The sequence below is a fragment of the Coregonus clupeaformis genome, unplaced genomic scaffold, assembly GCF_020615455.1.
Source record: "Coregonus clupeaformis isolate EN_2021a unplaced genomic scaffold, ASM2061545v1 scaf1940, whole genome shotgun sequence".
Classification (NCBI taxonomy): Eukaryota; Metazoa; Chordata; class Actinopteri; order Salmoniformes; family Salmonidae; genus Coregonus; species Coregonus clupeaformis.
In genome coordinates, this window is record NW_025535394.1 from 6,393 (window position 1) to 78,481 (window position 72,089).

At 46.0% G+C, this 72,089-nt stretch overlaps 1 protein-coding gene across 1 annotated transcript; it reads right to left on the minus strand.

Moving 5' to 3' along the window:
• Positions 1-4,378: 4,378 nt before the first annotated feature.
• Positions 4,379-35,325, minus strand: LOC123487972 (protein yippee-like 1). Its single transcript, XM_045218972.1, has 4 exons — positions 35,116-35,325; positions 13,649-13,692; positions 13,237-13,345; positions 4,379-4,468 (listed from the first exon to the last, which is right to left on the minus strand). Exons 1-4 carry the CDS (start codon positions 35,230-35,232, stop codon positions 4,379-4,381), a joined length of 360 nt encoding a protein of 119 aa, XP_045074907.1. The 5' UTR covers positions 35,233-35,325.
• Between the last annotated feature and the right edge of the window lie 36,764 nt (positions 35,326-72,089).

The window sequence follows — 72,089 nt, forward strand, 5'->3', positions numbered from 1 at the left end:
GCACTACTTTAGACTAGAGATGGCACTCTATTCCCTATACAGTTCATTACTTTTGAATAGAGCCTAGGGACCCTGGTAAAGTGAGTGCACTATATAGGGAATAGGATTCCATTTGGGATGTACACGGTGATAATATCTCCTACAGATCGAAAACAAGGTCAGAGGTCGGAGCCAGTGTCACAAAATCAATAAAACAGGGTGAACAATCATATTCAGCAGCAAATATCTCTGTAATCATATCTCCTGTTCGTCGGCTGCCTTTGAAAAGATGTAAAAGTTCCAGAATACAGAACACTTGTAGAACCTTCTAGAGAATGATTCAGCCCCTTCTACAGAACCAGGCACCACACCTGACAGGTGCTGGATTGGTTTTGGTTTTGTATGAGGGGTTTGAATCTCCAGGAGTCAGAATCTCTAACAAACAGCTTCCATAAAACCTGTCTGATTGAGTTTTAGCTTTAGCTGTGACAACAGTTCTGTAGAATCTCGCAACAACGTAATATTTGGTTTAAACTGACGGTGACGCTGGTGACAGTTTTTTTGTGTGTTTGTTGGATTAAAGAGAGAGAGAGCGAGAGAGTATACAGGGGAGATTGGTTGTTGTTAGGTAGAAAGAAAGAAAGAAAGAAAGAAAGAAAGAAAGAAAGAAAGAAAGAAAGAAAGAAAGAAAGAAAGAAAGAAAGAAAGAAAGAAAGAAAGAAAGAAAGAAAGAAAGAAAGAAAGAAAGAAAGAAAGAAAGAAAGAAAGAAAGAAAGAAAGAAAGAAAGAAAGAAAGAAAGAAAGAAAGAATATTGGTTCTGTTCTGTAGGTTGGAGGGAGAATCCAGATCACCCTATCCTTCAGAGCTCAGCAGAGACTAGACATTATGACCATAACTCTAACAATATGAAATCTGGCCTGTGGGACCGAAACACACACAAGGACAAATAATACAGTTTTAAATAATAACTATTCTAAAGATACTACACGTTTGTTCTGGCCCCTGTGTTTGGGTTTGAGATCCTTTAGGCTGTCGTGTAATTCCCTTGTCGACCACTTGGAGGCCACTGTCCTGTGTTGATGTGTGTTGTTCTTTTAATGTGTTAAATCCTGTAGAAGAAGAATTGTTTACATTCCAAAATGGTGAAAGTCACACTGCGGAGACTTGATCAAACTCCATCCTTCTTGCTATCATTTTGTAGAAGCATTGTCTGTAAGTAAAATTAATCATAACATATTTGGCATTCAATTCATGATGATATTTTGTACAGATGATGGTTTTAATGAGATTTCTTCTTGATAGCCACATGGATATCTGGTCAGTGCATTTGATCTTGTCATGTTTTGGGGAATTATTTACATCCGGTTTAGTGCATAATGCTGCATATTTCTGTGTTTATGAACATGTATAAACACCAGCCAGCTGGCCGTCAAGCCCCAGGTAACTGGGAGAGAGGGAGAAATAAACACCAGCTGGCCATCAAGCCCCCAGGTAACTGGGAGACAGGGAGGAATAAACACCAGCTGGCCATCAAGCCCCAGGTAACTGGGAGACAAGGAGAAATAAACACCAGCCAGCTGGCCGTCAAGCCCCCAGGTAACTGGGAGAGAGGGAGAAATAAACACCAGCCAGCTGGCCGTCAAGCCCCCAGGTAACTGGGAGAGAGGGAGAAATAAACACCAGCCAGCTGGTTGTCAAGCCCCCAGGTAACTGGGAGAGAGGGAGAAATAAACACCAGCCAGCTGGTTGTCAAGCCCCCAGGTAACTGGGAGAGAGGGAGAAATAAACACCAGCCAGCTGGCCGACAAGCCCCCAGGTAACTAGGAGAGAGGGAGAAATAAACACCAGCCAGCTGGCCGACAAGCCCCCAGGTAACTGGGAGAGAGGGAGAAATAAACACCAGCCAGCTGGCCGTCGAGCCCCCAGGTAACTAGGAGAGAGGGAGAAATAAACACCAGCCAGCTGGTTGTCAAGCCCCCAGGTAACTGAGAGAGGGAGAAATAAACACCAGCCAGCTGGCTAACAAGCCCCCAGGTAACTGGGAGAGAGGGAGAAATAAACACCAGCCAGCTGGCCAACAAGCCCCCAGGTAACTAGGAGAGAGGGAGAAATAAACACCAGCCAGCTGGCCAACAAGCCCCCAGGTAACTAGGAGAGAGGGAGAAATAAACACCAGCCAGCTGGTTGTCAAGCCCCCAGGTAACTGGGAGAGAGGGAGAAATAAACACCAGCCAGCTGGCCAACAAGCCCCCAGGTAACTGGGAGAGAGGGAGAAATAAACACCAGCCAGCTGGTTGTCAAGCCCCCAGGTAACTGGGAGAGAGGGATAAATAAACACCAGCCAGCTGGCCGTCAAGCCCCCAGGTAACTGGGAGAAATAAACACCAGCCAGCTGGCCGTCAAGCCCCCAGGTAACTGGGAGAGAGGGAGAAATAAACACCAGGCAGCTGGCCGTCAAGCCCCCAGGTAACTTGGAGAGAGGGAGAAATAAACACCAGCCAGCTGGTTGTCAAGCCCCCAGGTAACTGGGAGAGAGGGATAAATAAACACCAGTCAGAGGAACAGGGCAGTCAGGGGAACAGGGCAGTCAGAGGAACAGGGCAGTCAGGGGAACAGGGCAGTCAGAGGAACAGGGCAGTCAGGGGAACAGGGCAGTCAGGGGAACAGGGCAGTCAGGGGAACAGGGCAGTCAGAGGAACAGGGCAGTCAGGGGAACAGGGCAGTCAGAGGAACAGGGCAGTCAGGGGAACAGGGCAGTCAGGGGAACAGGGCAGTCAGAGGAACAGGGCAGTCAGGGGAACAGGGCAGTCAGAGGAACAGGGCAGTCAGGGGAACAGGGCAGTCAGGGGAACAGGGCAGTCAGGGGAACAGGGCAGTCAGAGGAACAGGGCAGTCAGGGGAACAGGGCAGTCAGAGGAACAGGGCAGTCAGGGGAACAGGGCAGTCAGGGGAACAGGGCAGTCAGAGGAACAGGGCAGTCAGGGGAACAGGGCAGTCAGAGGAACAGGGCAGTCAGGGGAACAGGGCAGTCAGGGAAGGAGCCTGTAGAATCATGTATAGAAGCTTCAACATAATAGTGTAGAAGGGACTGTGTCTGTGGGCTGTCCTGTACTTTACATTGACATTATAGGAGGCTTCCCTACTGTACTGATTGTGGATCACTCTATCTAAATCTGGCTGCTTTGCATTATCTTTGTCTCACAGGTTAATCAATTAATTATTTATTATTTATTGATACAGATTAATAACAGGTCATGTGACCCAACTGATCTGGCTGGAGTGGGGCTCATAGTTTAGAGTTTTGCACAACACAGGAGAGGAGAGGATTTTTTGAAGAGGAAGATTTATTCAGCTTAGAGGCAAACTAATGAGGAGGAGGAGAACATAGAAGCTATCGTAGCGAGCGTTCGGTCGTTCATTCAGACTGTCTCAGACAGGCAGCAACCAGATCTACAGGACCGAGGAAGGCAATGGAACTAACAATGACCCCCTGACCCCCCAGCCGTGTAACTAACAATGACCCCCTGACCCCCCAGCCGTGTAACTAACAATGACCCCCTGACCCCCCAGCCGTATAACTAACAATGACCCCTGACCCCCCAGCCGTGTAACTAACAATGACCCTCTGACCCCAGCCGTGTAACTAACAATGACCCCCTGACCCCCAGCCGTGTAACTAACAATGGCCCCTGACCCCCCAGCCGTGTAACTAACAATGACCCCCTGACCCCCCCAGCCGTGTAACTAACAATGACCCCCTGACCCCCCAGCCGTGTAACTAACAATGACCCCCTGACCCCCCAGCCGTGTAACTAACAATGACCCCTGACCCCCCAGCCGTTTAACTAACAATGACCCCTAACCCCCAGCCGTGTAACTAACAATGACCCCCTGACCCCCAGCCGTGTAACTAACAATGACCCCCTGACCCCCCAGCCGTGTAACTAACAATGACCCCCTGACCCCCAGCCGTGTAACTAACAATGACCCCCTGACCCCCCAGCCGTGTAACTAACAATGACCCCCTGACCCCCCAGCCGTGTAACTAACAATGACCCCCTGACCCCCCAGCCGTGTAACTAAGGGCAGTGAGGTGGAAGGGGCCTGGAGGAGAAGCGAGGAGTCAAGGTCATCTGTCCGTCATTGACTGGTGAGATCACATGGTCACATGGTCTTCACTGAAGGTCCAAACCAATAGGCTGCTCCTCTCTCCAGTTCAACAGCATCATGTTCAGTTTCACAACCAGCAGGGACTGTGGATGTGTTAGGAGGGGGCAGCACAGTGGGTGGTTGATGGTGATTGATTGTTGCTCTGTGAAGTCCGATAGATCCAGAGCTTTGATAGGTCAGAGGTCATTAAAGGGGCGGTGACAGGACATGATGTCACAGGAAATGAAGTCACTCCCAGCCATTGTCCTTGATCATATGAGCCAGCTCAATGATGAACTTCCCCTCCTTGTACTTCTGACTGCTCTCAAACGCATGCTCCTGGGGGAGAGAAGACAACAACACAACATGCCACTTAGCAGACGCTCCATACAGTCAGACAACAACACAACATGCCACTTAGCAGACGCTCCATACAGTCATACAACAACACAACATGCCACTTAGCAGACGCTCCATACAGTCAGACAACAACACAACATGCCACTTAGCAGACGCTCCATACAGTCATACAACAACACAACATGCCACTTAGCAGACGCTCCATACAGTCATACAACAACACAACATGCCACTTAGCAGACGCTCCATACAGTCATACAACAACACAACATGCCACTTAGCAGACGCTCCATACAGTCATACAACAACACAACATGCCACTTAGCAGACGCTCCATACAGTCAGACAACAACACAACATGCCACTTAGCGGACGCTCCATACAGTCATACAACAACACAACATGCCACTTAGCAGACGCTCCATACAGTCATACAACAACACAACATGCCACTTAGCAGACGCTCCATACAGTCAGACAACAACACAACATGCCACTTTAGCAGACGCTCCATACAGTCAGACAACAACACAACATGCCACTTAGCGGACGCTCCATACAGTCAGACAACAACACAACATGCCACTTAGCGGACGCTCCATACAGTCAGACAACAACACAACATGCCACTTAGCAGGCGCTCCAACAGTCAGACAACAACACAACATGCCACTTAGCAGACGCTCCATACAGTCAGACAACAACACAACATGCCACTTAGCAGACGCTCCATACAGTCATACAACAACACAACATGCCACTTAGCAGACGCTCCATACAGTCATACAACAACACAACATGCCACTTAGCAGACGCTCCATACAGTCAGACAACAACACAACATGCCACTTAGCAGACGCTCCATACAGTCATACAACAACACAACATGCCACTTAGCAGACGCTCCATACAGTCATACAACAACACAACATGCCACTTAGCAGACGCTCCATACAGTCATACAACAACACAACATGCCACTCAGCAGACGCTCCATACAGTCAGACAACAACACAACATGCCACTCAGCAGACGCTCCATACAGTCATACAACAACACAACATGCCACTTAGCAGACGCTCCATACAGTCATACAACAACACAACATGCCACTTAGCAGACGCTCCATACAGTCAGACAACAACACAACATGCCACTTAGCGGACGCTCCATACAGTCAGACAACAACACAACATGCCACTTAGCGGACGCTCCATACAGTCAGACAACAACACAACATGCCACTTAGCAGACGCTCCATACAGTCAGACAACAACACAACATGCCACTTAGCAGACGCTCCATACAGTCAGACAACAACACAACATGCCACTTAGCAGACGCTCCATACAGTCATACAACAACACAACATGCCACTTAGCAGACGCTCCATACAGTCATACAACAACACAACATGCCACTTAGCAGACGCTCCATACAGTCAGACAACAACACAACATGCCACTTAGCAGACGCTCCATACAGTCATACAACAACACAACATGCCACTTAGCAGACGCTCCATACAGTCATACAACAACACAACATGCCACTTAGCAGACGCTCCATACAGTCATACAACAACACAACATGCCACTCAGCAGACGCTCCATACAGTCAGACAACAACACAACATGCCACTCAGCAGACGCTCCATACAGTCATACAACAACACAACATGCCACTTAGCAGACGCTCCATACAGTCATACAACAACACAACATGCCACTTAGCAGACGCTCCATACAGTCATACAACAACACAACATGCCACTTAGCAGACGCTCCATACAGTCATACAACAACACAACATGCCACTTAGCAGACGCTCCATACAGTCAGACAACAACACAACATGCCACTTAGCAGACGCTCCATACAGTCATACAACAACACAACATGCCACTTAGCAGACGCTCCATACAGTCATACAACAACACAACATGCCACTTAGCAGACGCTCCATACAGTCATACAACAACACAACATGCCACTTAGCAGACGCTCCATACAGTCATACAACAACACAACATGCCACTTAGCAGACGCTCCATACAGTCATACAACAACACAACATGCCACTTAGCAGACGCTCCATACAGTCATACAACAACACAACATGCCACTTAGCAGACGCTCCATACAGTCATACAACAACACAACATGCCACTTAGCAGACGCTCCATACAGTCATACAACAACACAACATGCCACTTAGCAGACGCTCCATACAGTCATACAACAACACAACATGCCACTTAGCAGACGCTCCATACAGTCATACAACAACACAACATGCCACTTAGCAGACGCTCCCATACAGTCATACAACAACACAACATGCCACTCAGCAGACGCTCCATACAGTCAGACAACAACACAACATGCCACTCAGCAGACGCTCCATACAGTCATACAACAACACAACATGCCACTTAGCAGACGCTCCATACAGTCATACAACAACACAACATGCCACTTAGCAGACGCTCCATACAGTCATACAACAACACAACATGCCACTTAGCAGACGCTCCATACAGTCATACAACAACACAACATGCCACTTAGCAGACGCTCCATACAGTCAGACAACAACACAACATGCCACTTAGCAGACGCTCCATACAGTCATACAACAACACAACATGCCACTTAGCAGACGCTCCATACAGTCATACAACAACACAACATGCCACTTAGCAGACGCTCCATACAGTCATACAACAACACAACATGCCACTTAGCAGACGCTCCATACAGTCATACAACAACACAACATGCCACTTAGCAGACGCTCCATACAGTCAGACAACAACACAACATGCCACTTAGCAGACGCTCCATACAGTCATACAACAACACAACATGCCACTTAGCAGACGTCCCATACAGTCATACAACAACACAACATGCCACTTAGCAGACGCTCCATACAGTCATACAACAACACAACATGCCACTTAGCAGAGCGCTCCATACAGTCATACAACAACACAACATGCCACTTAGCAGACGCTCCATACAGTCATACAACAACACAACATGCCACTTAGCAGACGCTCCATACAGTCAGACAACAACACAACATGCCACTTAGCAGACGCTCCATACAGTCATACAACAACACAACATGCCACTCAGCAGACGCTCCATACAGTCATACAACAACACAACATGCCACTTAGCAGACGCTCCATACAGTCAGACAACAACACAACATGCCACTTAGCAGACGCTCCATACAGTCAGACAACAACACAACATGCCACTTAGCAGACGCTCCATACAGTCATACAACAACACAACATGCCACTTAGCAGACGCTCCATACAGTCATACAACAACACAACATGCCACTTAGCAGACGCTCCATACAGTCATACAACAACACAACATGCCACTTAGCAGACGCTCCATACAGTCAGACAACAACACAACATGCCACTTAGCAGACGCTCCATACAGTCATACAACAACACAACATGCCACTTAGCAGACGCTCCATACAGTCAGACAACAACACAACATGCCACTTAGCAGACGCTCCATACAGTCATACAACAACACAACATGCCACTTAGCAGACGCTCCATACAGTCATACAACAACACAACATGCCACTTAGCAGACGCTCCATACAGTCATACAACAACACAACATGCCACTTAGCAGACGCTCCATACAGTCATACAACAACACAACATGCCACTTAGCAGACGCTCCATACAGTCAGACAACAACACAACATGCCACTTAGCAGACGCTCCATACAGTCATACAACAACACAACATGCCACTTAGCAGACGCTCCATACAGTCAGACAACAACACAACATGCCACTTAGCAGACGCTCCATACAGTCAGACAACAACACAACATGCCACTTAGCAGACGCTCCATACAGTCATAAACAACACAACATGCCACTTAGCAGACGCTCCATACAGTCAGACAACAACACAACATGCCACTTAGCAGACGCTCCATACAGTCATACAACAACACAACATGCCACTTAGCAGACGCTCCATACAGTCAGACAACAACACAACATGCCACTTAGCAGACGCTCCATACAGTCAGACAACAACACAACATGCCACTTAGCAGACGCTCCATACAGTCATACAACAACACAACATGCCACTTAGCAGACGCTCCATACAGTCAGACAACAACACAACATGCCACTTAGCAGACGCTCCATACAGTCATACAACAACACAACATGCCACTTAGCAGACGCTCCATACAGTCATACAACAACACAACATGCCACTTAGCAGACGCTCCATACAGTCATACAACAACACAACATGCCACTTAGCAGACGCTCCATACAGTCAGACAACAACACAATATGCCACTTAGCAGACGCTCCATACAGTCATACAACAACACAACATGCCACTTAGCAGACGCTCCATACAGTCAGACAACAACACAACATGCCACTTAGCAGACGCTCCATACAGTCATACAACAACACAACATGCCACTTAGCAGACGCTCCATACAGTCATACAACAACACAACATGCCACTTAGCAGACGCTCCATACAGTCATACAACAACACAACATGCCACTTAGCAGACGCTCCATACAGTCATACAACAACACAACATGCCACTTAGCAGACGCTCCATACAGTCAGACAACAACACAACATGCCACTTAGCAGACGCTCCATACAGTCATACAACAACACAACATGCCACTTAGCAGACGCTCCATACAGTCAGACAACAACACAACATGCCACTTAGCAGACGCTCCATACAGTCATACAACAACACAACATGCCACTTAGCAGACGCTCCATACAGTCATACAACAACACAACATGCCACTTAGCAGACGCTCCATACAGTCATACAACAACACAACATGCCACTTAGCAGACGCTCCATACAGTCATACAACAACACAACATGCCACTTAGCAGACGCTCCATACAGTCAGACAACAACACAACATGCCACTTAGCAGACGCTCCATACAGTCAGACAACAACACAACATGCCACTTAGCAGACGCTCCATACAGTCATACAACAACACAACATGCCACTTAGCAGACGCTCCATACAGTCATACAACAACACAACATGCCACTTAGCAGACGCTCCATACAGTCATACAACAACACAACATGCCACTTAGCAGACGCTCCATACAGTCAGACAACAACACAACATGCCACTTAGCAGACGCTCCATACAGTCATACAACAACACAACATGCCACTTAGCAGACGCTCCATACAGTCAGACAACAACACAACATGCCACTTAGCAGACGCTCCATACAGTCAGACAACAACACAACATGCCACTTAGCAGACGCTCCATACAGTCAGACAACAACACAACATGCCACTTAGCAGACGCTCCATACAGTCATACAACAACACAACATGCCACTTAGCAGACGCTCCATACAGTCAGACAACAACACAACATGCCACTCAGCAGACGCTCCATACAGTCATACAACAACAACAGCATGATGTCAGTCAGCACTTCTACAACTCTTAACACAACCATGTACAGGTCAATTCCAAAATAAAGGAAATACTTCAGTAAATGAGGTATACTCAGGTGCTTCCACACAGGTGTGGTTCCTGAGTTAATTAAGCAATTAACATCCCATCATGCTTTGGGAGGCTTGCCCATTATTTTGGCTACCATGGCTAGAAGAAGAGATCTCAGTGACTTTCAGAGAGGGGTCTCAAAGGAGCACAGGGGGTTTAAAGGGCGTGTCTCAGTCAACAGATTCTGGAGCGGCGCCCGAGACAGCGTTTTCCACCACCATCAACAAAACACAAAATGATGGAATTTCTCATAGAAGAATGGTGTCGCATCCCTCCACTAGAGTTCCAGACTCTTGTAAAATCTATGCCAAGGTGCATTGAAGCTGTTGGTGACTCGTGGTCGTCCAGCGCCCTATTAAGACACTTTATGTTGGTGTTTCCTTTACCTGAGGGCTTTAGAATACCTCCTGCTAACATTCATCATTAACATTAACGTTCAAGGTCATTCATGTTTCTGACAGCAGTGAGTACTAAGTCTAAAAGAATTCTACTGACATTCAAAGTTTCGTGTAAGTCTGCCTTGAGAATGTTGTGCAACACAACGCAGAGACAACACAACGCAGAGACGACACAACACAGAGACGACACAACACAGAGACGACACAACGCAGAGACGACACAACACAGAGACGACACAACACAGAGACGACACAACGCAGAGACAACACAACGCAGAGACGACACAACGCAGAGACAACACAACGCAGAGACCACACAACACAGAGACAACACAACACAGAGACGACACAACACAGAGACAACACAACACAGAGACGACACAACACAGAGACAACACAACGCAGAGACAACACAACACAGAGACAACACAACACAGACAACACAACGCAGAGACGACACAACGCAGAGACAACACAACGCAAAGACAACGCAGAGACAACACAACGCAGAGACGACACAACACAGAGACAACACAACACAGAGACAACACAACGCAGAGACAACACAACGCAGAGACGACACAACGCAGAGACAACACAAGACAGAGACAACACAACACAAAGACAACACAACGCAGAGACGACACAACGCAGAGACAACACAACGCAAAGACAACACAGAGACAACACAACGCAGAGACGACACAACGCAGAGACAACACAACACAGAGACGACACAACGCAGAGACGACACAACGCAGAGACAACACAACGCAGAGACAACACAGAGACAACACAACGCAGAGACGACACAACGCAGAGACGATACAACGCAGAGACGACACAACGCAGAGACGACACAACGCAGAGACGACACAACGCAGAGACAACACAACACAAAGACAACACAACGCAGAGACGACACAACGCAGAGACAACACAACGCAAAGACAACGCAGAGACAACACAACGCAGAGACGACACAACACAGAGACAACACAACACAGAGACAACACAACGCAGAGACAACACAACGCAGAGACGACACAACGCAGAGACAACACAAGACAGAGACAACACAACACAAAGACAACACAACGCAGAGACGACACAACGCAGACAACACAACGCAAAGACAACACAGAGACAACACAACGCAGAGACGACACAACGCAGAGACAACACAACACAGAGACGACACAACGCAGAGACGACACAACGCAGAGACAACACAACGCAGAGACAACACAGAGACGACACAACGCAGAGACGACACAACGCAGAGACGACACAACGCAGAGACGACACAACGCAGAGACGACACAACGCAGAGACGACACAACGCAGAGACGACACAACGCAGAGACGACACAACGCAGAGACGACACAACGCAGAGACGACACAACACAGAGACGACACAACACAGAGACGACACAACACAGAGACTACACAACACAGAGACTACACAACACAGAGACGACAACACAGAGACGACACAACACAGAGACGACACAACACAGAGACGACACAATGCAGAGACAACACAACGCAGAGACGACACAACGCAGAGACAACACAACGCAAAGACAACACAGAGACGACACAACGCAGAGACAACACAACACAGAGACAACACAACGCAGAGACAACACAACGCAGAGACGACACAACGCAGAGACAACACAACACAGAGACAACACAACACAAAGACAACACAACGCAGAGACGACACAACGCAGAGACAACACAACGCAAAGACAACACAGAGACGACACAACGCAGAGACGACACAACGCAGAGACGACACAACGCAGAGACGACACAACGCAGAGACGACACAACGCAGAGACGACACAACGCAGAGACGAACAAACGCAGAGACAACGCGAGACGACACAACGCAGAGACGACACAACGCAGAGACGACACAACGCAGAGACGACACAACGCAGAGACGACACAACGCAGAGACGACACAACACAGAGACAACACAACACAAAGACAACACAATGCAGAGACGACACAACGCAGAGACAACACAACGCAAAGACAACGCAGAGACAACACAACGCAGAGACAACACAACGCAGAGACGACACAACGCAGAGACAACACAACACAGAGACAACACAACGCAGAGACGACAACGCAGAGACAACACAACGCAGAGACAACACAGAGACAACACAACGCAGAGACAACACAACGCAGAGACAACACAACGCAGAGACAACACAACGACGACACAACGCAGAGACGACACAACGCAGAGACGACACAACGCAGAGACGACACAACGCAGAGACGACACAACGCAGAGACGACACAACGCAGAGACGACACAACGCAGAGACGACACAACGCAGAGACGACACAACGCAGAGACGACACAACGCAGAGACGACACAACGCAGAGACGACACAACACAGAGACGACACAACGCAGAGACGACACAACACAGAGACGACACAACGCAGAAACGTTTAGCAGACGCTCTTATCCAGAGCGACTTACAGTTAGTGAGTGCATACATTTTTCATACTGGCCCCCCGTGGGAAACGAACCCACAACCCTGGCGTTGCAAGCGCCATGCTCTACCAACTGAGCTACAGGGGACTGTAGCTTCTATGCTTGAAAATGTCTGAATAATAATTTAAACTCAGGATGAAATGGGTTGATTTAAACAGTGACTCTGTGACAGTGCTGTATGTTGGGTATGGTTTGAGCGGTAGGTACAGTAGTTGGCTTACGTATTTCCAGCCCAGAGTGGTTTTACAGTTTTCACAGTAGATGTCAGCGACAGCATGTAAACCTGTCAGGAGAACCCGCTCCTCGGCCGGTCCACAGCCCACATTCACACTGAGGGAGAAGGTTAGAGTTAGTTGTAAAATCAGACCTTTTGTACTTCTGGCTTTGCAACTTTTCAGCTGAGCCAATGAGTTATTAAAGCTTACTTACACAGAGTTAAAGAGGTAGGCTCTCCCTAATGAGTTATTAAAGCTTACTTACACAGAGTTAAAGAGGTAGGCTCTCCCTAATGAGTTATTAAAGCTTACTTACACAGAGTTAAAGAGGTAGGCTCTCCCTAATGAGTTATTAAAGCTTACTTACACAGAGTTAAAGAGGTAGGCTCTCCCTAATGAGTTATTAAAGCTTACTTACACAGAGTTAAAGAGGTAGGCTCTGCCCTGGCTGCCTTGGAATGACTGAAATAGAAACAGAAAGAGAAAAGAATTTCTGAGGACAATAGACTGAGGACCGAAAACACACCATTCATCTGACAACACACCATTCATCTGACAACACACCATTCATCTGACAACACACCATTCATCTGACAACACACCATTCATCTGACAACACACCATTCATCTGACAACACACCATACATAGTTCAAGGAGCATAGAGGAAAAATCTGTGTAAAGGAAGAAACTCCAGCAAACTGGTATTCTTGTATTATCCACAAGGTGTTTGTGGATCTCAAACTGACGTCATCCAAGAGTGCTGCTGAATAGATAGCAGTTTTAAAACTGCAGTAAAACTACAGTAAAACTACAGTAAAACTGCAGTAAAACTACAGTAAAACTGCAGTAAAACTCTCCTCTCTCTCACTTTCCTCTTTCTCTCACCTCTCCTCTCTCTCCCCTCTCTCCCCCCTCTCTTTCCTCTTTCCTCTCTCTCCCCTCTATCTCTCTCTCCTCTCCCATCTCTCACTCTCCCATCTCTCTCTCTCTCCTCTCCCATCTCTCTCTCATCTCTCTCTCCCTCTCTCTCTCTCTCTCTCAATCCCCTCTCTCTCTCTGTCTCTCTTCCCCTCCCTCACCTCTCTCTCTCTCTCCCCTCTCTCTCCCCTTTATCTCTCCCCTCTCTATCTTTTCTCTCTCTCCCTCCATCTCCTCTCTCTTCCTCCTCACTCTCTCCTCGCTCTCTCTCCTCTCTTCCTCTCTTGATCCCCTCTCTCTCTCTCTCTCTCTCTCTCTCTCCTCCTCTCTCTCTCTCTCTCTCTCTCTCTCTCTCTCTCTCTCTCTCTCTCTCTCTCTCTCTCTCTCTCTCTCTCTCTCTCTCTCTCTCTCTCTCTCTCTCTCTCTCTCTCTCTCTCTCTCTCTCTCTCGCTCCTCTGCTCTCTCTCTCTCTCTCCTCTCTCTCTCTCCTCTCTCTCACTTTCCTCTTTCTCTCGCCTCTCCTCTCTCTCTCCCCTATCTCTCTCCCCTTTCTCTCTCTCTCTCTCCTCTCGCTCTCCCATCTCTCTCTCTCCTCACTCTCTCTCCTCTCTCTCCTCTCTCTCTCTCGCTCTCTCTCTTGCTCTCCCATCTCTCTCCTCTCTCCCCTCTCTCCCCCCTCTCTTTCCTCTCTCTCCCCTCTCTCTCTCTCCTCTCCCATCTCTCTCTCTCCTCTCCCATCTCTCTCTCCTCTCTCTCTCCTCTACTCTTTCTCTCCTCTCCTCTCTCTCTCACTTTCCCCTCTCTCTCTCCTCTCTCTCACTTTCCTCTCTCTCTGTCTCTCTCCCTCCCTCCTTGTTTTATCTCTCTCCCTCTCCCTCCCTCTCCTCTCCTCTTCTCTCTCTCTCTCTCTCTCTCTCCCTCCCTTTCTCTCTGTCCTATCCCTCCCTCCCATCTCTCTCTCCCTCCCTCCTTCCCTCCATCCCTGTCATATCTCTCTCTCCTCTCTCTCCCTCTCTCTCTCCCCTCTCTTGCCTATCTCTCTCTCTCTCTCTCTCTCTCCTCTCTCTCACTTTCCTCTTTCTCTCACCTCTCTCTCTCCCCTCTCTCCCCCCTCTCTCTCTCTCTCCTCTCGCTCTCCCATCTCTCTCTCTCCTCTCCCATCTCTCATTCTCCCATCTCTCTCCCATCTCTCTCTCTCCTCTCCTCTCTCCTGTAAGTCGCTCTGGATAAGAGCGTCTGCTAAATGACTAAAAATGTTTTTTTTAATGTAAAATGTATTTTGTTGAAGCACCTTTGGCAGCGATTACAGCCTCTAGTCTTCTTGGGTATGAATCTACAAGCTTGGTACACCTGTATTTGGGGAGTTTCTCCCATTCTTCTCTGCAGATCCTCTCAAGCTCTGTCAGGTTGGATGGGGAGCGTCGCTGTACAGCTATTTTCAGGTCTCTCCAGAGATGTTCCATCAGGTTCAAGTCTAGGCTCTGGCTGGGTCACTCAAGGACATTCAGAGACTTGTCCCGAAGCCCCTCCTAAGTTGGCTTGGCTGTGTGCTTAGAGTCGTTGTCCTGTTGGAAGGTGAACCTTCGCCCCAGTCTGAGGTCCTGAGCGCTCTGGAGCAGGTTTTCATCAAGGATCTCTCTGTACTTTGCTCTGTTCATCTTTCCCTCGATCCTGATTAGTCTCCCAGTCCCTGCTGCTGAAAAACATCCCCACAGCATGATGCTGCCACCACCATGCTTCACCGTAGGGATGGTGCCAGGTTTCCTCCAGACGTGACGCTTGGCATTCACGCCAAAGAGTTCAATCTTGATTTCATCAGACCAGAGAATCTTGTTTCTCATGGTCTGAGAGTCCTTTAGGTGCCTTTTGGTAAACTCCAAGCGGGCTGTCATGTGCCTTTACTGAGGAGTGGCTTCCGTCTGGCCACTCACTCTCATGAAAGCCTGATAGGTGGAGTGCTGCAGAGATGATTGTCCTTCTGGAAGGTTCTCCCATCTCCATAGAGGAACTCTGGAGCTCTGTCGGAGTGACCATGGGGTTCTTGGTCACCTCCCTGACCAAGGCCCTTCTCCCCCGATTGCTCAGTTTGGCCGGGCGGCCAGCTCTAGGAAGAGTCTTGGTTGTTCCAAACTTCTTCCATTTAATAATGATGGAGGCCACTGTGTTCTTGGGGACCTTCAATGCTGCAGACATTTGTTGGTACCCTTCCCCAGATCTGTGCCTCTTCGATAGAAGTAGATTGATGAGGATTTTTTTATATTTAATCCATTTTAGAATGAGGCTGTTAGAGATGTATTTATCTGTGCAATTATGTGGTCCTCTGTAGCTCAATTGGTAGAGCATGGCGCTTGTAACGCCAGGGTAGTGGGTTCGATCCCGGGGACCACCCATACGTAAAAATGTATGCCCACATGACTGTAAGTCGCTTTGGATAAAAGCGTCTGCTAAATGGCATATTATTATTATTATTATTATTATTATTATTATATTATTATTATGTCATCAGTCTGCTTACTATTCAAGGACAGGAAGACATACCTCATCTCTATTATCCATATAGAGAAGGACAACTTGTGCTGTCTCAGATGACAGATGATTTGGTTTTAAAGAAATGTATAATAAGATGATAGTTGGAGCTGTATTGTTGTATTTCAGTGCAGCCTTTGATGTTATTGAAGACACACACTTGCTATGGCTTTACATCACCTGCCATCACGTTAGGAGAGTTATTTATTTATCCAATAGAACCCAGAGAGTGTTCAATGGAAGCTTCTCTAACAAAATCAAAATCAAATCAAATGTTATTGGTCGCATACACATATTCAGCAGATGTTATTGCAGGTGTAGTGAAAATGCTTGTGTTCCTAGCTCCAACAGTGCAGTAATATCTAACAATTCACAACAAAACACAAATATAATATAAAAAGTAAAATAAATATAGAAATATTAGGACGATCAATGTCAGAGTCCGGAGTATAAATATATATGTATATATACACTACCGGTCAAAAGTTTTAGAACACCTACTCATTCAAGGGTTTTTCTTATTTTTACTATTTTCTACGTTGTAGAATAATAGTGAAGACATCAAAACTATGAAATAACACATACATATGGAATCATGTGGTAACCAAAAAACCTTTCTGTCCAAAAAGTGAACATTGGAACATTATTTCTATCGTCTGAATGTTAAGAATGGTCAGTGGTGACCTAAATAATAATCATGTCCGGGATGCTGACCTTCTACGCAGAGTTGCAAAGAAAAAGCCATATCTCAGACTGCCCATCTTAATCTTTTCTTTTTATTGGCCAGTTTGAGATATGGCTTTTTCTTTGCAACTCTGCCTAGAAGGTCAGCATCCCGGAGTCGCCTCTTCACTGTTGACGTTGAGGCTGGTGTTTTGCTGGTACTATTTAATGAAGCTGCCAGTTGAGGACCTGTGAGGCGTCTGTTTCTCAAACTAGACACTTTAATGTATTTGTCCTCTTGCTCAGTTGTGCACCGGGGCCTCCCACTCCTCTTTCTATTCTGGTTAGAGACAGTTTGCGCTGTTCTGTGAAGGGAGTAGTACACAGCGTTGTACGAGATCTTCCGTTTCTTGGCAATTTCTCGCATGGAATAGCCTTAATTTCTCAGAACAAGAATAGACAGACAAGTTTCAGAAGAAAGTTATTTGTTTCTGGCCATTTTGAGCCTGTAATCGAACCCACAATTGCTGATGCTCCAGATACTCAACTAGTCTCAAGAAGGCCAGTTTTATTGCTTCTTTAATCAGCACAACAGTTTTCAGCTGTGCTAACATAATTGCAAAAGGGTTTTCTAATGATCAACTAGCCTTTTAAAATGATAAACTTGGATTAGCAAACACAACGTGCCATTGGAACACAGGACTGATAGTTGCTGATAATGGGCCTCTGTACGCCGATGTAGATATTTCATTATAAATCAGCCGTTTCCAGCTCACAGATCGCAGATATGGACCAGTGCATTTACAACATAGGATACAGTGGGGGAAAAAAGTATTTAGTCAGCCACCAATTGTGCAAGTTCTCCCACTTAAAAAGATGAGAGAGGCCTGTAATTTTCATCATAGGTACACGTCAACTATGACAGACAAAATGAGAAGAAAAAAAATCCAGAAAATCACATTGTAGGATTTTTAATGAATTTATTTGCAAATTATGGTGGAAAATAAGTATTTGGTCACCTACAAACAAGCAAGATTTCTGGCTCTCACAGACCTGTAACTTCTTCTTTAAGAGGCTCCTCTGTCCTCCACTCGTTATCTGTATTAATGGCACCTGTTTGAACTTGTTATCAGTATAAAAGACACCTGTCCACAACCTCAAACAGTCACACTCCAAACTCCACTATGGCCAAGACCAAAGAGTTGTCAAAGGACACCAGAAACAAAACTGCACCAGGCTGGGAAGACTGAATCTGCAATAGGTAAGCAGCTTGGTTTGAAGAAATCAACTGAGCAATTATTAGGAAATGGAAGACATACAAGACCACTGATAATCTCCCTCGATCTGGGGCTCCACGCAAGATCTCACCCTGTGGGGTCAAAATGATCACAAGAACGGTGAGCAAAAATCCCAGAACCACACGGGGGGACCTAGTGAATGAACTGCAGTGAGCTGGGACCAAAGTAACAAAGCCTACCATCAGTAACACACTACGCCGCCAGGGACTCAAATCCTGCAGTGCCAGACGTGTCCCCCTGCTAAAGCCAGTACATGTCCAGGCCCGTCTGAAGTTTGCTAGAGTGCATTTGGATGATCCAGAAGAGGATTGGGAGAATGTCATATGGTCAGATGAAACCAAAATAGAACTTTTTGGTAAAAACTCAACTCGTCGTGTTTGGAGGACAAAGAATGCTGAGTTGCATCCAAAGAACACCATACCTACTGTGAAGCATGGGGGTGGAAACATCATGCTTTGGGGCTGTTTTTCTGCAATGGGACCAGGACGACTGATCCGTGTAAAGGAAAGAATTAATGGGGCCATGTATTGTGAGATTTTGAGTGAAAACCTCCTTCCATCAGCAAGGGCATTGAAGATGAAACGTGGCTGGGTCTTTCAGCATGACAATGATCCCAAACACACCGCCCGGGCAACGAAGGAGTGGCTTCGTAAGAAGCATTTCATGGTCCTGGAATGGCCTAGCCAGTCTCCAGATCTCAACCCCATAGAAAATCTTTGGAGGGAGTTGAAAGTCCGTGTTGCCCAGCGACAGCCCCAAAACATCACTGCTCTAGAGGAGATCTGCATGGAGGAATGGGCCAAAATACCAGCAACAGTGTGTGAAAACCTTGTGAAGACTTACAGAAAACATTTGACCTGTGTCATTGCCAACAAAGGGTATATAACAAAGTATTGAGAAACTTTTGTTATTGACCAAATACTTATTTGCAAATAAATTCATTAAAAATCCTACAATGTGATTTTCAGGATTTTTTTCTTCATTTTGTCTGTCATAGTTGACGTGTACCTATGATGAAAATTACAGGCCTCTCTCATCTTTTTAAGTGGGAGAACTTGCACAATTGGTGGCTGACTAAATACTTATTTCCCCCACTGTATATGAACCCGGCAGCACAGCAGCAACCAACGTCTGAGACCATTAGACCAAGAGGAAATTCCCTTTGAAGTTTGCAGGCGGGTCTACCTCATCACGACTCATGTTCACTCATTCACAGTCAAACCCCTGACCCCTTTGTCTGACCACAGCCAAATCACTGACCCCTTTGTCTGACCACAGCCAAATCACTGACCCCTTTGTCTGACCACAGCCAAATCACTGTGTTCCTCAAAAAGACAGAGAATTCCATTGAAAAATATACAAAACAGTAAGCTGTATAACATCCCTAAATCATACAGATGACGCACAGATGAATTACAAAAAGTCAAACACTATTGGATAGCTTTCTGGAAAAATCTGGGTAAACTCTACCTTCACAATATTGAAGTAGTAAATTTAGCCGTTAAAAACATTAAATTATTATTATTATATAAATGTAAAAGAACATTTAGAACATCTAGAAAATCACCAAAAAAAACAAAGTGATCATTTAAAGGATTTTGACAAAAAAGTCCAAATTCAAAAGACAGAATTAAGGAAATAATCAAATCAAAAACATAAAAATCCAAACAACGAAGTTTTACGACATTATAAAAATTATAATCAGCATAAAAATATTGAAAAACTGATGAGTCCATAAATTGAAAATTCTTTCTGGGACCATTAGAACTCAACAAACCCATAAGACAACCCAAACGGGGGATCCTGGGCCTTACAACCCAAACTGGGGATCCTGGGCCTTACAACCCAAACGGGGGATCCTGGGCCTTCAGAAAGCACATGTTGTTGTGTTACAGTTGTGTTGCTGTAGAACTCTATAGAACTCTGGTTTGTTGAGTCAGGGTGTGGAAATCTATGTTGTATATTCTATGTTTAGGTTCTAGTTACTCTATTTCTATGTCTGGCCGGGTGTGATTCCCAATCAGAGGCAGCTGTCGCTCATTGTCTCTGATTGGGGATCATCCTTAGGCAGCTCATTGTCTCTGATTGGGGATCATCCTTAGGCAGCTCATTGTCTCTGATTGGGGATCATCCTTAGGCAGCTCATTGTCTCTGATTGGGGATCATCCTTAGGCAGCTCATTGTCTCTGATTGGGGATCATCCTTAGGCAGCTCATTGTCTCTGATTGGGGATCATCCTTAGGGCAGCTCATTGTCTCTGATTGGGGATCATCCTTAGGCAGCTCATTGTCTCTGATTGGGGATCATCCTTAGGCAGCTCATTGTCTCTGATTGGGGATCATCCTTAGGCAGCTCATTGTCTCTGATTGGGGATCATCCTTAGGCAGCTCATTGTCTCTGATTGGGGATCATCCTTAGGCAGCTCATTGTCTCTGATTGGGGATCATCCTTAGGCAGCTCATTGTCTCTGATTGGGGATCATCCTTAGGCAGCTCATTGTCTCTGATTGGGGATCATCCTTAGGCAGCTCATTGTCTCTGATTGGGGATCATCCTTAGGCAGCTCATTGTCTCTGATTGGGGATCATCCTTAGGCAGCTCATTGTCTCTGATTGGGGATCATCCTTAGGCAGCTCATTGTCTCTGATTGGGGATCATCCTTAGGCAGCTCATTGTCTCTGATTGGGGATCATCCTTAGGCAGCTCATTGTCTCTGATTGGGGATCATCCTTAGGTAGCCCATTGCCTGCTGTGTATTGTGGGATCCTGTTCCTGTTAGTCTGGTGTGTGTATAGTGTGTATTGTGGGATCCTGTTCCTGTTAGTCTGGTGTGTGTATAGTGTGTATTGTGGGATCCTGTTCCTGTTAGTCTGGTGTGTATAGTGTGTATTGTGGGATCCTGTTCCTGTTAGTCTGGTGTGTATAGTGTGTATTGTGGGATCTTGTTCCTGTTAGTCTGGTGTGTGTATAGTGTGTATTGTGGGATCCTGTTCCTGTTAGTCTGGTGTGTGTATAGTGTGTATTGTGGGATGTTGTTCCTGTTAGTCTGGTGTGTGTATAGTGTGTATTGTGGGATCCTGTTCCTGTTAGTCTGGTGTGTGTATAGTGTGTATTGTGGGATCCTGTTCCTGTTAGTCTGGTGTGTGTATAGTGTGTATTGTGGGATCTTGTTCCTGTTAGGTTGGTGTGTGTATAGTGTGTATTGTGGGATCTTGTTCCTGTTAGTCTGGTGTGTGTATAGTGTGTATTGTGGGTATAGCCCTGTTAGTCTGGTGTGTGTATAGTGTGTATTGTGGGATCTTGTTCCTGTTAGTCTGGTGTGTGTATAGTGTGTATTGTGGGATCCTGTTCCTGTTAGTCTGGTGTGTGTATAGCCCATTGCCTACTGTGTATTGTGGGATCCTGTTCCTGTTAGTCTGGTGTGTGTATAGCCCATTGCCTGCTGTGTATTGTGGGATCTTGTTCCTGTTAGTCTGGTGTGTGTATAGCCCATTGCCTGCTGTGTATAGTGGGATCTTGTTCCTGTTAGTCTGGTGTGTGTATAGTGTGTATTGTGGGATCTTGTTCCTGTTAGTCTGGTGTGTGTATACTGTGTATTGTGGGATCTTGTTCCTGTTAGTCTGGTGTGTGTATAGTGTGTATTGTGGGATCTTGTTCCTGTTAGTCTGGTGTGTGTATAGTGTGTATTGTGGGATCTTGTTCCTGTTAGTCTGGTGTGTATTGTGGGATCCTGTTCCTGTTAGTCTGGTGTGTGTATAGTGTGTATTGTGGGATCCTGTTCCTGTTAGTCTGGTGTGTGTATAGTGTGTATTGTGGGTATAGCCCTGTTAGTCTGGTGTGTGTATAGTGTGTATTGGGGGATCTTGTTCCTGTTAGTCTGGTGTGTGTATAGTGTGTATTGTGGGATCCTGTTCCTGTTAGTCTGGTGTGTGTATAGTGTGTATTGTGGGTATAGCCCTGTTAGTCTGGTGTGTGTATAGTGTGTATTGTGGGATCCTGTTCCTGTTAGTCTGGTGTGTGTATAGTGTGTATTGTGGGATCCTGTTCCTGTTAGTCTGGTGTGTGTATAGTGTGTATTGTGGGTATAGCCCTGTTAGTCTGGTGTGTATATAGTGTGTATTGTGGGATGTTGTTCCTGTTAGTCTGGTGTGTGTATAGTGTGTATTGTGGGATCTTGTTCCTGTTAGTCTGGTGTGTATTGTGGGATCCTGTTCCTGTTAGTCTGGTGTGTATTGTGGGATCCTGTTCCTGTTAGTCTGGTGTGTGTATAGTGTGTATTGTGGGATCTTGTTCCTGTTAGTCTGGTGTGTATTGTGGGATCCTGTTCCTGTTAGTCTGGTGTGTATTGTGGGATCCTGTTCCTGTTAGTCTGGTGTGTATTGTGGGATCCTGTTCCTGTTAGTCTGGTGTGTGTATAGCCCATTGCCTACTGTGTATTGTGTGTATAGCCCTGTCAGTCTGGTGTGTATAGCCCTTTGGACTTCACCTTACGTTGTTTCTTGTTTTGTTGAATGTTTATTTAGTTAATAAACATGTACGCTTTGCACGCTGCACCTTGGTCCGACCCGTCTCTCAACGATCGTGACACAGGCTGAATTTAAAATGGATGAAATGTAGATTGTTTGTTACTGGTGTCACGGTCGTCTAGGAGCGAAGGAGACCAAGGCGCAGCGTGTGCAAGAAACATGACTTTATTAATTAAAGTTTCGAACTACAAACAAAAGACGACTCATGAAGTCCACGGTACACCGACCGAAACGGAACAAAAACCCACAACACCCAAAGGAAAACATACAGATAAATATGGCTCCCAATCAGAGATAACGAGCCGACAGCTGACACTCGTTACACTCCGATTGGGAGTCACATGACTACACAAGAACTAACCAAAACCACACACACCCAAATGAACACACCTATTCCACAACAACACGAATACACCCTGGCTCAAATACAAGTCCCGGAGCCAGAGTGTGACAGTACCCCCTCAAAGGCGCGGACTGCGACCGCGCCTCAACTAGGGGCTAACCCAGGGAGGGCTGGGTGGGCATACCTCTTCGGCGGTGGTTCCGGCTCTGGTCGTGGTCCCCCACCATAGTCACTACCCGCTTCCGTAGCCTCCTCCAACTGACCACCCTCCAACTTAACCCCACCGGATTAAGGGGCAGCACCGGACTAAGAGGCAGCACCGGACTAAGGGGGCAGCACGGACTAAGGGGCAGCACCAGGATAAGGGGCAGCACCAGACTAAGGGGCAGCACCGGACTAAGGGGCAGCACCGGACTGAATGGCAGATCCTGACTGGCTGGCTCTGGCGGATCCTGGCTGGCTGGCGGACCCCGGCTGGAGCGGCTCTGGTGGATCCTGGCTGGACGGCTCATGGCTGGCTGGACGGATCTGGCTGCTCGTGGCTGGCTTGACGGATCTGGCTGCTCATGGCTGGCTGGACGGATCTGGCTGCTCATGGCTGGCTGACGGATCTGGCTGCTCGCGGCAGGCTGACGGATCTGGCTGCTCATGGCTGGCTGGACGGATCTGGCTGCTCGTGGCAGGCTGACGGATCTGGCTGCTCATGGCTGGCGGAAGGCTCTGGCTGATCCTGGTTCTGGCGGACGGCTCTGGCTGATCCTGTCTGGCGGAAGGCTCTGGCTGATCCTGTCTGGCGGAAGGCTCTGGCTGATCCTGTCTGGGCGGAAGGCTCTGGCTGATCCTGTCTGGCGGAAGGCTCTGGCTGATCCTGTCTGGCGGAAGGCTCTGGCTGATCCTGTCTGGCGGAAGGCTCTGGCTGATCCTGTCTGGCGGACGGCTCTGGCTGATCCTGTCTGGCGAAGGCTCTGGCTGATCCTGTCTGGCGGAAGGCTCTGGCTGATCCTGTCTGGCGCGAAGGCTTTAGCGGCTCCCGGTCTGGCGGACGGCTCTGAAGGCTCATGGCAGACGGGCGGCTTTGCAGGCTCAGTACAGACGGGCAGTTCATGCAGCGCTTGGCAGACGGACAGTTCAGACGGCGTTGGGCAGACAGGCAGTTCAGGCGCCGTTGGGCAGACGGGCAGTTCAAGCACCGTTGGGCAGACCGGCAGTTCAGGCGCCAGTTGGGCAGACGGAAGTTCAGGCGCCCCGTTGGGCAGACGGCAGACTCTGGCCGGCCGAGACGCACTATAGGCCTGGTGCGTGGTGCCGAACTGGTGGTCCCGGGCTGAGGACACGCATCTCAGGGCTAGTGCGGGGAGCAGCAACAGGACGCACAGGACTCTGGGGGACACACAGGAGGCTTGGTGCGTGGTGTAGGCACTGGTGGTACTGGGCTGGAGCGGGGAGGTGGCGCCGGAAATACCGGACCGTGCAGGCTTACTGGCTCCCTTGAGCACTGAGCCTGCCCAACCTTACCTGGTTGTATGCTCCCCGTCGCCCGACCAGTACGGGAAGGAGGAATAACCCGCACCGGGCTATGTGGCGAACCGGGGACACCATGCGTAAGGCTGGTGCCATGTAAGCCGGCCCGAGGAGACGCACTGGTGGCCTGATGCGTTGGGCCGGCTTCATGACATCCGGCTCAATGCTCAAATCTAGCCCGGCCGATACGTGGAGCTGGAATGTACCGAACCGGGCTATGCACGCGTACAGGAGACACCATGCGCTCTACTGCGTAACACGGTGTCTGCCCGTACTCTCGCTCTCCACGGTAAGTACAGGGAGTAGGCGCAGGTCTCCTACCTGACTTCGCCACACTCCCTTTAAGGCCCCCAAGAAATTTTTGGCTAGTGCTCACGGGCTTCCAGCCTTGCCTCTGTGCTGCCTCCTCATATTGCCTCCTCTCGGCTTTAGCTGCCTCCAGCTCTTCACGAGGGCGGCGATATTCTCCGGTTGTGCCCAAGGACCCCTTCCATCCAGTATCTCCTCCCATGTCCATGAATCCTGTGTAGGTGGATCCTGTTGCCGCTTGACACGCCGCTTGGTCCTAGAATGGTGGGTTTTTCTGTCACGGTCGTCTAGGAACGAAGGAGACCAAGGCGCAGCGTGTGCAAGAAACATGACTTTATTAATTAAAGTTTCGAACTACAAACAAAAGACGACTCATGAAGTCCACGGTACACCGACCGAAACGGAACAAAAACCCACAACACCCAAAGGAAAACATACAGATAAATATGGCTCCCAATCAGAGATAACGAGCCGACAGCTGACACTCGTTACCTCCGATTGGGAGTCACATGACTACACAAGAACTAACCAAAACCACACACACCCAAATGAACACACCCTATTCCCAACAACACGAATACACCCTGGCTCAAATACAAGTCCCGGAGCCAGAGTGTGACAACTGGCCTACACACAATACTCCATAACGTGAAAGTTGAATTATGTTTTTCGACATTTTTACAAATTAATAGAAAATGAAAAGCTGAAATGTCTTGAGTCAATAAGTATTCAACACATTGTTATGGTAAGCCTAAATAAGTTCAGCAGTAAAAATTAACAAATCACATAATAATAAGAAGAAGAAGAAGAATCACTTTGTGTTCAATAATGTTTAACATGATTTTTGAATAACTACCTCATCTCTGTACCCCACATATACAATTATCTGTAAGGTCTCTCATTCGAGCAGTGAATTTCAAACACAGATTCAACCACAAAGACCAGGGAGGTTTTCCAATGCCTCACAAAGAAGGGTACCTATTGGTAGATTGGTCAAATAAAAAGAAGAAATTGAATATCCCTTTTAGCATGGTGAAGTTAGTAATTACACTTTGGATGGTGTATCAATACACCCAGTCACTACAAAGATACAGGCGTCCTTCTTAACTCAGTTGCTGGAGAGGAAGGAAACCGCTCATGGATTTCACCATGAGGCCAATGGTGACTTTAAAACAGTGTAATGGCTGTGATAGGAGAAAACTGAGGATGGATCGATCAACAACATTGTAGTTACGCCACAATACTAACCCCCCCCCCAAAAAAAAAAATGAATAAAAAATATAAACTGAATTTTGAACCTTTGAGTTATTATTATTATTATTATTTTATATTTTTAAGACCAGCTTTAATATTGCAGATAGATTGTAACTTCCATCAATGTAATTGTCTGCATCACTTCCAATCCCCTATATATTGTTTTCGCATATACAGTACATATACAGTGGGGAGAACAAGTATTTGATACACTGCCGATTTTGCAGGTTTTCCTACTTACAAAGCATGTAGAGGTCTGTAATTTTTATCATAGGTACACTTCAACTGTGAGAGACGGAATCTAAAACAAAAATCCAGAAAATCACATTGTATGATTTTTAAGTAATGAATTTGCATTTTATTGCATGACATAAGTATTTGATCACCTACCAACCAGTAAGAATTCCTGCTCTCACAGACCTGTTAGTTTATCAAATACTTATTCTCCCCACTGTATATACGGTACCAGTCAAAAGTTTGGACACACCTACTCATTCATTTCTTAATTTTTACTATTTTCGACATTGTAGACACATATGGAATCATGTAGTAACCAAAAAAGTGTTAATCAAATAAAAATATATTTTATATTTGAGATTCTTCAAATAGCCACACTTTGCCTTGATGACAGCTTTGCACACTCTTGGCATTCTCTCAACCAGCTTCATGAGGTATTCACCTGGAATGAATTTCAATTAACAGGTGTGCCTTCTTAAAAGTTAATTTGTGGAATTTCTTTCCTTCTTAATGCGTTTGAGCCAATCAGTTGTGCTGTGACAATGTAGGGGGGTATACAGAAGATAGCCCTATTTGGTAAAAGACCAAGTCCATATTATGGCAAGAACAGCTCAAATAAGCAAAGAGAAACGACAGTCCATCATTACTCTAAGACATGAAGGTCAGTCAATCCAGAACATTTCAAGAAATTTGAAAATGTATTCAAGTGCAGTCGCAAAAACCATCAAACGCTATGATGAAACTGGCTCTCATGAGGACCGCCACAGGAATGGAAGACCCAGAGTTACCTCTGCTGCAGAGAATAAGTTCATTAGAGTTACCAGCCTCAGAAATTGCAGCCCAAATAAATGCTTCACAGAGTTCAGAGGAGAATCAGGCCTTCATGGTCGAATTGCTGCAAAGAAACCACTACTAAAGGACACCAATAAGAAGAAGAGACCTGCTTGGGTCAAGAAACACAAGCAATGGACATTAGACCGGTGGAAATTTGTCCCTTGGTCTGGAGTCCAAATTGGCGATTTTTGGTTCAACCCGCCGTGTCTTTGTGAGACGCAGTGTGGATGAACGAATGATCTCTGCATGTGTATTTCCCACCGTAAAGCATGGAGGAGGAGGTGTTATGGTGTGGGGGTGCTTTGCTGGTGACACTGTCTGTGATTCATTTAGAATTCAAGGCACACCAGCGTGGCTACCACAGCATTCTGCAGCGATACGCCATCCCATCTGGTTTGGGCTTAGTGGGACTATCATTTGTTTTTCAACAGGACAATAATAATAATAATAATAATATGCCATTTAGCAGACGCTTTTAACCAAAGCGACTTACAGTCATGTGTGCATACATTTTTACGTATGGGTGGTCCCGGGGATCGAACCCACTACCCTGGCGTTACAATGCCATGCTCTACCAATTGAGCTACAGAGGACAATGACCCAACACACCTCCCGGCTGTGTAAGGGCTATTTTACCAAGAAGGAGAGTGATGGAGTGCTGCATCAGATGACCTGGCCTCCACAATCCCCCGACCTCAACCCAATTGAGATGGTTTGGGATAGGTCGGACAGCAGAGTGAAGGAAAAGCAGCCAACAAGTGCTCAGCATATGTGGGAACTAGGGGTGTAACGATCCATCTACTACATCGATGTATCGATTTATATTCCTATGATCCAACTACATCGATCTGTGCTCGGCGAGTTGGCCTTTTGGACAACATATATCAATCTAACATCGTTTTAAAATGTAATAAATAGATTGTATCGATACTAGGAAATAACCCATTGGATTTAAGCACGTCAGATTTTATATGGATGTTTTTTCTTAGCACTTTTAATGATAAAGGCTTTAAACATTACTCGATTCAGTCTGCCTATCCGTGACGTCATCGCCCACGGCCAGCAGCGGCGCAAAGGCGCAAAGACAACAAAACATAGCATGGCGGACGACAGAGGAGAAGCCGACGAGCGAGAAATTATCAAGCCACCATTGCGGTCCTTACAAGAAACAGGAATCTAGGAAACTTCACCTGCACTGTCCAGTATCCAGGTATTTATTTAAGTCACACTGGTTGAATTTTTGGCTAAAAGGTTACTGAATCGATTTCAAGTCACTGAATCGTTTCGGATCGTATCGTTCTAAATGAACCAATATCGTCCTTGAATCGTATCGACAACCACGAATCGTGATACAAATCGAATCGTTGTTAAAACGAATCGTTACACCCCTAGTGGGAACTCCTTCAAGACTATTGGAAAAGCATTCCAGGTGAAGCTGGTTGAGAGAATACCAAGAGTGTGCAAAGCTGTCATCAAAGCAAAGGGTGGCTATTTGAAGAATCTCAAATCTCAAATATATTTTGATTTGTTTAACATTGTTTTGGTTACTACATGATTCCATATGTGTTATTTCATAGTTTTGATGTCGTCACTATTATTCTACAATGTGAAAAATAGTAAAAATAAAGAAAAACACATTAATGAGTAGGTGTGTCCAAACTTTTGACTGGTACTGTATATATATATATATACACACATACATACATACTTTATTACTTTCCAACCCCACCACCCCTCCCTTATTTGGAGTAAACTAGTGAACAACAACGCTTAGGCCTCTACTTCCAGCTTATACATACTATTAGCAACAAAGCCTCCTTCACTCAGGTTGCCAAACATGCCCTCGTAAAACTGACTATCCTGCCCATCCTTGACTTTGGCGATGTCATTTACAAAATAGCCTCCAACACTCTACTCAGCAAATTGGATGTAGTCTATCACAGTGCCATCCGTTTTGTCACCAAAGCCCCATATACTACCCACCATTGTGACCTGTACGCTCTCGTTGGCTGGCTCTCACTACATATTCGTCGCCAAACCCACTGGCTCCAGGTCATCTATAAATCACTGCTAGGCAAATCCCTGCCTTATCTTAGCTCATTGGTCACCATAGCAACACCCACCCGTAGTATGCGCTCCAGCAGGTATATCTCACTGGTCATCCCCAAAGCCAACACCTCCTTTGGCCGCCATTCCTTCCAGTTCTCTGCTGCCAATGACTGGAACAAACTGCAAAAATCTCTGAGCTGGAGACTCTTATCTCCCTCACTAACTTTAAGCATCAGTTGTCAGAGCAGCTTACCGATCACTGCACCTGTACACAGCCCATCTGTAATTAGCCCACCCAACTACCTCATCCCCATATTGTTATTTATTTTGCTCATTTGCACCCCAGTATCTCTATTTGCACATCATCTTCTGCACATCTATCACTCCAGTGTTAATACTAAATTGTAATTATTTTGCACTATGGCCTATTTATTGCCTTACCTCCATAACTTGCTACATTTGCACACACTGTATATAGATTTTCTATTGTGTTATTGACTTTATGTTTTGTTTATTCCATATGTAACTCTGTGTTGTTGTTTTTATCGCACTGCTTTGCTTTATCTTGGCCAGGTCGCAGTTGTAAATGAGAACTTGTTCTCAACTGGCTTACCTGGTTAAATAAAGGTGAAATAAAAAAATATACAAAATATACAAAATATACATTTTATGGACACAGTCAATTTTACAACAATTCTATTTTGTTTGTTTTTACTCCTGAACTTCCTCTACCCTCAACCTCTCCGATCATTTTCATGATGTCCATCCGGTTTGCTTCTATATGCCATATCTTTCAAACTGTGCTCTTTCACAAAAGTTCTTAACCTATAACCTATATATAAATCAATTTATAAATGTTTGACATGCGTTTTTCTGGATTTTTGTTGTTGTTATTCTGTCTCTCACTGTTCAAATATACCTACCATTAAAATTATAGACTGATCATTTCTTTGTCAGTGGGCAAACGTACAAAATCAGCAGGGGATCAAATACTTTTTCCCTCATTGTAGTTAACATTCTTTGTGGTTAACTGAATTGGGTCATTTTACTGTGTGTAAAAGAGGTAAGCTGACCCAGGATCAAATTGCTTGCTCTTAGTTAGATCCATGGTTGTCTTATATCAGAGACTGAAACTGGCTTGGGCCTTTTGTTTCTATCTTCAAACACAGTGAAAAGAGCCGGGGTTGAACAGAGTTTAAACTAAACGTGAGTGTTTTTGCAAGATAAGGATTGATTGATTGTAGTACTCTGAACTTAATGAAAGTCGAATTTAGCCGCCCTCAGAGACAAAGGAATTGGGCGGAGCAATAAAAGAGCGGGAAACTGAAGAGGGCACTATGTAAGATGGAGGGAGAGAAGAAGAGGGGGTTCCAATCTGCAGATTGACCTGGCTTTGTTGAATTAAAAATAAAGTCATTCTTGATGTAACAAAAACTCTGTAAGGCCTTTGATTTTTAATAAAGTATAGTGATTTTCCACAACAAAAAAACTACACTATGAAACAAAGATAAAGGACAAAGAATGATAGTAAAAAGCTTTGGAGCACCTTACATTAAATTTTGGGCAAAAAGGCAAACTCTGCTCCATCATTCATTGAATTCATCACAAAACCCACAGATATTGCCAACTACTTTAACGATTTTTTCATTGGCAAGATTAGCAAACTTAGGCATGACATGTCAGCAACAAACACTGACACTACACATCCAAGAATAGCTGACCCAATTATGAAAGAGAATGATTGTAATTTTGAATTCTGTAAAGTAAAAATTGTTGTCTATCAACAATGACAAGCCACCGGGGTCTGACAACTTGGATGGAAAATTACTGAGGATAATAGCGGACGATATTGCCACTCCTATTTGCCATATCTTCAATTTAAGCCTACTAGAAGGTGTGTGCCCTCAGGCCTGGAGGGAAGCAAAAGTTATTCCCCTACCTAAGAATTGTAAAGCCCCCTTAACTGGCTCAAATAGCCAACCAGTAAGAGGGACATACATTAGGTTACTTACATTGTCTTCCAACGCCCCTAGGATAATGTACATTTGCTGAAGCATTATGACAACTCAGCGACACAATAGTAGGGATTAAATGAGCTGGACTTGGGTCATTGGTAAGTCATTGTCTCAACGCAGCCTTATAATGCTGTGAAAGGATCCAGGAACCCAAATGATTTGGGTGGATCCCATCCTCCTTAGAATACGAGCTTTGTTTCCAGAAGGTATCAACATTGTCAATAAATGTTACACCCACAGAGCTGCAATAGTCTCGTAGCCAGTTATGGAGGGCTAAAAGTCTGCTGAACCGTTCAATGCCACGATTTAGGGAGGGCAGAGGGCAAGACATTATGGGGCGTTTGTTGGCGTCAAGTAGAGACCCAATCAGTTCTTTAAAATCCATCTTCAGCTGTTCTGAGCTGACCTTCATAATGTCATTTGACCCCACATGAACCATGACAGTATCAGCCCCCAGTGATTGACTCACAGCCTTGGGAAGCAACCTGGTGATATCCTGAAGTTTTGCCCCAGGTACAGATATATGCCTCACCATCGAACTCCCTCTCAAAATCACCGGAATGATCCGGCCTCTGCCATGTCTCGAAGCAGATTGCGAGGCCAGAACCACAGAACTCACCTGAGAAGAGGGCTGCTGAGACGCCAGCTGCGTGCAGGCCACAACCGCCAAAGGGACAGAGCTCTGATCCAGAGAGCACGGCAAAGCAGAGGGGGGCCGTGGTGGTCCAGGCTGTGCCCAGGCAGTTGATTGACTAGGACAGGGTGTCACGCCCTGACCTGGAGAGACTGTTATTCTCTAGGTAGTTTGGTCAGGGTGTGAAACTCTATGTTTTGTAGTTCTATGTTTGGCCGGGTGTGATTCCCAATCAGAGGCAGCTGTCGCTCGTTGTCTCTGATTGGGGATCATACTTAGGCAGCCAGTTTGCCTGCCTGGGTTGTGGGATCTTGTTTGTGTTCCGTGTTAGGCTTGTATGTGTTTAGCCGGAGGACTTCACGTTACGTTGTTTCTTGTTTTGTTGTATGTTTATTTGAGTTAAATAAACAAGTACGCTTTTCACGCTGCACCTTGGTCTGACCCGTCTCTCAACGTTCGTGACACAGGGAGAGGTAGCTGGAGGGGGATCCACAGCCATGGAGGGAACACCCAAGCCCCCGGTAGAAGACAGATGGTACAGGGGCTCAAAGCGATTTGAAATTATTAAGTCCGGACGCGGGGGAAGAAGGCAGGCGCGCCGAGAACGATTCTACGGTAGTAAGAATCCTTCCAGGTAATTTTGTCCAAAATCAAGGTTTTTAGGTTTGGAATGTTTATTTGGAGGGAAGGTTTTGATGTAAAGGGTAGTATCCTGTATAAGTCCTTGCAAAAAAATCTAAGTTTATCTCTTTTCTCACTACGGACAAGCGGTTGACTCACACTGCTGCCCGTTTTATAATTTAAACCTCTCACTCTCTCTCGGCAGGCAGGTAGCCTAGAGCGTTGGGCCAGTAATCGAATGGTCACTGGTTTGAATCCCTGAACCGGCAAGGTAGAAAAATCTGTGTATGTGCTGCGTACTGAAGTCCACAAGCGAAGGGAAAAGGTGAGAGGAGAGCACGTAGATGCGAGAAGGAATTATCCAATGATAAAGTGATCACGCTGTTTTTATATGGCTGCTATGAAAATGAACTGTGGTTGCATGTGATCAGGGTTGTATTAATTCCGCCTATTCTGTTGAAAAACGTTTCTTAAAGGGAAACAAACAGAATGAAAACGGGGATAAACATACCTGAATTTGTCCAATAGAAACTCTCGTTTGCAACAGTTGGACTAATGATTACACCCTAGATCAGCTAGATGCAGGCAAGAGTGTGCAAGGCGGGATTGAATGGGTCACTGTCTGTCACCTTGATTACTCCAATTTCTCTCGACCTGTGCACCTACGTTGTAAACTTTTATTCGTAGGTTGTAGCAACCTCATGATGGGTATAGGGAACATTAGAATATCATATAGTAGCCTAAACCTATCGATGTTACATTGAGCTGGGTGAATGGAATATGAATGACAGTCATCCAATATGCTGTAATAGAAATAAGGCCATGCTCATAAAAAATAAAAAAAATGGTCCTCCCTCATCATAAACAGCACCGACCACCACTGCTTTGCATTGTGTGTATGTGTGCCTACCTTAGAGAGAGTTCATTGTGGTTGGCCCGACAGTGTATTGTTATGTTCCCCAGCAAGAAACCAAAAGTTATCGCTCAAACAGAAAGGGGAACTAACAAAGTCACTGACCAATAACCAAACAAAACAGGTTGGGTTTTAGGAGGGGTTCTGAAAGACACTCATGGGGGGGTCCACTGGTTGGCTAGCAACAACAACTGGGCCCTAAAAGACACCCACCATGACACCCACTAAATGTGAAAACAGGGAAGACCAGACAAAAAAATTGTTTGTCTAGAAATCAAAATAGGGAGAGCCAACTAAAGGAGTTAACCCTCCACATCTATCAGACAACTAAAGGAATTAACCCTCCACATCTATCAAGACAACTAAAGGAGGTAACCCTCCACATCTATCAAGACAACTAAAGGAGTTAACCCTCCACATCTATCAAGACAACTAAAGGAGTTAACCCTCCACATCTATCAAGACAACTAAAGGAGTTAACCCTCCACATCTATCAAGACAACTAAAGGAGTTAACCCTCCACATCTATCAAGACAACTAAAGGAGTTAACCCTCCACATCTATCAAGACAACTAAAGGAGTTAACCCTCCACATCTATCAAGACAACTAAAGGAGTTAACCCTCCACTTCTATCAAGACAACTAAAGGTGTTAACCCTCCACATCTATCAAGACAACTAAAGGAGTTAACCCTCCACATCTATCAAGACAACTAAAGGTGTTAACCCTCCACATCTATCAAGACAACTAAAGGTGTTAACCCTCCACATCTATCAAGACAACTAAAGGAGTTAACCCTCCACATCTATCAAGACAACTAAAGGTGTTAACCCTCCACATCTATCAAGACAACTAAAGGTGTTAACCCTCCACATCTATCAAGACAACTAAAGGTGTTAACCCTCCACATCTATCAAGCAACTAAATGTGTTAACCCTCCACATCTATCAAGACAACTAAAAGGTGTTAACCCTCCACATCTATCAAGACAACTAAAGGAATTAACCCTCCACATCTATCAAGACAACTAAAGGTGTTAACGATCCACATCTATCAAGACAACTAAAGGTGTTAACCCTCCACATCTATCATGACAACTGAAGGTGTTAACGATCCACATCTATTTATGGCCAGGTGTGCCTACCTTAGAGATGAGTTCATCGTGGTTGGCCAGGTGTGCCTACCTTAGAGATGAGTTCATCGTGGTTGGCCAGGTGTGCCTACCTTAGAGATGAGTTCATCGTGGTTGGCCAGGTGCGCCCGACAGTGTATGCAGCTGTAGGTGCGATGGCAGGAGGGCAGGTAGGCCTGGAACGTCTTCGACTTGGTCATCTTCACCATGTCACATGGGTGGGGCTCTGGGCTGTGATTGGCTGCGGCGGACGAGGAGCAGCTCTGCTGAACTTGCTGACAGAAGAAGCACTGAAAGATGCAAGAAAAAGCCGTCGTTGTTGAGGAGCGGGTGGCGGCTCCACACAGCCACCACGAGAACTACTCCTGGAGAGGAGAAGAGGGGAGGGGTTAGTGTTCTGCATGGTTCATCAAATACATCAAGCTAGTTGATCAGCTACTGAATGATTAGTGATCAGTTGGAACCCTGATCTGATGAGTGAGGGGTGGCAGAGGTAGTCTAGAGGTCAGAGGTTAGATAGGGGCTAGCAACCAGAGGGTCACCAGTTTGAATCCCGGGTTTGAAAAAAGAGATTGCTGCTACCATATTGTTCTTGTGCTGTTACCCCTCCATATGGTTCCAAAATTCCCAGATTTCCCAGAAATCCTGGTTGGTGGAGTCCCTGATTTCCTGCTTATTCCCTTGTAATCTTCCAACCAGGATGTCTGGAAAACCAAGGAATTTGGGGAAAGTTACTGGAATTTAGCCACCCTACCCCTCTATCATGTACACTGAGTGTACAAAACATTAGGAACACCTTCCAAATATTGAGTTCCACCCCCTTTTGCTCTCCGAACAGCCTCAATTCGTCGGGGCAAGGACTCTTCAATGTGTTGAAAGTGTTCCCCAGGGATGCTGGCCCATGTTCACTCCAATGCTTCCCACAGTTGTGTCAAGTTGGCTGGATGTCCTGTGGGTGGTGGACCATTCTTGATACACAAGGGAAACTGTTGAGCGTGAAAACCCCAGCAGCATTGAAGTTCTTGACACACTCAAACCGGTGGGCCTGGCACCTACTACCATACCCCGTTCAAAGGCACTTAAATATTTTGTCTTGCCCATTCAACATCAATGGCACACATACACAATCCATGTATACATTTTCTCAAGACTTAAAAGTCCTTCTTTAACCTGTCACCTAACCTACACTGATTGAAGTGGATTTAACAAGTGACATCAATAAGGGATCATAGCTTTCAGCTGGATTCACCTGGTCAGTCTATGTCATGGAAATAGCAGTTTACACTGCCTTGCAAAAGTATTTTCACCCCCCTTGGCATTTTTCCTATTTTTTTGCATTACAACCTGTAATTTAAATGGATTTTTATTTGGATTTCATGTAATAGACATACACAAAATAGTCCAAATTGGTGAAGTGAAATGAAAAAAATAACTTGTTTCAAACAATTCTAAAAAATTAATAACGGAAAAGTGGTGTGTGCATATGTATTCACCTCCTTTGCTATGAAGCCCCTAAATAAGATCTGGTGCAACCAATTACCTTCAGAAGTCACATAATTAGTTAAATAAAGTCCACCTGTGTGCAATCTAAGTGTTACATGATCTCAGTATATATACACCTGTTCTGAAAGGCCCCAGAGTCTGCAACACCACTAAGCAAGGGGCACCACCAAGCAAGCGGCACCATGAAGACCAAGGAGCTCTCCAAACAGGTCAGGGACAAAGTTGTGGAGAAGTACAGATCAGGGTTGGGTTATAAAAAAATATCTGAAACTTTGAACATCCCACGGAGCACCATTAAATCCATTATTCAAAAATGGAAAGAATATGGCGCCACAACAATCCTGCCAAGAGAGGGCCACCCACCAAAACTCACGGACCAGGCAAGGAGGGCATTAATCAGAGAGGCAACAAAGTGACCAAAGATAACCCTGAAGGAGCTGAATAGCTCCACAGCGGAGATTGGAGTATCTGTCCATAGGACCACTTTAAGAGTGGCCAGAAAAAAGCCATTGCTTAAAGAAAAAATAAGCAAACACGTTTGGTGTTCGCCAAAAGGCATGTGGGAGACTCCCCAAACATATGGAAGAAGGTACTCTGGTCAGATGAGCCTGAAATTGAGCTTTTTGACCATTGAGGAAAACGCTATGTCTGGTGCAAACCCAACACCTCTCATCACCCTGAGAACACCATCCCCACAGTGAAGCATGGTGGTGGCAGCATCATGCTGTGGGGATGTTTTTCATCGTCAGGTACTTTGAAACTGGTCAGAATTGAAGGAATGATGGATGACCTTCCAGCAGGACAATGACCCTAAGCATACTGCTAAAGCAACACTCGAGTGGTTTAAGGGGAAACATTTAAATGTCTTGGAATGGCCTAGTCAAAGCCCAGACCTCAATCCAATTGAGAATCTGTGGTATGACTTAAAGATTGCTGTACACCAGCAGAACCCATCCAACTTGAAGGAGCTGGATCAGTTTTGCCTTGAAGAATGGGCAAAAATCCCAGTGGCCTGATGTGCCAAGCGTATAGAGACATACCCCAAGAGACTTGCAGCTGTAATTGCTGCAAACGGTGGCTCTACAAAGTATTGACTTTGGGGGGGGTGAATAGTTATGCACGCTGAAGTTTTCTGTTTTTTTTGCCTTATTTCTTGTTTGTTTCACAATAAAAACATATTTTGCATCTTCAAAGTGTTAGGCATGTTGGGTAAATCAAATGATACAAACTCCCCAAAAATCAGGTTGTAAGGCAACAAAATAGGAAAAATGCCAAGGGGGGAGAATACTTTCACAAGCCACTGTACCTGGCCAGTCTGTCATGGAAAGAGCAGTTTACCTGGCCAGTCTGTCAGGGAAAGAGCAGTTTACCTGGCCAGTCTGTCAGGGAAAGAGCAGTTTACCTGGCCAGTCTATGTCATGGAAAGAGCAGTTTACCTGGCCAGTCTATGTCATGGAAAGAGCAGTTTACCTGGCCAATCTATGTCATGGAAAGAGCAGTTTACCTGGCCAATCTATGTCATGGAAAGAGCAGTTTACCTGGCCAGTCTGTCAGGGAAAGAGCAGTTTACCTGGCCAGTCTATGTCATGGAAAGAGCAGTTTACCTGGCCAGTCTATGTCATGGAAAAAGCAGTTTACCTGGCCAGTCTATGTCATGGAAAGAGCAGTTTACCTGGCCAGTCTATGTCATGGAAAGAGCAGTTTACCTGGCCAGTCTATGTCATGGAAAGAGCAGTTTACCTGGCCAATCTATGTCATGGAAAGAGCAGTTTACCTGGCCAGTCTGTCAGGGAAAGAGCAGTTTACCTGGCCAGTCTATGTCATGGAAAGAGCAGTTTACCTGGCCAGTCTATGTCATGGAAAGAGCATTTTTTTAGAAAACAATATATAAAGATAAAAAGTTCTACCCGATGACATCATCAAAAGTTAAAACATTATGAGATTCACGGTGACATGGGGAGCAAGGACATCCCTTGGGCTAGAAACTCGTTGCAAATCACTGTTTTAAACTTTTAATCCTTTTAATCCTCTGTGATGTCACAGAGATGCATGTTTTTAGGACCTTATTTTTTTTAACCACAGATCAAATGTTTTCAAATGTTGACACTGGTTTGGTTATGATGAATAAGAGGTTGAATTGCCCTTTAAACTGAAAAAATAATATACAGTGCATTCAGAAAGTATTCAGACCCCTTGACTTTTTCCACATTTTGTTACGTTGCAGCCTTATTCTAAAATGGATTTAATTATTTTTTCCCATTCAATTTACAAACAATACCCCACAATGACAAAGCAAAAACAGGTTTTTATAAAATAAATTAAATGTATAAAAAATGTATAAAAAACTGAAATATCACAGTTTTATTTATTTTTTATTTAACCTTTATTTAACTAGGCAAGTCAGTTAAGAACAAATTCTTATTTACAATGACGGCCTACCAAAAGGCAAAAGGCCTCCTGGGGGGACGGGAGCTGGGATTCAAAATAAAAATATAAGACAAAACACACATCACAACAAGAGAGAAACCACAACACTACATAAGGGAGGAGGTCAGAGACCTGGCCGTGTGGTTCCAGGATAACAACCTCTCCCTCAACGTGACCAAGACAAAGGAGATGATTGTGGACTACAGGAAAAAAAAGAGGACTGAGCACGCCCCCATTCTCATCGACGGGGCTGTAGTGGAACAGGTTGAGAGCTTCAAGTTCCTTGGTGTCCACATCACCAACGAACTATCATGGTCCAAACACACCAAGACAATCGTGAAGAGGGCATGACAAAGCCTATTCCCCCTGAGGAGACTGAAAAGATTTGGCATGGGTCCTCAGATCCTCAAAAAGTTATACAGCTGCACCATTGAGAGCATCCTGACTGGTTGCATCACCGCCTGGTATGGCAACTGCTCGGCCTCCGACCGTAAGGCGCTACATAGGGTAGTGCGTACGACCCAGTACATCACTGGGGCCAAGCTTCCTGCCGTCCAGGACCTCTATACCAGGCGGTGTCAGAGGAAGTTTCCAGCCACCCTAGTCATAGACTGTTCTCCCTGCTACCGCACGGCAAGTGGTACCGGAGCGACAAGTCTAGGTCCAAAAGACTTCTCAACAGCTTCTACCCCCAAGCCATAAGACTCCTGAACAGCTAATCATGGCTACCCGGACTATTTGCACTGCCCCCCCACCCTCTCTTTTTATGCTGCTGCTACTCTGTTAATTATTTATGCATAGTCACTTTAACTCTACCCACATTTATCCTGCTGTAATGTAAAGTCCATATTATTACCTCTTTATCCCGCTGTAATGTAAAGTCCATATTATTACCTCTTTATCCCGCTGTAATGTAAAGTCCATATTATTACCTCTTTATCCCGCTGTAATGTAAAGTCCATATTATTACCTCTTTACCCCGCTGTAATGTAAAGTCCATATTATTACCTCTTTATCCCGCTGTAATGTAAAGTCCATATTATTACCTCTTTATCCCGCTGTAATGTAAAGTCCATATTATTACCTCTTTATCCCGCTGTAATGTAATGTAAAGTCCATATTATTACCTCTTTATCCCACTGTAATGTAAAGTCCATATTATTACCTCTTTATCCCGCTGTAATGTAATGTAAAGTCCATATTATTACCTCTTTATCCTGCTGTAATGTAAAGTCCATATTATTACCTCTTTACCCCGCTGTAATGTAAAGTCCATATTATTACCTCTTTACCCCGCTGTAATGTAAAGTCCATATTATTACCTATTTATCCCGGCTGTAATGTAGTGCAAAGTCCATATTATTACCTCTTTATCCCGCTGAATGTAATGTAAAGTCCATATTATTACCTCTTTATCCCGCTGTAATGTAAAGTCCATATTATTACCTCTTTATCCCGCTGTAATGTAAAGTCCATATTATTACCAATTTACCCCGCTGTAATGTAAAGTCCATATTATTACCTCTTTATCCCGCTGTAATGTAAAGTCCATATTATTACCTCTTTATCCTGCTGTAATGTAAAGTCTATATTATTAACTCTTTATCCCGCTGTAATGTAATGTAAAGTCCATATTATTACCTCTTTATCCTGCTGTAATGTAAAGTCCATATTATTACCTCTTTACCCCACTGTAATGTAAAGTCCATATTATTACCTCTTTATCCCGCTGTAATGTAAAGTCCATATTATTACCTCTTTATCCCGCTGTAATGTAATGTAAAGTCCATATTATTACCTCTTTATCCCACTGTAATGTAAAGTCCATATTATTACCTCTTTATCCCGCTGTAATGTAATGTAAAGTCCATATTATTACCTCTTTATCCTGCTGTAATGTAAAGTCCATATTATTACCTCTTTACCCCGCTGTAATGTAAAGTCCATATTATTACCTCTTTACCCCGCTGTAATGTAAAGTCCATATTATTACCTATTTATCCCGCTGTAATGTAGTGTAAAGTCCATATTATTACCTCTTTATCCCGCTGTAATGTAATGTAAAGTCCATATTATTACCTCTTTATCCCGCTGTAATGTAAAGTCCATATTATTACCTCTTTATCCCGCTGTAATGTAAAGTCCATATTATTACCTCTTTACCCCGCTGTAATGTAAAGTCCATATTATTACCTCTTTATCCCGCTGTAATGTAAAGTCCACATTATTACCTCTTTATCCTGCTGTAATGTAAAGTCTATATTATTAACTCTTTATCCCGCTGTAATGTAATGTAAAGTCCATATTAGTACCTCTTTATCCTGCTGTAATGTAAAGTCCATATTATTACCTCTTTACCCCGCTGTAATGTAAAGTCCATATTATTACCTCTTTACCCCGCTGTAATGTAATGTAAAGTCCATATTATTACCTCTTTATCCCGCTGTAATGTAAAGTCCATATTATTACCTCTTTATCCCGCGTGTAATGTAAAGTCCATATTATTACCTCTTTATCCCGGATGTAATGTAATGTAAAGTCCATATTATTACCTCTTTATCCTGCTGTAATGTAAAGTCCATATTATTACCTCTTTACCCCGCTGTAATGTAAAGTCCATATTATTACCTCTTTACCTCCCGCTGTAATGTAATGTAAAGTCCATATTATTACCTCTTTATCCCGCTGTAATGTAATGTAAAGTCCATATTGTTACCTCTTTATCCCGCTGTAATGTAATGTAAAGTCCATATTATTACCTCTTTATCCCGCTGTAATGTAAAGTCCATATTATTACCTCTTTATCCCGCTGTAATGTAAAGTCCATATTATTACCTCTTTACCCCGTGTAATGTAAAGTCCATATTATTACCCTTTATCCAGCTGTAATGTAAAGTCCATATTATTACTCTTTATCCTGCTGTAATGTAAAGTCCATATTATTACCTCTTTATCCCGCTGTAATGTAATGTAAAGTCCATATTATTACCTCTTTATCCTGCTGTAATGTAAAGTCCATATTATTACCTCTTTACCCCGCTGTAATGTAAAGTCCATATTATTACCTCTTTACCCCGCTGTAATGTAAGTCCATATTATTACCTCTTTACCGCTGTAATGTAAAGTCCATATTATTACCTCTTTATCCCGCTGTAATGTAAAGTCCATATTATTACCTCTTTATCCCCGCTGTAATGTAATGTAAAAGTCCATATTATTACCTCTTTATCCCGCTGTAATGTAAAGTCCATATTATTACCTCTTTATCCCGCTGTAATGTAATGTAAAGTCCATATTATTACCTATTTATCCCGGCTGTAATGTAATGTAAAGTCCATATTATTACCTCTTTATCCCGCTGTAATGTTAAGATATTACCTCTTTATCCCGCTGTAATGTAAAGTCCATATTATTACCTCTTTATCCCGCTGTAATGTAAAGTCCATATTATTACCTCTTTATCCCGCTGTAATGTAAAGTCCATATTATTACCTCTTTACCCCGCTGTAATGTAAAGTCCATATTATTACCTCTTTATCCCACTGTAATGTAAAGTCCATATTATTACCCTCTTTATCCCACGTAATGTAAAGTCCATATTATTACCTCTTTATCCCGCGTAATGTAATGTAAAGTCCATATTATTACCTCTTTATCCCGCTGTAATGTAAAGTCCATATTATTACCTCTTTATCCCGCTGTAATGTAATGTAAAGTCCATATTAACCTCTTTATCCTGCTGTAATGTAAAGTCCATATTATTACCTCCTTTACCCCGCTGTAATGTAAAGTCCATATTATTACCTCTTACCCCGCTGTAATGTAAAGTCCATATTATTACCTATTTATCCCGCTGTAATGTAATGTAAAGTCCATATTATTACCTCTTTATCCCGAATGTAATGTAAAGTCCATATTATTACCTCTTTATCCCGCTGTAATGTAAAGTCCATATTATTACCTCTTTATCCCGCTGTAATGTAAAGTCCATATTATTACCTCTTTACCCCGCTGTAATGTAAAGTCCATATTATTACCTCTTTATCCCGCTGTAATGTAAAGTCCATATTATTACCTCTTTATCCCGCTGTATGTAATGTAAAGTCCATATTATTACCTCTTTATCCCGCTGTAATGTAAAGTCCATATTATTACCTCTTTATCCCGCTGTAATGTAAAGTCCATATTATTACCTCTTTATCCCGCTGTAATGTAAAGTAAAGTCCATGTTATTACCTCTTTATCCCGCTGTAATGTAAAGTCCATATTATTACCTCTTTATCCCGCAATGTAATGTAAAGTCCATATTATTACCTCTTTATCCCGCTGTAATGTAAAGTCCATATTATTACCTCTTTATCCCGGCTGTAATGTAAAGTCCATATTATTACCTCTTTATCCCGCTGTAATGTAAAGTCCATATTATTACCTCTTTACCCCGCTGTAATGTAAAGTCCATACCATTACCTCTTTATCCCGCTGTAATGTAAGGTCCATATTATTACCTCTTTATCCCGTTGCTGTAATGTAAAGTTCATATTATTACCTCTTTATCCCGCTGTAATGTAAAGTCCATATTATTACCTCTTTACCCCGCTGTAATGTAAAGTCCATATTATTACCTCTTTATCCCTGCTGTAATGTAAAGTCCATATTATTACCTCTTTATCCCGCTGTAATGTAAAGTCCATATTATTACCTCTTTATCCCGCTGTAATGTAATGTAAAGTCCATGTTATTACCTCTTTATCCCAGCTGTAATGTAAAAGTCCATATTATTACCTCTTTATCCCGCTGTAATGTAAAGTCCATATTATTACCTCTTTATCCCGCTGTAATGTAAAGTCCATATTATTACCTCTTTACCCCGCTGTAATGTAAAGTCCATATTATTACCTCTTTATCCCGCTGTAATGTAAAGTCCATATTATTACCTCTTTATCCCGCTGTAATGTAAAGTCCATATTATTACCTCTTTATCCCGCTGTAATGTAAAGTCCATATTATTACCTCTTTATCCCGCTGTAATGTAAAGTCCATATTATTACCTCTTTATCCCGCTGTAATGTAAAGTCCATATTATTACCTCTTTATCCCGCTGTAATGTAAAGTCCATATTCATTACCTCTTTATCCCGCTGTAATGTAATGTAAAAGTCCATGTTATTACCTCTTTATCCCGCTGTAATGTGAAAGTCCATATTATTACCTCTTTATCCCGCTGTAATGTAAAGTCCATATTATTACCTCTTTATCCCGCTGTAATGTAAAGTCCATATTATTACCTCTTTATCCCGCTGTAATGTAAAGTCCATATTATTACCTCTTTATCGCTGTAATGTAAAGTCCATATTATTACCTCTTTATCCCGCTGTAATGTAAAGTCCATATTATTACCTCTTTATCCCGCTGTAATGTAAAGTCCATATTATTACCTCTTTATCCCGCTGTAATGTAAAGTCCTTCCAAGTTTTGTTTGTGCCTTTGACGTAGGGTTGAAAAGGCTACACTGCACCCAGGAACAGAGAGGGGGAAGTCTCCAGAGAATGGAGTTGGAATGCACTACTTAGCTATGTCCCAGAAAGGCATCCTATTCCGTGTAGAACACTGATTTTGACCAGGGGCCGATAGGGCCTGGGGCTCTGGTACAAGAAGTGCATTATATAGGGAAGAGGATGGCTTTTTGTACACAAGGTCAAGGCACTGTGGAGGGAGCAGAACAGAAAGAATGAGGGGAGCAGACTGACCGGCAGCCAATCAGGAAGACAAACAGACTGACCGCAGCCAATCAGGAAGACAAACAGGACTGACCGGCAGCCAATCAAGAAGACAAACAGACTGACCGGCAGCCAATCAGGAAGAAAAAACAGACTGACCAGCAGCCAATCAGGAAGACAAACAGACTGACCGCAGCCAATCAGGAAGACAAACAGACTGACCGGCAGCCAATCAGGAAAGACAAACAGACTGACCGGCAGCCAATCAGGAAGACAAACAGACTGACCAGCAGCCAATCAGGAAGACAAACAGACTGACCAGCAGCCAATCAGGAAGACAAACAGACTGACCAGCAGCCAATCAGGAAGACAAAAGAGCTTCAGCTACTGATCAGGAAGCACTCTCCGCTACGTTAGGTTAAGGTGGCTACGTTAGGTTGAGGTGGCTACGTTAGTTAAGGTGGCTAGCGTAGGGTTAAGGTGGCTACGTTAGGGTTGAGGTGGCTGCGTTGCAGTTGAGGTGGCTACGTTAGGTTGAGGTGGCTGCGTAGGTTGAGGTGGCTACGTTAGTTAAGGTGGCTCCGTTAGGTTAAGGTGGCTCCGTTAGGTTAAGGTGGCTCCGTTAGGTTAAGGTGGTGGCTCCGTTAGGTTAAGGTGGCTACGTTGAGGGTTGAGGTGGCTACGTTAGGTTGAGGTGGCTCGACGTTAGGTTGAGGTGGCTGGACATTAGGTTGAGGGGCTACGTTAGGTTAAGGTGGCTAGCGTTAGGTTGAGGTGGCTTACGTTAGGTTGAGGTGGCTACGTAGTTGAGGTGGCTACGTTGAGGTTGAGGTGGCTGCGTTAGGTTGAGGTGGCTACGTTAGGTTGAGGTGGCTACGTTGTTGAGGTGGCTACGTTAGGTTGAGGTGGCTACGTTGGGTTGAGGTGGAGCTACGTTGAGTGAGGTGGCTACGTTAGGTTGAGGTGGCTGCGTTAGGTTGAGGTGGCTCGTTAGGTTAAGGTGGCTACGTTAGGTTAAGGTGGCTACGTTAGGTTGAGGTGGCTACGTTAGGTTGAGGTAAGGCGTTAGGTTGAGGTGGCTACGTTAGGTTGAGGTGGCTACGTTAGGTTAAGGTGGCTCCGTTAGGTTAAGGTGGCTCCGTAGGGTTAAGGTGGCTCCGTTAGGTTAAGGTGGCTACGTAGGGTTAGGTGGCGTACGGAAGTTGAGGTGGCTACGTGGTTGAGGTGGCTACGTTAGGTTGAGGTGGCTCACGTTAGGTTGAGGTGGCTGCATTAGGTTGAGGTGGCTACGTTAGGTTGAGGTGGATTCACCCGTTGATCAACGTGCATGCATGTGCAAGGGCGAGTCTGTTTTTTTGTGGCAGCGTGCTTTTGTACACACATCATCGCTATGCGTCACCCAGAGAGGAAGTCCGCCTTGTGTAATGTATATCCACTAGGGGGCTGGGGAGCTTGGGACGGTGTTATATGCCTTTCTGTTTACAAATACTAGTTAGCTAGCTACATGTCTGGCTAGTCTGGTGTTCCAATGCTTTACGACGCTCTTTTAGCCAAAGAAGCAGAAGCAAACATTTCTCTCTATGAATTGCAATGGCTAGAGCTTGAAGCAGCAACGGCTTGAACTGCTCTTACTACTCAGGAGAGAAGGAAAGAAAACGACCGGAGAAAAATGTCGAGTTCCATCCACTGAACAAAGAGGGGACCGATGGAGAATACACGTCTCTTGTCCAACCTATGCGAAGCATTGATGAGAAAATACATTTTCAATACTTTTGGATGTCGGTTGGCAGATTTGAATGACTTGCTTCAGCGGGCGTTGGAATTTTCTGTTTTGTTTTGTCTAGGCCAGAGTGTTTGTCCGGGACCCAAACACCAAGCCTATGATGTCTTCGTGGATTTTGAGCAACACCAAGCCCATATGTCTTCGTGGATTCGAGCCAACACCAAGCCCATATGTCTTCGGTGATTCGAGCCAACACCAAGCCCATATGCCTCGGTGGGATTTCGAGCCAACACCAAGCCCATATGTCTTCGTGGATTCGAGCCAACACCAAGCCCATATGTCTTCGTTGATTCGAGCCAACACCAAAGCCCATATGTCTTCGTGGGATCCGAGCCAACACCAAGCCCATATGTCTTCGTGGGATTCGAGCCAACACCAAGCCCATATGTCTTCGTGGGATTCGAGCCAACACCAAGCCCATATGTCTTCGTGGGATTCGAGCCAACACCAAGTCCATATGTCTTCGTGGGATTCGAGCCAACACCAAGCCCATATGTCTTCGTGGGATTCGAGCCAACACCAAGCCCATATGTCTTCGTGGGATTCGAGCCAACACCAAGCCCATATGTCTTCGTGGGATTCGAGCCAACACCAAGCCCATATGTCTTCGGTGGATTCGAGGAAACCTAAGCCCATATGTCTTTGTGGGATTCGAGCCAATACCAAGCCCATATGTCTTCGGTGGGATTGAGCCAACACCAAGTCCATATGTCTTCGTGGATCTGAGCCAACACCAAGCCCATATGTCTTCGTGGAGATCTTGAGCCAACACCAAGCCCATATGTCTTCGTGGGATTCGAGCCAACACCAAGCCCATATGTCTTCGTGGGATTCAAGAGCATTCCCTCTGATGGTAAACCTGATGGGACCATATCCAGCTAATATAGGCTAAATACATGTGACTATACATATGATGTGAAAATGATACCAATATAGACGTTGTAATTATATGTCACATAAACGTGATCTGGCATCCCAGTAAGAGGATTGGGGCCTACAGTATGCCCAAAGCAGAGGCTACACAGTTACAGTTTGATAGCCTTCATATTCCTGTTCAATACTAACGGGAAGCTGCTTTGTTTATTTAAAGGTTTCCCGAGATCTGCTTTGTGATCCTTGCTGCAAGATGGAGGATCCTGGGACGAGACCTTGAGGTTGCCCTCAGAAAAAAGCTGAGACCATTGTGAAGGACTGCGTGGCTCTCCACAACCACATTTGCAACACAGACACTGACACCACAGACACTGACAACACAGATACTGACACCACAGACACTGACACCACAGACACAGACACTGACACCACAGACACAGACAACAGATACTGACACCACAGACACTGACAACACAGATACTGACACCACAGATACTGACACCACAGACACTGACACCACAGATACTGACACCACAGACACTGACACCACAGACACAGACACTGACACCACAGACACAAACAACATATACTGACACCACAGACACTGACAACACAGATACTGACACCACAGATACTGACACCACAGACACTGACACCACAGACACAGACACTGACACCACAGACACAGACACTGACACCACAGACACTGACAACAGATACTGACACCACAGATACTGACACCACAGACACTGACAACACAGATACTGACACCACAGATACTGACACCACAGATACTGACACCACAGACACAGATACTGACACCACATACACTGACACCACAGACACAGACACTGACACCACAGACACAGACACTGACACCACAGACACTGACAACACATACACTAACAACAGATACTGACACCACAGACACTGACACCACAGACACTGACACCACAGACACTGACACCACAGACACTGACACCACAGACACAGACACTGACACCACAGACACAGACACCACAGACACTGACAACACAGACACTGACAACAGATACTGACACCACAGACACAGACACTGACACCACAGACACAGACACTGACACCACAGACACAGACACTGACACCACAGACACTGACACCACAGACACTGACACCACAGTCATCAACACGATGCATCCACCCCATGTTTGTTGAGCCCTCCACCCCACTGGGGACCTGCGTCTGGAGAGTGAGACAGCTGGTTCAAGGGGGACACCAGTTTCTGGATCCAAAGAAACATGCCGGCAGACAGGGCAACCAGAGTTGCTATAGACGTGTACAACAACCTCAAGGACTACTTCCTCACACCAGCAGGTTAAGTGTCTTTCCAGGATGCTGCGTATCACACCTGGCACCCTACAGTTAGATGTTGGAAAACATGTTTTGCTACATACATGTTATGTTGTCTTGCTCTGGTTGATGACTGTTACAGGTCATGCTGGGAGCTACACACTTGGTTTTGCTGTTTTTCTTATTGACATTTAAAGACCACGGTCATTACAGGCACTAGTTTGTATTTTGTCATTTTTTTAGGCAAGACCCTGGAAGACATTTACCTTATTATGTATAGAGGCCTTTCAGTGGAGACCTTCCTCTATGATCCATGGTCATGTCTAGTGGCCTTTCAGTGAGATCTTCCTGCTATGGTCCATGGTCATGTGTAGTGGTATTTCAGTGGAGACCTTCCTGATGGTCCATGGTCATGTGTAGTGGCCTTTCAGTGGAGACCCTTCCTGTATGGTCCATGGTCATGTGTAGTGGCCTTTCAGTGGAGACCTTCCTGTTATGGTCCATGGTCATTGTGTAGTGGTATTTCAGTGGAGATCTTCCTGCTATGGTCCATGGTCATGTGTAGTGGTATTTCAGTGGAGATCTTCCCTGCTATGGTCCATGGTCATGTGTAGTGGTATTTCAGTGGAGACCTTCCTCTATGGTCCATGGTCAGTGTAGTGGTATTCCAGTGGAGACCTTCCTCTATGGTCCATGGTCATGTGTAGTGGTATTCCAGTGGAGACCTTCCTCTATGGTCCATGGTACTGTGTAGTGGTATTCCAGTGGAGACCTTCCTGCTATGATCCATGGTCATGTGTAGTGGTATTTCAGTGGAGATCTTCCTGCTATGGTCCATGGTCATGTGTAGTGGTATTTCAGTGGAGACCTGCTGGTCATGTGTAGTGGTATTTCAGTGGAGACCTTCCTCTATGGTCCATGGTCATGTCTAGTGGTATTTCAGTGGAGACCTTCCTGCTATGGTCCATGGTCATGTGTAGTGGTATTTCAGTGGAGATCTTCCTGCTATGGTCCATGGTCATGTGTAGTGGTATTTCAGTGGATACCTTCCTGTTATGGTCCATGGTCATGTGTGGTGGTATTCCAGTGGAGACCTTCCCTGCTATGGTCCATGGTGTGTCTAGTGGTATTTCAGTGGAGACCTTCCTGTTATGGGTCCATGGTCATGTGTAGTGGTATTTCAGTGGAGACCTTCCTCTATGGTCCATGGTCATGTCTAGTGGTATTCAGTGAGACCTTCCGCATGGTCCCATGGTCGATGTGTAGTGGTATTTCAGTGGAGACCTTCCTGCTATGGTCCATGGTCATGTGTAGTGGTATTTCAGGTGGAGATCTTCCTGCTATGGTCCATGGTCATGTGTAGTGGTATTCCAGTGGAGACCTTCCTCTATGGTCCATGGTATCATGTGTAGTGGTATTCCAGTGGAGACCTTCCTGCTATGGTCCATGGTCATGTGTAGTGGTATTCCAGTGGAGTCCTTCCTGTTATGGTCCATGGTCATGTCTAGTGGTATTTCAGTGGAGACCTTCTGCTATGGTCCATGGTCATGTGTAGTGGTATTTCAGTGGAGACCTTCCTGCCTATGGTCCATGGTCATGTGTAGTGGTATTTCAGTGGAGACCTTCCTCTATGGTCCATGGTCATGTCTAGTGGTATTTCAGTGGAGACCTTCCTGCTATGGTCCATGGTCATGTGTAGTGGTATTTCAGTGAGAGATCTTCCTGCTATGGTCCATTGGTCATGTGTAGTGGTATTTCAGTGGAGACCTTCCTGTTATGGTCCATGGTCATGTGTAGTGGTATTCAGTGGAGACTTTCCTGCTATGGTCCATGGTCATGTCTAGTGGTATTTCAGTGGAGACCTTCCTGTTATGGTCCATGGTCATGTGTAGTGGTATTTCAGTGGAGACCTTCCTGTTATGGTCCATGGTCATGTGTAGTGGTATTTCAGTGGAGACCTTCCTCTATGGTCCATGGTCATGTCTAGTGGTATTCCAGTGAGACCTTCCTAATATGGTCCATGGTCATGTGTAGTGGTATTTCAGTGGAGACCTTCCTGCTATGGTCCATGGTCATGTGTAGTGGTGGATTTCAGTGGAGATCTTCCTGCTGTGGTCCATGGTCATGTGTAGTGGTATTCCAGTGGAGACCTTCCTCTATGGTCCATGGTCATGTGTAGTGGTATTCCAGTGGAGACCTTCCTGCTATGGTCCATGGTCGATGTGTAGTGGTATTCCAGTGGAGTCCTTCCTGAGTGGTCCATGGTCATGTCTAGTGGTATTTCAGTGGAGACCTTCCTGCATATGGTCCATGGTCATGTGTAGTGGTATTTCAGTGGAGACCTTCCTGCTATGGTCCATGGTCATGTGGAGTGGTATTTCAGTGGATATCTTCTGCTATGGTCCATGGTCATGTGTAGTGGTATTTCAGTGGAGACTCCTTCCTGTTATGGTCCATGGTCATGTGTAGTGGTATTTCAGTGGAGACCTTCCTGTTATGGTCCATGGTCATCTGTGTAGTGGTATTCCAGTGGAGACCTTCCTGCTATGGTCCATGGTCATGTCTAGTGGTATTTCAGTGGAGACCTTCCTGCTATGGTCCATGGTCATGTGTATGGTATTCAGTGAGAGACCTTCCTGCTATGGTCCATGGTCATGTGAATAGTGGAGACCCTCCTATGGTATGTAGTGTGTAGTGGTATTTCAGTGGAGATCTGCTATGGTCATGGTCGGGGGTATTTGAGTGGAGATTCCATGTCATGGTATGTGTAGTGGTATTTTGAGTGGAGACCCTTGTTGAGGGTCATGGTATGCTAGTGGGATTTAGTGAGACCTTCCTCCAGGTGCATGGTCATTGTATGATATGAGTGGAGACCTTCCTGTGTAGCAGTGGTATTTAGTGGAGACAGGTATGGTCAGTGTAGGGTATTTCAGGGAGACTTAGGTCATGGTCATGTGTAGTGGTATTTCAGTGAGACCTCTCCTGCTATGGTCATGGTCATGTGTAGGGTATTTCAGTGCGAGACCTTTGCTGTTAGGGGTCCATGGTAGTCTAGTGATTTAGTGGAGACTTCGAAGTGGTCATGGCCTCATGTGGATTAGGGAGACCTTTCCTGCTATGGTCAGTGGTATGGGTAGTGGGATGGAGACCCCTGATGGTCAGTGGTCATGTGTAGTGGTATTTAGTGAGATTTTGCAGTGGTCATGGTCATGTGTAGTGAGTATTCAGTGGAGACCTTCCTGTTATGGTCCATGGTCAGTGTGTAGTGGTATTCCAGTGGAGACCTTTCAGGATGGAGTGGATTCAGTGGAGACCTTCCTAGGTATGGTAGGTATGGATTCAGTGGGTTCTGTATGTCATGGTCATGGAGGATTCAGTGGAGACCCTCAGTATGGTATGTGAGGGATGCGCGGAGATCTTTCCTGCATGCAGGTCCAAGGTATGTGTAGTGGATTCGAGTGGGAGACCCCGAGGGGAGGAAGAAATGGTCACGTTAGGGAGTTAGTGGAGATATGGTCATGGTAGGTGGTATTTAGTGGGGAGGCCTTGCATGGTAGGCATCGGTAGCGGTATTTGAGTGAGAACTTCCTGCTAGTATGATGTGTAGTGGTATTTAGTGGAGATCTTCCGTAGGTCATGGTATGTTAGTGGTATTTCAGTGAGACCTTCCTGCTAAGGCCAGGAGTGTAGTGGTATTTCAGTGGAGACAATATGGTATGTGAGTGGTATTTCAGGAATTTGCCAAGTCATGGTATGTGTAGTGGTATTTCAGTGAGACCTTCCGGTATGGTCATGGTCACGGTAGTGGTATTTGGACTAGGTCATGGTATGTGTAGTGGTATTCAGAGACTTTCCTGCATGAGGGTCATGGTCATGTTAGTGGTATTTCAGTGGAGACCCCTCCCGCGATGGTCCAGGTCATGTGTGTAGTGGTATTTAGTGAGACCTTCCTGTTATGGTCGAAGGTATGCGTAGTGGTATTTAGTTTGGAGACCAAGAGGTCCATGGTCATGTGGGATTTAGGGAGATTTCTGAATATGGTAGGTGTAGGGTGTCAGTGGGAGATTTATGGTCATGGTATGAGGGATAAGGAGATGGGTAAGGTGGTAGTGTATTCAGTGGAGAGGGTGGCTGGTGTAGGGGAGCTTTCAGTGGAGACCTTCCTGTTGGTGGGTAGTGTAGTGGCATTTCAGTGGAGACTCTTTGGGGGTGGTCATGGTAGGAGGGATTTGGGGAGACCTTCCTTAGGGTAATGGTCAGGTGGGTAGTGGTGATTTAGGGGACCGCATGGGTATGTGTGTGTAGTGGTATTAGTGGGAGACCTTCCTGTTATGGGTCATGGTAGCGTTCCAGTGGTATTTCAGTGGAGACCTCTGCTAAGGGTAGGGTAGGGGTATGTGTGGAGACCTCCTGCTGGGAAATGGATCCATGGTATGTGTAGTGGTATTTCAGTGGAGACCTTTCCTGCTATGGTCATGGTCATGTGTAGTGGTATTTAGTGGAGATTTTGTGGTGGTCATGGTGGTGTAGGTATTTAGTGAGACCTTCCTGTTATGGTCATGGTCATGTGTAGTAGTGGACCTATGGTATGGTATGTGTAGTGGCGATTCAGTGGAGACCTTCCTGCTATGGTCCATGGTCATGTGTAGTGGTATGTCTGCGGTGAGACCTTCCGTTGCGGTCCATGGTCATGTTAGTGGTGGTTTCAGTGAGACCTTCCTGCAGGGGTAGGTCATGTGTAGTGGTATTTTAGTGGAGACCTTCCTTGCATGGTCATATGATGGTAGTGGTATTTGAGTGGAGACTTCCTCAAAGGTAATTTTATATGGTGATCCGTAGGTATGGTATGTTAGTGGTATTAAGGGGAGACTTAGTAGTGGAGTGGTATTTAGTGGAGATAGGTGGTTCATGGTCGGTAGTGGGTATTTTCAGTGGAGACCTTCTGCGGGTGGTCATGGTCATGTGTAGTGGTATTTTCAGTGGAGATCCCTCTGTCATGGTCCATAAGGTAGTGGCATTTCAGGGAGACTCCTTCCTGTTATGGTCATGGTCATGGGTAGTGGTATCAGTGAGACCCTCCTCCTATGGTCCATGGTCATGTGTAGTGGTATTCCAGGAGACCTTCCTGCTATGTCCATGGTCACATGGTATTCCAGTGGAGTCCTTCCACAGGGTCATGGTCAATGTCTAGTGGTATTTCAGTGGGAGACCTTCCCATATGGTCATGGTTTATATTTAGTGAGATTCCTGCTATGGTCATGGGTAGCGTAGTGGTATTTCCAGTGGAGACCCGCATGGTATGTAGTGGTATTTCAGTGGAGACTTCCTTAGGGGTCCATGGTCATGTTAGTGGCATTTCAGGGAGACTCCTTCCTGTTGTGGTCCATGGTCATGTGTAGTGGTATTTCAGTGGAGATCCTGGCTGGGTCATGGTCATGTGTAGTGGTATTTCAGTGAGACCCTCCAAGCCAGGGGAGGATTGTGAGCTGCTATGGTCATGGTAGGTGTAGTGGTATTTCAGTGGAGACCTTTGCGACGGTCATGGTCATGTGTGTAGTGGTATTTCAGTGGAACTCGTATGGTCCATGGTCATGTGTAGGGGGGATTCAGTGTGAGACCTTCCTACAGGGGGGAGGGGTGGAGACGAGTGGTCGAGTAGTGGTTTTCAGTGGAGACCTTCCCTGCTATGGTATGGTAGTGACTAGGTCGGGAGACCTTACAGGTCATGGTATGTGAGTGGTTTTCAGTGGAGACCTCCCCTCGGGGTCATGGTATGTGTAGTGGTATTTCAGTGAGACTTCCGCCATGGTCCATGGTACGCGGGTAGTGGGGGTATTTCAGTGGAGACCTTCTATGGTCATGGTATGTGTAGTGGTATTTGTGGAGACCCTATGGTCCATGGTCGGTGTAGTGGATTTGGGAGACCTCCATTATGGTATGTGTGTAGTGTGGTATTTCAGTGAGACCTTCCCTGCTATGGTCCATGGTCATGTGGTGTAGTGGTATTTCAGTGGGAGACCTTTCCTGGCTATGGTCATGGTAGTGAGTGGTGGTATTTTAGTGGAGACTCCTTCCCACATGGTATGATCATGTGTAGTGTATTTCGAAAGGGAGATCTTCTTATGGTCATGGTATGTGTAGTGGTATTAGTGTGAGACTTCCGTATGGTCATGGTCATGTGTAGTGGTATTTCAGTGGAGACCTCGGATGGTCATGGTACGCGCAGTGGTATTCAGTGGAGACCTATGGTCATGGTCATGTGTAGTGGGTATTTCAGTGGAGACCTTCCTGCCATGGTCATGGTCATGTGGGAGGGTATTTCAGGTGGAGATCTTCCTGCTATGGTCATGGTATGTGTAGTGGATTTCAGTGGAGACTTCCCTGTTATGGTCATGGTAGTGTGTAGTGGTATTTCAGTGGAGACCTTCCAGGGTATGTACGGTGTAGTGGTATTTCAGTGGAGATCCTTCATGGTCATGGTCATGTGTAGTGGTATTGTGGAGACCTCTCTATGGTCATGGTGGTCTAGTGGTATTTCAGGAGACCTTCCTGCTATGGTCGAGGTATGTGGAGGGTATTTAGGAGATCTTAGTGGGTCCGAAGTGTGGGAGGGATTTGCGAGACCCTCGTGCATGGTCATGGTATGATTTGGACAAGTGGGTGGGGATGGGAGACTTCGATCGGGGGGTTGTAGTGGTATTTCAGGAGACCTTCCTGCTATGGTCATGGTCATGTGTAGTGGTATATTTCAGTGGGAGATCTTCCTGCTATGGTCATATCGCGTGTAGGTATTTCAGTGAGACCTTCCTGTTATGGTCCATGGTCATGTGTGGTGATTCCAGTGAGACCTTCCTGCTATGGTCATGGTCATGTCTAGGGCATTTCAGTGAGACCTTCCTATATGGTCTGGCGGCCGTGTAGGGTATTTCAGTGAGACTTTCCTGTGGTCCATGGTCAGTGTCTAGTAGTTAGTGACTCCTCCACAACAGAACCATGGTACGGCGGTATTTAGTGAGACCTTCAAGTGCAGGTATGGTGCGTGAGGTATTCAGTGGAGATCTTCATGCTAGGGGAGGTGTGTGTGGTGGTATTCAGGATGTAATTAGAGACTTGTATGGTGGTATGAGTGATTTCAGTGGTGAGATCGGGTCATGGGTAAAGGGTGAGGATGATTTCAGGGATTCAAGGTCATGGTCGAGTGTAGTGGGGATATTTCAGTGGGGAGACTTCCCGCAGGGTCGTAATGGGTGTGGGGTTAGTGAGTGACCTCTGTATGGTAAGGGGGGTATTTAGTGGAGAATCGATGGTATGGTAATGGGTGTAGGGTTTAGGGAGACCCTCCGGTGGTAGTAGGGCTGGTGAAGATTTCAGTGAGAATCTTCCTGCTAAGGTGAAGGTCCAGGAGATAAGACCTTGAAAAGTAGGTATTTAGTGGACCTTCCGACATGGAACCGAGTCATGTGTGGTGGCTCAGTGGAGATCTTCCTCAGGGTCATGGTCGTGGTGAGGTGAGATTTGGTGGAGAATTCTTTATGGTCATGTATTGAGAGGATTGGGGAAAATGGTATGGGTCCAGGTGTTCGCAGATGGAGAACTCAAGGTCAGGTCATTGTAGGGAATCAGTGGAGACTATGGCATAGTCTGCGGCCATTCAGTATTTAGTGGAGACCTTCCGACGGTAACAGTCATATCAGCGTGCAGGCATGTGACCTCTCTCAAGGTGGTCAATGCGTGTAGTGGCATTTCAGTGAGATCTTCCTGCCATGGTCCATGGGTGAAAGCAGAGGTATTGAGTGGAGACCCTTCGAATGACCATGGTCATGCAGTAGATTTAGGGAGACCCTTAGTATGGTATGTTAGTGGTGGATTGAAGTGAGACCTTCCTGCATGTGGTCATGTGTAGTGGTATTTAGAAGAGATTTCCATGGTGGTCATGGCCGTGTAGTGGTATTTCAGTGGGGAGATCTTTCTGCCATGGTCTTGGTAGCATGTGGTGTGGGGTATTTCAGTGAGACCTTCCTGTTATGGTCATATGTAAGGTGTAGTGGGATTCAGGGAAAGACCTTCCTCTGTTTGGTCATGGTCATGTGGGTGGTGGTATTAGGAGACCTTCCTGCTATGGTCATGGCTGCATGTGGTATTTCAGTGGAGACCTTCCTGGCATGGTCCATGGTCGCGTGTGTGCAGTGGGGCTTTAAGGGAGACTGTTCCAAAGTCATGGCCTCCAGGTTTGTAGGTATTTGAGTGAGATCTCTACAGTGGGGTATATATGGGGGTAGGTGATTTTAGTGAGACTCAGTAAAAGGGGGAGATGTTGTAGTAAGATGCAGTGGAATTTCAATATGGTATGGAGAAGGGACCTTCCCTGCTGGGGTCATGGCGCGTGGGTGGTATTTCAGTGGGAGACCTTGCTGGGGTCCATGGTCATGTGTGTGTGGGGTACGGAGTGGAGACCTTCCTGTGTGGTCATGGTCATGTCCAGTGGTGGATTCAGAATGGGGAGGTAAGTAGTGTAGTGGCATTTAAGTGGAGACCTTCCGTTATGGGGGTCGGGTCATGGAAATGGCTTCAGTGATATCTTCCTGCTAGTGGTCATATCGCGTGTAGGTAATGGCGGGAGACCTTCCTGGCGGTCCAGCACGGGTAAAGAAAACATTTCATGAGACCTTCCTGTTATGGTCCATAATGCGTGTAGTGGTATTAGGAGACCTTCCTGCTATGGTCATGGCCGGTGCTCCAGTGGTATTTCAGTGGGAGACCTTCCTGCTAAGGTCATGGTCATGTTGAGGTATTTCAGGGAACCAAGTATGGTAGTGAAAATTCAGTGGAGACTAAGGATGGTATGTGGGATACCGATGGTAAATTAGTGGAGATTTCTCTAGGTAAAATGTGTAGTTAGTGGAGATCTTCCTTTATGGTCATGGGGGTATTTCCAAAGAGAATTCTGATTGTATTCGAGGTATTTCAGTGGAGACCTTTCCAAGGTTTTGGTTAGTGCAGTATTTGGTGGAGATTTGTATGTGCATATGGTATGTGAGGGATTTAGTGGAGACCTTCCCAGAAGGGTCATGGTCATGTGTAGGGGTATTTAGTGGGAGACCTTCTAAGAGGAGGAGCTTATTTTGGTGGAGACCTTCTGAGTCATGGTATGTGGGTGGTATTTCAGTGGAGACCTTTTGTTATGGTATCGTATCATGTGTATGGATTTAGTGGGACGCGGGTATGGTCATGTGTAGGGTATTCCAGTGAGACTTTTCCTCTTTTATGGTCCATGGTCATGTGTAGTGGTATTTCCAGTGGAGACCTTCCTGCTATGGTCCATGGTCGTATGTGATGGTATTTCAGTGGAGATCTTCACTGGTGGTCCATGGTCATGTGTAGTGGTACTTCCAGTGGAGACATTTCCCTGCATGGTCCATGTGTCATGTGTAGTGGTATTTTCAGTGGAGATTTCCTCTATGGTCCATGGTCATGTAGTGGTAATTTCAGTGAGACCCTGCTAGTGGATCATGGCATGTGGTTAGTGGTATTCCCAGTGGAGTACTTTTATCTGTATGGTCCATGGTCATGTGTGTTGGTATTTCAGTGGGAGACCTCCTGCTATAGTCCATGGTCTGAGTAGGGTGATTTCAGTGGAGCCCATGGTCCCTTGGTCATGTAGTGTGAAAGTATTTCAGTGTGAGTACCTTCCAATATGGTCCCATGGTCATGTGTAGAGTGTGGTATTTCAGTGGGAGACCTTCCGCTACCTGGTCCACGGTCATGTGTAGGTGGTATTGCTTCAGTGGAGACCTTCCTCTATGGTCCATGGTCAAGTGTAGTGGTATTTCAGTGGAGACCTTCCTGTCTGGTCCCATGGTCGTGTCTAGTGGCCATTTCAGTGGAGATCTTCCTGTTATGGTCCATGGTCAGTGTGTAGAGTGGTATTTCAGTGGGGAGACCTTCCCTGTTATGGTCCATGGCATGTCTAGTGGTATTTCAGTCGGAGACCTTCCTGCACATGGTCCATGGTCAGTGTGTGTGGTCATTTCAGTGGAGACCTTCCTGTTGTGGTCCCTTGGTCATGGTAGTGGTATTTCAGTGGAGACCTTCCCCACTCTATGTGTCCATGGTCGCCCACTGAGTGGTATTTCAGTGGGGAGACCTTCCTGCTAGTGGTCCATGGTCATGTGTAGTGGTATTTCAGTGGAGCCTTCCTGCTATGGTCCATGGTCATGTGTAGTGTATTCAGTGGGGAGATCTTCCTGCTATGGTCCATGGTCATGTGTAGTTTGGTATTTCAGCGGAGACCTTCCTGCTATGGTCCATGGTCATGTGTAGTGGTATTTCAGTGAGACCTCTTCGCTTGATGGTCCATGGTCATGTGTAGGTGGTATTTCAGTGAGTCACCTCCTGTTATGGTCCATGGTCATGTCGTAGTGGTATTTCCGTTGGAGACCTTCCCTGCTATGGTCCATGGTCATGTGTAGTGGTATTCCAGTGGAGACCTTCCTGCTAGTGGTCCATGGTCATGTGTAGTGGCAGAGTTTCAGTGAGTCTCCTGAAGTGGTCCATGGTCATGTGTAGTGGTATTTCAGTGTGAGACCTTCCTGTTATGGTCCATGGTCAGTGTGTAGTGGTATTTCAGTGGGAGACCTTTCCTGTTGGTCCCATGGTCATGTGTGCAGGGTGACGTCTCAGTGAGACCTTCCTGCTAATGGTCCATGGTCATGTCCTAGTGTGTATTTCAGGTGGAGACCTTCTGCTATGGTCCCATGGTCATGTGTAGTGGTATTTTCAGTGAGACCTTCCCTGTTATGGTCCATGGTCATGTGTAGTGGTATTTCAGTGAGACCTTCCTGTTAAATCTGGTCCATGGTCAGGTATGGTATTTCAGTGAGATCTTCCTGCCATGGTCCCATGGTCAGTGTAGTGGCCATTTCAGTGGAGGACCTCCATGGTCCATGGTCATGTCTAGTGGTATTTCAGTGAGACCTTCCTGCTATGGTCCATGGTCATGTGTAGTGGTATTTCAGTGGAGACCTTCCCTGTTATGGTCCATGGTCATGTGTAGTGGTATTTCAATAGGAGACCCCTCTATGGTCCATGGTCATGTCTGTAGTGGTATTTCCCAGTGGATACCTTCCTGCTTTTATGGTCCAGGGTTGTAGTGTGGGTATTTCAGTGGAGACCTTCCTGCTATGATCCATGGTCAGGTGTGTAGTGGTATTTCAGTGGAGACCTTCCTGCTATGGTCCATGGTCAGTGTAGTGGTATTTCAGTGGAGACCTTCCTGTTATGGTCCATGGTCATTGTCTAGTGGTATTTCAGTGAGACCTTCCTGCTGGTCCATGGTCATGTGTAGTGGTATTTCAGTGAGACCTCTCATGAATGGTCATGTGAGTATTTAGTGGAGATCTTCCTGCTATGGTCCATGGTCGCCCGGCCCAGTGGTATTTCAGTGGAGACCTTCCTGTGTGATGGTCCATGGTCATGTGTAGTGGTATTTCAGTGAGAGCTTCCTGTTATGGTCCATGGATCATGTGTAGTGGTATTTCAGTGGAGACCTTCCTGGCTTATGGTCCATGGTCATGTCTGAAGTGGTATTCCAGTGGAGACCTTCCTGCTTTATGGTCCATGGTCTATGTGTAGTGGTATTTCAGTGGATACCTTCCTGCTGGTGGTCCATGGTCATGTGTAGTGGCCATTCCAGTGGAGGACCTTCCTGCTATGGTCCATGGTCATGTCTAGGTGGTATTTCAGTGGAGACCTTCTGTTATGGTCCATGGTCATGTGTAGTGGTATTTCAGTGGAGACCTTCCTCTGGTCCATGGTCATGGTGGTGGTAGATTCCAGTGGAGACCTTCCCTGCTGCGATCTGGTCCATGGTATGTGCTGTGGTATTTCAGTGGAGACCTTCCTGCATGGTCCCATGGTCATGTGTAGTGGTATTTCCAGAAATGGAGATCTTCCTCTATGGTCCATGGTCATGTGTAGTGGAATTCCAGTGGAGACCTTCCTGTTATGGTCCATGGTCATGTGTGAGTGGTATTCAGTGGAGACCTTCCTCTATGGTCCCATGGTCATGTGTGGAAGTGGTATTCCAAGTAGAGACCTTCCTGCTATGGTCCCACTGGTCATGTGGCAGTGGTATTCCAGTGGGAGTCCTTCCTGTTATGGTCCATGGTCATGTCTAGTGGTATTTTCAGTGGAGACCTTCCTGCTATGGTCCATGGTCATGTGTAGTGGTATTTCAGTGGAGATCTTCCTGCTATGGTCCATGGTCGTGTGTAGTGGTATTTCAGTGGAGACCTTCCTGCCTTAGGGTCCATGGTCGATGTGTAGCGGGTATTTCAGTGGAACCTTCCTGTTATGGTCCATGGCATGTGTAGTGGTATTTGACAGTGGAGACCTTCCTGTTATGGTCCATGGTCATGTGTAGTGGTATTTCAGGTGGAGACCTTCCTGCTATGGTCCCATGGTCATGTGTAGTGGTATTCCAGTGGAGACCTTCCTGCTATGGTCCATGGTCAGTGTGTCTAGTGGTAGTTCAGTGAGACCTTCCTGTCATGGTCCCATGGTCATGTGTAGTGAGTATTTCAGTGGGAGACCTTCCTGCTATGGTCCATGGTCATGTGTAGTGGTATTTCAGTGGAGACCTTCCTGTTCATGGTCCATGGTCATTGTGTAGTGGTATTTCAGTGGAGATCTTCTGCTATGGTCCAAGTAGTCAGTGTGTAGTGGTATTTCAGTGGGAGACTTCCACTCTATGGTCCATGGTCATGTGTAGTGAAAAAGTATTTCAGTGGAGACCTTCCTGTTATGGTCCATGGTCATGTCTAGTGGTATTCCAGTGAGACCTTCCTGCTGATGGTCCATGGTCATGTGCAGTGGTATTTCAGTGGAGACCTTCCTGACCATGGTCCATGGTCATGTCTAGTGAGTATTTCAGTGGAGACCTTCCATGTATGGTCCATGGTCATGAATTGTAGTGGTATTTCAGTGAGACCTTCCTGTCCATGGTCCATGGTCAGTGTAGTGGTATTTCAGTGGAGATCTTCCTGCTATGGTCCCATGGTCATGTGTAGTGGTATTTCAGTGAGATCTTCCTGTGATGGTCACATGGTCATGTGCAAGTGGTATTTCAGTGGAGACCTTCCCTGTTGCTATGGTCCACAGGTGGTAGTGGTGTTTCATGTGTAGTGTATTCAGTGGAGACCTTCCTGTTATGGTCCCATGGTCATGTGTAGGTGGTATTTCAGTGGAGACTTTCCTGCTATGGTCCCATGGTCAGCGTGTAGTGGTATTTCTAGTGGGAGACCTTCCTGCTATGGTCCATGGTCAAGTGGTGTGTAGTGGTATTTCAGTGGAGACCTTCCTGCTATGGTCCATGGTCATGTCGTAGTGGTATTCCAGTGGAGATTCTTCTTTATGGTCCATGGTCATGTGTAGATAGTATTTCCAAGTGGAGACCTTCCCTTCTGCTATGGTCCATGGTCATGTGTAGTGGTATTCCAGTGGAGTCCTTCCTGCTATGGTCCCATGGTCATGTTTCATAGTGGTATTTCAGTATGGACATCTTCCTGCTATGGTCCATGGTCATGTGGTAGTGGTATTTCAGTGGAGACCTTCCTGGCTTATGGTCCATGGTCATGTGTAGTGGTATTTCGGTGGAGACCTTTCTTGCTGCATGGTCCATGGTCATGTGTAGTGGTATTTCAGTGGAGACCTTCCTGCTGTGGTCCATAGTCACTGTCTAGTGGTATTTCAGTGGGAGACCTTCCTGGCCCATGGTCCATGGTCATGTGTAGTGGCATTTCAGTGGGAGACCTTCCTGCTATGGTCCATGGTCATGTGTAGTGGTATTTCAGTGGAGATCTTCCTGCTATGGTCCATGGTCAGTGTAGTGGTATTTCAGTGGAGGACCTTTCCTGCTATGGTCCATGGTCATGTGTAGTGGTATTTCAGTGGAGACCTTCCTGTTATGGTCCATGGTCAGTGTGTAGTGGTATTTTCAGTGGAGACCTTCCTGTTGTGGTCCATGGTCATGTGTAGTGGTATTTCAGTGAAACCTTCCTGCGTATGGTCCGATGGTCATGTGTGGTGGAGTAAGTATATTTCAGTGGAGACCCTTCTGCTATGGTCCATGGTCATGGTAGTGGTATTTCAGTGGGAGACCTTCCTGTTATGAAGTCCATGGTCGTGTGTAGTGGTATTGCCCCAGTGGAGACCTTTACCTGCTATGTCCGTGGTCATGTAGTGAGTATTTCAGTGAGACCTTCCGTGCTGGTCCGATGGTCCTGAGTAGTGATGTATTTCAGTGGAGCACCTACTCCTGTTATGGTCCCATGGTCACGTCTAGTGGTATTTCAGTGGAGACCTTCCTGCTATGGTCCCATGGTCATGTGTGTAGGAGGTATTCAGTGGAGACCTTCCTGTATGGTCCATGGTCATGTCTAGTGGTATTTCAGTGGAGACCTTCCCTGCTATGGTCCCATGGTCATGTGTTAGTGGTATTTCAGTGGAGATCTTCCTGCTATGGTCCATGGTCATGTGTAGTGGTATTTCAGTGGAGACCTTCCTGCTATGGTCCATGGTCATGGTGTAGTGGTATTTCAGTGGAGACCTTCCTGTATGGTCCATGGTCATGGTGTGGTATTTCAGTGGAAGACCTTCCTGTTATGGTCCATGGATCGTGTCTATGGTATTTCAGTGAGAGCCTTCTGTTATGGTCCCATGGTCATGTGTAGGTGGTATTTCAGTGGAGACCTTCCTGCTATGGTCCATGGTCATGTGTAGTGGTATTTCGCAGTGGAGACCTTCCTGCTATGGTTCCCATGGTCATGTGTAGTGGTATTCCAGTGGAGACCTTCCTGCTATGGTCCATGGTCATGTCTGTAGTGGTATTTCAGTGGAGACCTTCCTGTTATGGTCCATGTGGTCATGTGATGTAGTGGTATTCCAGTGGAGACCTTCCTCTATGGTCCATGGTCATGATGTAGTGGTATTCCAGTGGTGAGACCTTCCATGTTATGGTCCATGGTCAGTGTGCAGTGGTATTCCAGTGGGAGTCCTTCCTGCTATGGTCCATGGTCATGTCTAGTGGCATTCCAGTGGAGACCTTCCTGCTATGGTCCATGGTCATGTGTAGTGGATATTTCAGTGGAGATCTTCCTGCTATGGTCCATGGTCATGTGTATGGTATTTCAGTGGAGACCTTCCTGTTATGGTCCATGGTAATGTTCTAGTGAGTATTCCAGTGGGGAGACCTTCCTGCTAAAGTGGTCCATGGTCATCGTGCAGTGGTATTTCAGTGGAGACCTTCCTGTTGGGTGGTCCATCGGAGTGTAGTGGTATTTCAGTCGGAGACCTTCCCTGCTATGGTCCCTTGGTCATGTGCAGTGGTATTTCAGTGGAGACCTTCCTGTTATGGTCCGTGGCATGTCTAGTGGTATTTCAGTGGGAGACCTTCCTGCTATGGTCCATGGTCATGTGTAGTGGTATTCCAGTGAGACCTTCCTGCTATGGTCCATGGTCATGTGTAGTGGTATTTCATGGAGACCTTCCTGCTATGGTCCATGGTCATGTGTAGTGGCGCTGATTTCAGTGGAGATCTTCCTGCTATGGTCCATGGTCATGTGTAGTGGTATTTCAGTGGAGACCTTCCTGTTATGGTCCATGGTCACGTAGCAGGTGGTATTCCAGTGCGAGACCTTCCTCTATGGTCCATGGTCATGTAAGTGTGGTATTCCAGTGAGACCTTCCTGCCGTGGTCCATGGTCATGTGTCGTGGTATTCCAGTGGAGTCCTTCCTGTTGGTGGTCCCATGGTCATACCGTCCAGTGGTATTTCAGTGGACACCTTCCTGCTATGGTCCATGGTCATCGGTGTAGTGGTATTTCAGTGGAGATCTTCCTGCTATGGTCCAATGGTCAGTGTAGGTATTTCAGTGGAAGACCTTCCTAGTGGTCCATGGTCATGTGTAGTGGTATTTCAGTGGGAGACCTTCCCTGTTATGGTCCATGGTCGCATGTCTAGTGGTATTTCAGTGGAGACCTTCCTAGTTGATGGTCCATGGTCATGTGTGGTGGTATTTCAGTGGAGACCTTCCTGCTATGGTCCATGGTCATGTGTAGTGGTATTTCAGTGGAGACCTTCCCTGCTATGGTCCATGGTCATGTGTAGTGGTATCCCTGAGTGGAGACATCTTCCTGTTATGGTCCGTGGTCACTGTCTAGTGGTATTTCAGTGGAGATCTTCCTGCTGTGGTCCAACTGGTCATGTGCAGTGGTATTTCAGTGGAGACCTTCCTGTTATGATCCATGGTCATGTGTAGTGGTATTTCAGTGGATATCTTCCTGCTATGGTCCATGGTCATGTGTAGTGGTATTTCAGTGGAGACCTTCCTGATGGTCCATGGTCATGTGTAGTGGTATTTCAGTGGAGACCTTCCTGTGTTATGGTCCATGGTCATGTGTAGTGGTATTCCGGTGGAGACTTTCCGCTATGGTCCATGGTCATGTCTAGTGGTATTTCAGTGGAGACCTTCCTGCTATGGTCCATGGTCATGTGTAGTGGTATTTCAGTGGAGACCTTCCTGTTATGGTCCATCGGTCATGTTTAGTGGTATTTCAGTGGAGACCTTCCTGGTGGCCATGGTCATGTATGTGTGAGGGGTATTTTAGTGGAGACCTTTCCTGTATGGGTAGGTCATGCCGTAGTGGTATTTCAGTGGAGATCTTCCTGCTATGGTCCATGGTCATGTGTAGTGGCTTATTTCAGTGGAGACCTTCCTGCTGTAGTCCATGGTCATGTGTAGTGGTATTTCAGTGGAGACCTTCCTGTTGGTCCATGGTCCATGTGTAGTGGTATTTCAGTGGAGACTCCTGTTGTGGTCCATGGTCATGTGTAGTGGTATTTCAGTGGAGACCTTCCTGTTATGGTCCCATGGTCATGTGCTAGTGGTATTTCAGTGGAGACCTTCCTGCTATGGTCCATGGTCATGTGTAGTGGTATTTCAGTGGAGACCTTCCTGCTATGGTCCATGGTCATGTGTAGTGGTATTTCAGTGAGAGACCTCCTGCTAGTGGTCCATGTGGCGTCATGTGTGAGTGGTATTTCAGTGGAGACCTTCCTGTTATGGTCCATGGTCATGTGTAGTGGTATTTCAGTGGAGACCTTCCCTGCTATGGTCCATGGTCATGTGTAGTGGTATTCCAGTGGAGACCTTCCAATGGCTATGGTCCATGGTCATGTGTAGTGGTATTTCAGTGGAGACCTTCCTGCTATGGTCCATGGTCATGTGTAGTGGTATTTCAGAGTCTTTCTGCTATGGTCCATGGTCATGTCAGTGGTATTTCAGTGGAGACCTTCTGTTATGGTCCATGGTCATGTGTGTGTAGTATTTCAGTGGAGACCTTCCTGCTATGGTCCATGGTCATGTGTAGTGGCATTATTTCAGTGGAGATCTTCCTGCTATGTCCATGGTCATGTGTAGTGGGTATTTCAGTGGAGACCTTCCTGTTATGGTCCCATGGTCATGTGTAGTGTTTCAGTGAGAGACCTTCCTGGTCCATGGTCATGTGTAGCTGGTATTTCCAGTGGAGATCTTCCTGCTATGGTCCATGGTCATGTGTAGTGGTATTCCAGTGGAGTCCTTCCTGTAGGTATGGTATGTTTAGTGGTATTTAGGGAGACTTCCGATGGTTATGGTCATGTGTGTAGTTAGGTATTTTGAGTGGAGATCTTCTGCTATGGTCCATGGTCATGTGTAGTGGTATTTCAGTGGAGACCCCAGCTATTGTCCATGGTCATGTGTAGTGGTATTTCAGTGAGACCCTCCTATATGGTCCATGGTCATGTGTAGTGGTATTTCAGTGGAGACCTTCCTGCTATGGTCCATGGTCATGTGTCAGTGGTATTTCAGTGGAGACCCTGCTATGGTCCAGTGGTCATGTGTAAGTGGTATTTCAGTGGAGACCTTCCTGTTATGGTCCAGGCATGTGTAGTGGTATTTCAGTGGAGACCTTCCTGTTAGGTCCATGGTCATGCGGGGTAGTGGTATTTCAGTGGAGACCTTCCTGGTATGGTCCATGGTCATGTAGTGGTATTTCAGTGGAGACCTTCCTATGGTCCATGGTCATGTGTAGTAGTATTTCAGTGGAGACCTTCCTGCCATGGTCCATGGTCATGTGCTAGTGTATTTCAGTGGGGGAGACCTTCCTCTATGGTACATGGTCATGTGTGGCAGTGGTATTCTCAGTGGAGACCCTGCTATGGTCCATGGTCATGTGTGTAGTGGTATTTCAGTGGAGATCTTCCTGCTGGTCCATGGTCATGTGTAGTGGATTTCAGTGGAGACTTCCTGCTATGGTCCATGGTCATGTGTAGTGGTATTTCAGTGGAGACCTTCCTGCTATGGTCCATGGTCATGTGTAGTGGTATTCCAGTGGAGACCTTCCTGTTATGGTCCATGGTCATGTCTAGTGGTATTTCAGTGGAGACGCTTCCTGTTATGGTCCATGGTCATGTGTAGTGGTATTTCAGTGGAGACCTTCCTGCTATGGTCCATGGTCATGTGTAGTGGTGATTTCAGTGGAGACTTCCGCATGGTCCTGGTCATGTGTAGTGTATTTCAGTGGAGACCTTCCTAGTATGGTCCATGGTCATGTCGTAGTGGTATTTCAGTGGAGACCTTCCTGTTATGGTCCCATGGTCATGTGTGTAGTGGTATTCCAGTGGAGACCTTCCTGCTATGGTCCATGGTCGTGTCTAGTGGGTATTTCAGTGGAGACCTTCCTGTTATGGTCCATGGTCAGTGTGTAGTGGTATTTCAGTGGAGACCTTCCTCTATGGTCCAGTGGTCATGTGTAGTGGTATTTCAGTGGAGACCTTCCCTGCTATGGTCCATGGTCATGTGTAGTGGTATTTCAGTGGAGATCTTCCTGCTATGGTCCATGGTCATGTGTAGTAAGGGTATTCCAGTGGAGACCTTCTCTGTCGTGGTCCTATGGTCATGTGTAGTGGTATTTCAGTGGAGACCTTCCTGAGGTCCATGGTCATGTCTAGTGGTATTTCAGTGGAGACCTTCCTGCTATGGTCCATGGTCATGTGTAGTGGTATTTAGTGGAGACCTTCCTGCTATGGTCCATGGTCATGTGTTAGTGGTATTTTCAGTGGAGACCTTCCTGCTATGGTCCATGGTCATGTGTAGTGGTATTTCAGTGGAGCACTTCCTCTATGGTCCATGGTCATGTGTAGTGGTATTTCCAGTGGAGACCTTCCTGCTATGGTCCATGGTCATGTGTAGTGGTATTTCAGTGGAGACCTTCCTGTTATGGTCATGGTCATGTCTAGTGGTATTTCAGTGGAGACCTTCCTGTTATGGTCCATGGTCATGTGTAGTGGAAAGTATTCCAGTGGAGATCTTCCTGCTATGGTCCATGGTCATCGGTGTAGTGGTATTTCAGTGGAGATCTTCCCTATGGATGGTCATGTGTAGTGGCCATTTCAGTGGAGACCTTCCTGTTGTGGTCCATGGTCATGTCTAGTGGTATTTCAGTGGAGACCTTCCTGTTATGGTCCATGGTCATGTGTAGTGGTATTTCAGTGGAGACCTTCCTGTTATGGTCCATGGTCATGTCTAGTGGTATTTCAGTGGAGACCTTCCTGCTATGGTCCATGGTCATGTGTAGTGGTATTTCAGTGGAGACCTTCCTGCTAGTGGTCCATGGTCATGTGTAGTGGTATTTCAGTGGAGACCTTCCCTGCTATGGTCCATGGTCAGTGTGTAGTGGTGAACTCAGTGGAGACCTTCTGTTGTGGTCCATGGTCATGTCTAGTGGTATTTCAGTGAGACCTTCCTGCTATGGTCCAGTGGTCATGTGTAGGTAGGTATTTCCAGTGGAGACCTTCCTGCTATGGTCCATGGTCATGTGTAGTGGGCGACTTCAGTGGAGACCTTCCTGCATGGTCATGGTCGCATGTGTGGTGGTATTTCAGTGGAGATCTTCCTGCTATGGTCCATGGTCATGTGTAGTGGTATTTCAGTGGAGACGCTTCCTGTTATGGTCCATGGTCAGTGTGTAGTGGTATTCCAGTGGAGACCTTCCTCTATGGTCCATTGCGGTGTATGTGGTGAAGTATTCAGTGGAGACCTTCCTGCTATGGTCCATGGTCATGTGTAGTGGTATTCCAGTGGAGTCCCTTCCTGTTATGGTCCATGGTCATGTCTAGTGGTATTTCAGTGGGAGACCTTCCTGCTATGGTCCAGTGGTCATGTGTAGTGGTATTTCAGTGGAGACCTTCCTGCTATGGTCCATGGTCGATGTGTAGTGGTATTTCAGGTGGAGACCTTCCTGCTATGGTCCATGGTCATGTGTAGTGGTATTTTAGTGGAGACCTTCCTGTTATGGTCCATGGTCATGTCGGTGGTATTTCAGTGGAGACCTTCCTGTTATGGTCATGGTCATGTGTAGTGGTATTTCAGTGGAGACCTTCCTGCTATGGTCCATGGTCATGTGTAGTGGTATTTCAGTGAGACCTTCTGCTATGGTCCATGGTCATGTGTGTAGTGGTATTTCAGTGGAGATCTTCCTGTTATGGATCCATGGTCATGTGTAGAGGTATTTCAGTGGATATTTTGCTAGGTCATAGTCATGTGTAGTAGTGGTATTTACGAGTGGAGACCTTCCTGTTATGGTCCATGGTCATGTGTAGTGGTATTTCAGTGGAGACCTTCCTGCTAGTGGTCCATGGTCATGTGTAGTGGTATTTCAGTGGAGACTCTTCCTGCTATGGTCCATGGTCATGTGTAGTGGTATTTCAGTGGAGACCTTCCTGCTATGGTCCATGGTCATGTGTAGTGGATTTCAGTGGAGACCTTCCTGCATGGTCCATGGTCATGTGTAGTGGTATTTCAGTGGAGACCTTCCTGTTATGGTCCATGGTCATTGTGTAGTGGTATTTCAGTGGAGACTTCTGTAGGTCCATGGTCAGGCCAGTGGTATTTTAGTGGAGATCTTCCTGCTATGGTCCATGGTCATGTGTAGTGGTATTTCAGTGGAGACCTTCTGCTATGGTCCATGGTCATGTGTAGTGGTATTTCAGTGGGAGACCTTCCTGTTGCGGTCCATGGTCATGTCTAGTGGTATTTCAGTGGAGACCTTCCTGTTGGTCCATGGTCATGTGTAGTGGTATTTCAGTGGAGACCTTCCTGCTAAGGTCATGGTCATGTGTAGTGGTATTTCAGTGGGAGACCTTCCTGCTATGGTCCAGTGGTCATGTGTAGTGGTATTCGTGGAGACCTTCCTGCATGGTCCATGGTCAGTGTGTAGTGGTATTTCAGTGGAGACCTTCCTGTTATGGTCCATGGTCATGTGTAGTGGTATTTCAGTGGAGACCTTCCTGCTATGGTCCATGGTCATGCTGTAGTGGTATTCCAGTGGAGACCTTCCTGTTATGGTCCATGGCCATGGGGGGTGGTATTTCAGTGGAGATCTTCCTGCTATGGTCCATGGTCATGTGTAGTGGTATTTCAGTAGGAGACCTTCCTGCTATGGTCCATGGTCATGTGTAGTGGTATTTTCAGGTGGAGACCTTCGTTATGGTCCATGGTCATGTGTAGTGGTATTCCAGTGGAGACCTTCCTGCTATGGTCCATGGTCATGTGTAGTGGTATTCCAGTGGAGACCTTCCTGCAGGGTCCACTTGGTCATGTGTAGCGTGGTATTCCAGTGGAGACCCATCCTGCTATGGTCCATGGTCATGTGTAGTGGTATTTCAGTGGAGACCTTCCCTGTATGGGGTCATGGTCATGTGTAGTGGTATTTCAGTGGAGACCTTCCTGCATGGTCCATGGTCATGTGTAGTGGTATTTCAGTGGAGACCTTTCTGCTATGGTCCATGGTCATGTCAGTGGTATTTCAGTGGAGACTTCCCATGGTCCATGGTCAGTGTGTAGTGGCTATTGGAGACCTTCTCCTGCTATGGTCCATGGTCATGTGTAGTGGTATTTCAGTGAGGAGACCTTCTGTTATGGTCCATGGTCATGTGCTAGTGGTATTTCAGTGGAGACCTTCCTGTTATGGTCCATGGTCATGTGTAGTGGTATTTCAGTGGAGACCCCTGCTATGGTCCATGGTCATGTGTAGTGGTATTTCAGTGGAGACCTTCCTGCTATGGTCCAGGTCATGTGTAGTGGTATTTCAGTGGGAGACCTTCTTATGGTCCCATGGTCATGTGTGTAGTGGTATTTCAGTGGAGACCTTCCTGTTACTGGTCCATGGTCATGTGAGTGGTATTTCAGTGGAGACTTCTGCTATGGTCCATGGTCATGTGTAGTGGTATTTCAGTGGAGATCTTCCTGCTATGGTCCATGGTCATGTGTAGTGGTATTTCAGTGGAGACCTTCCTGTTATGGTCCCATGGTCATGTCTAGTGGTATTTCAGTGGAGACCTTCCTGCTGGTCCATGGTCATGTGTAGTGGTACTTCAGTGGAGACCTTTCTGCATGGTCCATGGTCATGTGTAGTGGTATTTCAGTGGAGACCTTCCTGCTATGGTCCATGGTCATGGCATGTAGTGGTATTTCAGTGGAGACCTTCCTGCTTGGTCCATGGTAGTGTGTAGTGGTATTTCAGTGGAGACCTTCCTGCTATGGTCCATGGTCATGTGTAGTGGTATTTCAGTGGAGACCTTCCTGTTATGGTCCATGGTCATGTGTAGTGGTATTTCAGTGGAGACCTTCCTGCTATGGTCCATGGTCATGTGTAGTGGTATTTCAGTGAGAGACCCCTGTTATGGTCCATGGTCATGTGTGGTATTTCAGTGGGAGACCTCCTGCATGGTCCATGGTCATGTTAGTGGTATTTCAGTGGAGATCTTCCCGCTATGGTCCATGGTCAGGTAGTGGTATTTCAGTGGAGACCTTGCCCCTGGTCCAAAAGTCATATGTAGTGGTATTCCAGTGGAGACCATGGTCCATGGTCGTAGTGTAGTGGTATTCCGCAGTGGAGACCTTCTTGGTCCATGGTCATGTGTAGTAGGTATTCCAGTGGAGTCCTTCCCTGTTATGGTCCATGGTCATGTCTAGTGGTATTTCAGTGGAGACCTTCCTGCTATGGTCCATGGTCATGTGTAGTGGTATTTCAGTGGAGATCTTCCTGCTATGGTCCATGGTCATGTGTAGTGGTACTTGGTGGAGACCTTCCTGCGAGTGAGACCTCTGCTATGGTCCATGGTCATGTGTAGTGGTATTTCAGTGGAGACCTTCCCTGTTATGGTCCATGGTCATGTGTAGTGGTATTTCAGTGGAGACCTTCCTGGTATGGTCCATGGTCATGTGTAGTGGTATTTCATGTGGAGACCTTCCTGACTATGGTCCATGGTCATGTGTAGTGGTATTTCAGTGGAGACCTTCCTGCTATGGTCCATGGTCATGTGTAGTGGTATTTCAG

Excerpts from the sequence above, each read along its gene's own strand:
- LOC123487972 (XM_045218972.1), bottom strand. The coding sequence starts at position 35,232 with ATGGTGAAGATGACCAAGTCGAAGACGTTCCAGGCCTACCTGCCCTCC. Across the intron at positions 13,693-35,115 it reads ACGATGAACTCATCTCTAAG|TCATTCCAAGGCAGCCAGGG; the intron begins GTAGGCACACCT and ends TTTCTATTTCAG. Across the intron at positions 13,346-13,648 it reads GCCTACCTCTTTAACTCTGT|TGTGAATGTGGGCTGTGGAC; the intron begins GTAAGTAAGCTT and ends CTTCTCCCTCAG.